We start from the raw sequence: 69,487 nt of genomic DNA, 5'->3' as shown, positions 1-69,487 counted from the left end.
CACAGTGCTCTTACAGCCTACCGGGAACATCTCTTCCCAAGGCCTGTGAAACGCCGTTTCTTTGCAGGCCTGATCTGGCTGAAGTAGGACTTCTGCTCTGGGTGTGCTCCATTGACCTAGAGCTGAAAGGCACAACGTGCAGGCTTCTTTCCAAAGGGCGAGTTGGGCCCCACAGCATCTTGCTTCCAGCTCTTTGGGAAGGTAAGAAACCACTCGCTCTGCACAGTGCTCTTACAGCCTACCGGGAACATCTCTTCCAAAGGCCTGTGAAACGCAGTTTCTTTGCAGGCCTGATCTGGCTGAAGTAGGACTTCTGCTCTGGGTGTGCTCCATTGCCCTAGAGCTGAAAGGCACAACGTGCAGGCTTCTTTCCAAAGGGCGAGTTGGGCCCCACAGCATCTTGCTTCCAGCTCTTTGGGAAGGTAAGAAACCACTCGCTCTGCACAGTGCTCTTACAGCCTACCGGGAACATCTCTTCCAAAGGCCTGTGAAACGCAGTTTCTTTGCAGGCCTGATCTGGCTGAAGTAGGACTTCTGCTCTGGGTGTGCTCCATTGCCCTAGAGCTGAAAGGCACAACGTGCAGGCTTCTTTCCAAAGGGCGAGTTGGGCCCCACAGCATCTTGCTTCCAGCTCTTTGGGAAGCTAAGAAACAACTCGCTCTGCACAGTGCTCTTACAGCCTACCGGGAACATCTCTTCCCAAGGCCTGTGAAACGCCGTTTCTTTGCAGGCCTGATCTGGCTGAAGAAGGACTTCTGCTCTGGGTGTGCTCCATTGACCTAGAGCTGAAAGGCACAATGTGCAGGCTTCTTTCCAAAGGGCGAGTTGGGCCCCACAGCATCTTGCTTCCAGCTCTTTGGGAAGGTAAGAAACCACTCGCTCTGCACAGTGCTCTTACAGCCTACCGGGAACATCTCTTCCAAAGGCCTGTGAAACGCAGTTTCTTTGCAGGCCTGATCTGGCTGAAGTAGGACTTCTGCTCTGGGTGTGCTCCATTGCCCTAGAGCTGAAAGGCACAACGTGCAGGCTTCTTTCCAAAGGGCGAGTTGGGCCCCACGGCATCTTGCTTCCAGCTCTTTGGGAAGCTAAGAAACAACTCGCTCTGCACAGTGCTCTTACAGCCTACCGCGAACATCTCTTCCCAAGGACTGTGAAACGCAGTTTCTTTGCTGGCCTGATCTGGCTGAAGTAGGACTTCTGCTCTGGGTGGGCTACATTGCCCTAGAGCTGAATGGCACAACGTGCAGGCTTCTTTCCAAAGGGCGAGTTGGGCCCCACAGCATCTTGCTTCCAGCTCTTTGGGAAGCTAAGAAACAACTCGCTCTGCACAGTGCTCTTACAGCCTACCGGGAACATCTCTTCCCAAGGCCTGTGAAACGCAGTTTCTTTGCAGGCCTGATCTGGCTGAAGTAGGACTTCTGCTCTGGGTGGGCTACATTGCCCTAGAGCTGAAAGGCACAACGTGCAGGCTTCTTTCCAAAGGGCGAGCTGGGCCACACAGCATCTTGCTTCCAGCTCTTTGGGAAGCAAGAAACAACTCGCTCTGCACAGTGCTCTTACAGCCTACGGGGAACATCTCTTCCAAAGACCTGTGAAACGCAGTTTCTTTGCAGGCCTGATCTGGCTGAAGTAGGACTTCTGCTCTGGGTGTGCTACTTTGCCCTAGAGCTGAAAGGCACAACGTGCAGGCTTCTTTCCAAAGGGCGAGTTGGGCCCCACAGCATCTTGCTTCCAGCTCTTTGGGAAGCTAAGAAACAACTCGCTCTGCACAGTGCTCTTACAGCCTACCGGGAACATCTCTTCCAAAGGCCTGTGAAACGCAGTTTCTTTGCAGGCCTGATTGGCTGAAGTAGGACTTCTGCTCTGGGTGTGCTACAATGCCCTAGAGCTGAAAGGCACAACGTGCAGGCTTCTTTCCAAAGGGCGACTTGGGCCCCACAGCATCTTGCTTCCAGCTCTTTGGGAAGGTAAGAAACAACTCGCTCTGCACAGTGCTCTTACAGCCTACCGGGAACATCTCTTCCAAAGGCCTGTGAAACGCAGTTTCTTTGCAGGCCTGATCTGGCTGAAGTAGGACTTCTGCTCTGGGTGGGCTACATTGCCCTAGAGCTGAAAGGCTCAACGTGCAGGCTTCTTTCCAAGGGGCGCGTTGGGCCCCACAGCATCTTGCTTCCAGCTCTTTGGGAAGCTAAGAAACCACTCGCTCTGCACAGTGTACTTACAGCCTACCGGAAACATCTCTTCCAAAGGCCTGGGAAACGCAGCTTCTTTGCAGGCCTGATCTGGCTGAAGTAGGACTTCTGCTCTGGGTGTGCTAATTGGCCCTAGAGCTGAAAGGCACAACGTGCAGGCTTCATTCCAAAGGGCGAGTTGGGCCCCACAGCATCTTGCTTCCAGCTCTTTGGGAAGCTAAGAAACAACTCGCTCTGCACAGTGCTCTTACAGCATACCAAGAGCATCTCTTCCAAAGGCCTGTGAAACGCAGTTTCTTTGCAGGCCTGATCTGGCTGAAGTAGGACTTCTGCTCTGGGTGTGCTACTTTGCCCTAGAGCTGAAAGGCACAACGTGCAGGCTTCTTTCCAAAGGGCGAGTTGGGTCCCACAGCATCTTGCTTCCAGCTCTTTGGGAAGCTAAGAAACAACTCGCTCTGCACAGTGCTCTTACAGCCTAGTGGGAACATCTCTTCCAAAGGCCTGTGAAACGCAGTTTCTTTGCAGGCCTGATCTGGCTAAAGTAGGACTTCTGCTCTGGGTGTGCTTCTTTGCCCTAGAGCTGAAAGGCACAACGTGCAGGCTTCTTTCCAAAGGGCGAGCTGGGCCCCACAGCATCTTGCTTCCAGCTCTTTGGGAAGCTAAGAAACAACTCGCTCTGCACAGTGCTCTAACTGCCTACCGGGAACATCTCTTCCAAAGGCCTGTGAAACGCAGCTTCTTTGCAGGCCTGATCTGGCTGAAGTAGGACTTCTGCTCTGGGTGTGCTACTTTGCCCTAGAGCTGAAAGGCACAACGTGCAGGCTTCTTTCCAAAGGGCGAGCTGGGCCCCACAGCATCTTGCTTCCAGCTCTTTGGGAAGCTAAGAAACAACTCGCTCTGCACAGTGCTCTTACAGCCTACCGGGAACATCTCTTCCCAAGGCCTGTGAAACGCAGTTTCTTTGCAGGCCTGATCTGGCTGAAGGAGGACTTCTGCTCTGGGTGGGCTACATTGCCCTAGAGCTGAAAGGCACAACGTGCAGGCTTCTTTCCAAAGGGCGAGCTGGGCCACACAGCATCTTGCTTCCAGCTCTTTGGGAAGCAAGAAACAACTCGCTCTGCACAGTGCTCTTACAGCCTACGGGGAACATCTCTTCCAAAGACCTCTGAAACGCAGTTTCTTTGCAGGCCTGATCTGGCTGAAGTAGGACTTCTGCTCTGGGTGTGCTCCATTGCCCTAGAGCTGAAAGGCACAACGTGCAGGCTTCTTTCCAAAGGGCGAGTTGGGCCCCACAGCATCTTGCTTCCAGCTCTTTGGGAAGCTAAGAAACAACTCCCTCTGCACAGTGCTCTTACAGCCTACCGGGAACATCTCTTCCAAAGGCCTGTGAAACGCAGTTTCTTTGCAGGCCTGATTGGCTGAAGTAGGACTTCTGCTCTGGGTGTGCTACAATGCCCTAGAGCTGAAAGGCACAACGTGCAGGCTTCTTTCCAAAGGGCGACTTGGGCCCCACAGCATCTTGCTTCCAGCTCTTTGGGAAGGTAAGAAACAACTCGCTCTGCACAGTGCTCTTACAGCGTACCGGGAACATCTCTTCCAAAGGCCTGTGAAACGCAGTTTCTTTGCAGGCCTGATCTGGCTGAAGTAGGACTTCTGCTCTGGGTGTGCTCCATTGCCCTAGAGCTGAAAGGCACAACGTGCAGGCTTCTTTCCAAAGGGCGAGTTGGGCCCCACAGCATCTTGCTTCCAGCTCTTTGGGAAGGTAAGAAACAACTCGCTCTGCACAGTGCTCTTACAGCCTACTGGGAACATCTCTTCCAAAGGAATGTGAAACGCAGTTTCTTTGCAGGCCTGATCTGGCTGAAGTAGGACTTCTGCTCTGGGTTTACTACTTTGCCATAGAGCTGAAAGGCACAACGTGCAGGCTTCTTTGCAAAGGGCGAGTTGGGCCCCAAAGCATCTTGCTTCCAGCTCTTTGGGAAGCTAAGAAACAACTCGCTCTGCACAGTGCTCTTACAGCCTACAGGGAACATCTCTTCCAAAGGCCTGTGAAACGCAGTTTCTTTGCAGGCCTGATCTGGCTGAAGTAGGACTTCTGCTCAGGGTGGGCTACATTGCCCTAGAGCTGAAAGGCTCAACGTGCAGGCTTCTTTCCAAAGGGCGCGTTGGGCCCCACAGCATCTTGCTTCCAGCTCTTTGGGAAGCTAAGAAACAACTCGCTCTGCACAGTGCTCTTACAGCCTACCGGGAACATCTCTTCCCAAGGCCTGTGAAACGCAGTTTCTTTGCAGGCCTGATCTGGCTGAAGTAGGACTTCTGCTCTGGGTGTGCTCCATTGCCCTAGAGCTGAAAGGCACAACGTGCAGGCTTCTTTCCAAGGGGCGCTTTGCGCCCCACAGCATCTTGCTTCCAGCTCTTTGGGAAGCTAAGAAACAACTCGCTCTGCACAGTGCTCTTACAGCCTACCGGGAACATCTCTTCCAAAGGCCTGTGAAACGCAGTTTCTTTGCAGGCCTGATCTGGCTGAAGTAGGACTTCTGCTCTGGGTGTGGTCCATTGCCCTAGAGCTGAAAGGCACAACGTGCAGGCTTCTTTCCAAAGGGCGAGTTGGGCCCCACAGCATCTTGCTTCCAGCTCTTTGGGAAGCTAAGAAACAACTCGCTCTGCACAGTGCTCTTACAGCCTACCGGGAACATCTCTTCCCAAGGCCTGTGAAACGCAGTTTCTTTGCAGGCCTGATCTGGCTGAAGTAGGTTTTCTGCTCTGGTTGTGCTCCATTGCCCTAGAGCTGAAAGGCACAACGTGCAGGCTTCTTTCCAAAGGGCGAGTTGGGCCCCACAGCATCTTGCTTCCAGCTCTTTGGGAAGCTAAGAAACAACTCGCTCTGCACAGTGCTCTTACAGCCTACTGGGAACATCTCTTCCAACGGAATGTGAAACGCAGTTTCTTTGCAGGCCTGATCTGGCTGAAGTAGGACTTCTGCTCTGGGTGTGCTCCATTGCAATAGAGCTGAAAGGCACAACGTGCAGGCTTCTTTCCAAAGGGCGAGTTGGGCACCACAGCATCTTGCTTCCAGCTCTTTGGGAAGCTAAGAAACAACTCGCTCTGCACAGTGCTCTTACAGCCTACCGGGAACATCTCTTCCAAAGGCCTGTGAAACGCAGTTTCTTTGCAGGCCTGATCTGGCTGAAGTAGGACTTCTGCTCTGGGTGTGCTCCATTGCCCTAGAGCTGAAAGGCACAACGTGCAGGCTTCTTTCCAAAGGGCGAGTTGGGCCCCACAGCATCTTGCTTCCAGCTCTTTGGGAAGCTAAGAAACAACTTGCCTTGCACAGTGCTCTTACAGCCTACCGGGAACATCTCTTCCAAAGGCCTGTGAAACGCAGTTTCTTTGCAGGCCTGATCTGGCTGGAGTAGGACTTCTGCTCTGGGTGTGCTACTTTGCTGTAGAGCTGAAAGGCACAACGTGCAGGCTTCTTTCCAAAGGGCGAGTTGGGCACCACAGCATCTTGCTTCCAGCTCTTTGGGAAGCTAAGAAACAACTCGCTCTGCACAGTGCTCTTACAGCCTACCGGGAACATCTCTTCCCAAGGCCTGTGAAACGCAGTTTCTTTGCTGGCCTGATCTGGCTGATGTAGGACTTCTGCTCTGGGTGGGCTCCATTGCCCTAGAGCTGAAAGTCACAACGTGCAGGCTTCTTTCCAAAGGGCGAGTTGGGCCCCACAGCATCTTGATTCCAGCTCTTTGGGAAGCTAAGAAACAACTCGCTCTGCACAGTGCTCTTACAGCCTACCGGGAACATCTCTTCCAAAGGCCTGTGAAACGCAGTTTCTTTGCAGGCCTGATCTGGCTGAAGTAGGACTTCTGCTCTGGGTGGGCTACATTGCCCTAGAGCTGAAAGGCACAACGTGCAGGCTTCTTTCCAAAGGGCGAGTTGGGCCACACAGCCCCTTGCTTCCAGCTCTTTGGGAAGCAAGAAACAACTCTCTCTGCACAGTGCTCTTACAGCCTACTGGGAACATCTCTTAAAAAGACCTCTGAAACGCAGTTTCTTTGCAGGCCTGATCTGGCTGAAGTAGGACTTCTGCTCTGGGTGTGCTCCATTGCCCTAGAGCTGAAAGGCACAAGGTGCAGGCTTCTTTCCAAAGGGCGAGTTGGGCCCCACAGCATCTTGCTTCCAGCACTTTGGGAAGCTAAGAAACAACTCGCTCTGCACAGTGCTCTTACAGCCTACCGGGAACATCTCTTCCAAAGGCCTGTGAAACGCAGTTTCTTTGCAGGCCTGATCTGGATGAAGTATGACTTCTCCTCTGGGTGTGCTCCATTGCCCTAGAGCTGAAAGGCACAACGTGCAGGCTTCCCTCCAAAGGGCGAGTTGGGCCCCACAGCATCTTGCTTCCAGCTCTTTGAGAAGCTAAGAAACAACTCGCTCTGCACAGTGCTCTTGCAGCCTACCGGGAAAATCTCTTCCCAAGGCTGTGAAACGCAGTTTCTTTGCAGGCCTGATCTGGCTGAAGTAGGACTTCTGCTCTGGGTGTGCTCCATTGCCCTAGAGCTGAAAGGCACAACGTGCAGGCTTCTTTCCTAAGGGCGAGTTGGGCCCCACAGCATCTTGCTTCCAGCTCTTTGGGAAGCTAAGAAACAACTCGCTCTGCACAGTGCTCTTACAGCCTACCGGGAACATCTCTTCCCAAGGCCTGTGAAACGCCGTTTCTTTGCAGGCCTGATCTGGCTGAAGTAGGACTTCTGCTCTGGGTGTGATCCATTGACCTAGAGCTGAAAGGCACAACGTGCAGGCTTCTTTCCAAAGGGCGAGTTGGGCCCCACAGCATCTTGCTTCCAGCTCTTTGGGAAGGTAAGAAACCACTCGCTCTGCACAGTGCTCTTACAGCCTACCGGGAACATCTCTTCCAAAGGCCTGTGAAACGCAGTTTCTTTGCAGGCCTGATCTGGCTGAAGTAGGACTTCTGCTCTGGGTGTGCTCCATTGCCCTAGAGCTGAAAGGCACAACGTGCAGGCTTCTTTCCAAAGGGCGAGTTGGGCCCCACAGCATCTTGCTTCCAGCTCTTTGGGAAGCTAAGAAACAACTCGCTCTGCACAGTGCTCTTACAGCCTACCGGGAACATCTCTTCCCAAGGCCTGTGAAACGCCGTTTCTTTGCAGGCCTGATCTGGCTGAAGTAGGACTTCTGCTCTGGGTGTGCTCCATTGACCTAGAGCTGAAAGGCACAACGTGCAGGCTTCTTTCCAAAGGGCGAGTTGGGCCCCACAGCATCTTGCTTCCAGCTCTTTGGGAAGGTAAGAAACCACTCGCTCTGCACAGTGCTCTTACAGCCTACCGGGAACATCTCTTCCAAAGGCCTGTGAAACGCAGTTTCTTTGCAGGCCTGATCTGGCTGAAGTAGGACTTCTGCTCTGGGTGTGCTCCATTGCCCTAGAGCTGAAAGGCACAACGTGCAGGCTTCTTTCCAAAGGGCGAGTTGGGCCCCACAGCATCTTGCTTCCAGCTCTTTGGGAAGGTAAGAAACCACTCGCTCTGCACAGTGCTCTTACAGCCTACCGGGAACATCTCTTCCAAAGGCCTGTGAAACGCAGTTTCTTTGCAGGCCTGATCTGGCTGAAGTAGGACTTCTGCTCTGGGTGTGCTCCATTGCCCTAGAGCTGAAAGGCACAACGTGCAGGCTTCTTTCCAAAGGGCGAGTTGGGCCCCACAGCATCTTGCTTCCAGCTCTTTGGGAAGCTAAGAAACAACTCGCTCTGCACAGTGCTCTTACAGCCTACCGGGAACATCTCTTCCCAAGGCCTGTGAAACGCCGTTTCTTTGCAGGCCTGATCTGGCTGAAGTAGGACTTCTGCTCTGGGTGTGCTCCATTGACCTAGAGCTGAAAGGCACAACGTGCAGGCTTCTTTCCAAAGGGCGAGTTGGGCCCCACAGCATCTTGCTTCCAGCTCTTTCGGAAGGTAAGAAACCACTCGCTCTGCACAGTGCTCTTACAGCCTACCGGGAACATCTCTTCCAAAGGCCTGTGAAACGCAGTTTCTTTGCAGGCCTGATCTGGCTGAAGTAGGACTTCTGCTCTGGGTGTGCTCCATTGCCCTAGAGCTGAAAGGCACAACGTGCAGGCTTCTTTCCAAAGGGCGAGTTGGGCCCCACAGCATCTTGCTTCCAGCTCTTTGGGAAGCTAAGAAACAACTCGCTCTGCACAGTGCTCTTACAGCCTACCGCGAACATCTCTTCCCAAGGCCTGTGAAACGCAGTTTCTTTGCAGGCCTGATCTGGCTGAAGTAGGACTTCTGCTCTGGGTGGGCTACATTGCCCTAGAGCTGAAAGGCACAACGTGCAGGCTTCTTTCCAAAGGGCGAGTTGGGCCCCACAGCATCTTGCTTCCAGCTCTTTGGGAAGCTAAGAAACAACTCGCTCTGCACAGTGCTCTTACAGCCTACCGGGAACATCTCTTCCCAAGGCCTGTGAAACGCAGTTTCTTTGCAGGCCTGATCTGGCTGAAGTAGGACTTCTGCTCTGGGTGGGCTACATTGCCCTAGAGCTGAAAGGCACAACGTGCAGGCTTCTTTCCAAAGGGCGAGCTGGGCCACACAGAATCTTGCTTCCAGCTCTTTGGGAAGCAAGAAACAACTCGCTCTGCACAGTGCTCTTACAGCCTACGGGGAACATCTCTTCCAAAGACCTGTGAAACGCAGTTTCTTTGCAGGCCTGATCTGGCTGAAGTAGGACTTCTGCTCTGGGTGTGCTCCATTGCCCTAGAGCTGAAAGGCACAACGTGCAGGCTTCTTTCCAAAGGGCGAGTTGGGCCCCACAGCATCTTGCTTCCAGCTCTTTGGGAAGCTAAGAAACAACTCGCTCTGCACAGTGCTCTTACAGCCTACCGGGAACATCTCTTCCAAAGGCCTGTGAAACGCAGTTTCTTTGCAGGCCTGATTGGCTGAAGTAGGACTTCTGCTCTGGGTGTGCTACAATGCCCTAGAGCTGAAAGGCACAACGTGCAGACTTCTTTCCAAAGGGCGACTTGGGCCCCACAGCATCTTGCTTCCAGCTCTTTGGGAAGGTTAGAAACAACTCGCTCTGCACAGTGCTCTTACAGCCTACCGGGAACATCTCTTCCCAAGGCCTGTGAAACGCAGTTTCTTTGCAGGCCTGATCTTGCTGAAGTAGGACTTCTGCTCTGGGTGTGCTACATTGCCCTAGAGCTGAAAGGCACAACGTGCAGGCTTCTTTCCAAAGGGCGAGTTGGGCCCCACAGCATCTTGCTTCCAGCTCTTTGGGAAGCTAAGAAACAACTCGCTCTGCACAGTGCTCTTACAGCCTACTGGGAACATCTCTTCCAAAGGAATGTGAAACGCAGTTTCTTTGCAGGCCTGATCTGGATGAAGTAGGACTTCTGCTCTGGGTGTGCTACTTTGCCCTAGAGCTGAAAGGCACAACGTGCAGGCTTCTTTGCAAAGGGCGAGTTGGGCCCCAAAGCATCTTGCTTCCAGCTCTTTGGGAAGCTAAGAAACAACTCGCTCTGCACAGTGCTCTTACAGCCTACCGGGAACATCTCTTCCAAAGGCCTGTGAAACGCCGTTTCTTTGCAGGCCTGATCTGGCTGAAGTAGGACTTCTGCTCTGGGTGTGCTCCATTGACCTAGAGCTGAAAGGCACAACGTGCAGGCTTCTTTCCAAAGGGCGAGTTGGGCCCCACAGCATCTTGCTTCCAGCTCTTTGGGAAGGTAAGAAACCACTCGCTCTGCACAGTGCTCTTACAGCCTACCGGGAACATCTCTTCCAAAGGCCTGTGAAACGCAGTTTCTTTGCAGGCCTGATCTGGCTGAAGTAGGACTTCTGCTCTGGGTGTGCTCCATTGCCCTAGAGCTGAAAGGCACAACGTGCAGGCTTCTTTCCAAAGGGCGAGTTAGCCCCACAGCATCTTGCTTCCATCTCTTTATGAAGCTAATAAACAACTCGCTCTGCAAAGTGCTCTTACAGCCTACCGGTAACATCTCTTCCAAGGGCCTGTGAAACGCAGTTTCTTTGCAGGCCTGATCTGGCTGAAGTAGGCCATCTGTTCTGGGTGTGCTACAATGCCCTAGAGCTGAAAGGCACAACGTGCAGGCTTCTTTCCAAAGGGCGAGTTGAACCCCACAGCATCTTGCTTCCAGCTCTTTGGGAAGCTAAGAAACAACTCCCTCTGCACAGTGCTCTTACAGCCTACCGGGAACATCTCTTCCAAAGGCCTGTGAATCGCAGTTTCTTTGCAGGCCTGATCTGGCTGAAGTAGGACTTCTGCTCTGGGTGTGCTCCATTGCCCTAGAGCTGAAAGTCACAACGTGCAGGCTTCTTTCCAAAGGGCGAGTTGGGCCCCACAGCATCTTGATTCCAGCTCTTTGGGAAGCTAAGAAACAACTCGCTCTGCACAGTGCTCTTACAGCCTACCGGGAACATCTCTTCCAAAGGCCTGTGAAACGCAGTTTCTTTGCAGGCCTGATCTGGCTGAAGTAGGACTTCTGCTCTGGGTGGGCTACATTGCCCTAGAGCTGAAAGGCACAACGTGCAGGCTTCTTTCCAAAGGGCGAGTTGGGCCACACAGCCCCTTGCTTCCAGCTCTTTGGGAAGCAAGAAACAACTCTCTCTGCACAGTGCTCTTACAGCCTACTGGGAACATCTCTTAAAAAGACCTCTGAAACGCAGTTTCTTTGCAGGCCTGATCTGGCTGAAGTAGGACTTCTGCTCTGGGTGTGCTCCATTGCCCTAGAGCTGAAAGGCACAAGGTGCAGGCTTCTTTCCAAAGGGCGAGTTGGGCCCCACAGCATCTTGCTTCCAGCACTTTGGGAAGCTAAGAAACAACTCGCTCTGCACAGTGCTCTTACAGCCTACCGGGAACATCTCTTCCAAAGGCCTGTGAAACGCAGTTTCTTTGCAGGCCTGATCTGGATGAAGTATGACTTCTCCTCTGGGTGTGCTCCATTGCCCTAGAGCTGAAAGGCACAACGTGCAGGCTTCCCTCCAAAGGGCGAGTTGGGCCCCACAGCATCTTGCTTCCAGCTCTTTGAGAAGCTAAGAAACAACTCGCTCTGCACAGTGCTCTTGCAGCCTACCGGGAAAATCTCTTCCCAAGGCTGTGAAACGCAGTTTCTTTGCAGGCCTGATCTGGCTGAAGTAGGACTTCTGCTCTGGGTGTGCTCCATTGCCCTAGAGCTGAAAGGCACAACGTGCAGGCTTCTTTCCTAAGGGCGAGTTGGGCCCCACAGCATCTTGCTTCCAGCTCTTTGGGAAGCTAAGAAACAACTCGCTCTGCACAGTGCTCTTACAGCCTACCGGGAACATCTCTTCCCAAGGCCTGTGAAACGCCGTTTCTTTGCAGGCCTGATCTGGCTGAAGTAGGACTTCTGCTCTGGGTGTGATCCATTGACCTAGAGCTGAAAGGCACAACGTGCAGGCTTCTTTCCAAAGGGCGAGTTGGGCCCCACAGCATCTTGCTTCCAGCTCTTTGGGAAGGTAAGAAACCACTCGCTCTGCACAGTGCTCTTACAGCCTACCGGGAACATCTCTTCCAAAGGCCTGTGAAACGCAGTTTCTTTGCAGGCCTGATCTGGCTGAAGTAGGACTTCTGCTCTGGGTGTGCTCCATTGCCCTAGAGCTGAAAGGCACAACGTGCAGGCTTCTTTCCAAAGGGCGAGTTGGGCCCCACAGCATCTTGCTTCCAGCTCTTTGGGAAGCTAAGAAACAACTCGCTCTGCACAGTGCTCTTACAGCCTACCGGGAACATCTCTTCCCAAGGCCTGTGAAACGCCGTTTCTTTGCAGGCCTGATCTGGCTGAAGTAGGACTTCTGCTCTGGGTGTGCTCCATTGACCTAGAGCTGAAAGGCACAACGTGCAGGCTTCTTTCCAAAGGGCGAGTTGGGCCCCACAGCATCTTGCTTCCAGCTCTTTGGGAAGGTAAGAAACCACTCGCTCTGCACAGTGCTCTTACAGCCTACCGGGAACATCTCTTCCAAAGGCCTGTGAAACGCAGTTTCTTTGCAGGCCTGATCTGGCTGAAGTAGGACTTCTGCTCTGGGTGTGCTCCATTGCCCTAGAGCTGAAAGGCACAACGTGCAGGCTTCTTTCCAAAGGGCGAGTTGGGCCCCACAGCATCTTGCTTCCAGCTCTTTGGGAAGGTAAGAAACCACTCGCTCTGCACAGTGCTCTTACAGCCTACCGGGAACATCTCTTCCAAAGGCCTGTGAAACGCAGTTTCTTTGCAGGCCTGATCTGGCTGAAGTAGGACTTCTGCTCTGGGTGTGCTCCATTGCCCTAGAGCTGAAAGGCACAACGTGCAGGCTTCTTTCCAAAGGGCGAGTTGGGCCCCACAGCATCTTGCTTCCAGCTCTTTGGGAAGCTAAGAAACAACTCGCTCTGCACAGTGCTCTTACAGCCTACCGGGAACATCTCTTCCCAAGGCCTGTGAAACGCCGTTTCTTTGCAGGCCTGATCTGGCTGAAGTAGGACTTCTGCTCTGGGTGTGCTCCATTGACCTAGAGCTGAAAGGCACAACGTGCAGGCTTCTTTCCAAAGGGCGAGTTGGGCCCCACAGCATCTTGCTTCCAGCTCTTTCGGAAGGTAAGAAACCACTCGCTCTGCACAGTGCTCTTACAGCCTACCGGGAACATCTCTTCCAAAGGCCTGTGAAACGCAGTTTCTTTGCAGGCCTGATCTGGCTGAAGTAGGACTTCTGCTCTGGGTGTGCTCCATTGCCCTAGAGCTGAAAGGCACAACGTGCAGGCTTCTTTCCAAAGGGCGAGTTGGGCCCCACAGCATCTTGCTTCCAGCTCTTTGGGAAGCTAAGAAACAACTCGCTCTGCACAGTGCTCTTACAGCCTACCGCGAACATCTCTTCCCAAGGCCTGTGAAACGCAGTTTCTTTGCAGGCCTGATCTGGCTGAAGTAGGACTTCTGCTCTGGGTGGGCTACATTGCCCTAGAGCTGAAAGGCACAACGTGCAGGCTTCTTTCCAAAGGGCGAGTTGGGCCCCACAGCATCTTGCTTCCAGCTCTTTGGGAAGCTAAGAAACAACTCGCTCTGCACAGTGCTCTTACAGCCTACCGGGAACATCTCTTCCCAAGGCCTGTGAAACGCAGTTTCTTTGCAGGCCTGATCTGGCTGAAGTAGGACTTCTGCTCTGGGTGGGCTACATTGCCCTAGAGCTGAAAGGCACAACGTGCAGGCTTCTTTCCAAAGGGCGAGCTGGGCCACACAGAATCTTGCTTCCAGCTCTTTGGGAAGCAAGAAACAACTCGCTCTGCACAGTGCTCTTACAGCCTACGGGGAACATCTCTTCCAAAGACCTGTGAAACGCAGTTTCTTTGCAGGCCTGATCTGGCTGAAGTAGGACTTCTGCTCTGGGTGTGCTCCATTGCCCTAGAGCTGAAAGGCACAACGTGCAGGCTTCTTTCCAAAGGGCGAGTTGGGCCCCACAGCATCTTGCTTCCAGCTCTTTGGGAAGCTAAGAAACAACTCGCTCTGCACAGTGCTCTTACAGCCTACCGGGAACATCTCTTCCAAAGGCCTGTGAAACGCAGTTTCTTTGCAGGCCTGATTGGCTGAAGTAGGACTTCTGCTCTGGGTGTGCTACAATGCCCTAGAGCTGAAAGGCACAACGTGCAGACTTCTTTCCAAAGGGCGACTTGGGCCCCACAGCATCTTGCTTCCAGCTCTTTGGGAAGGTTAGAAACAACTCGCTCTGCACAGTGCTCTTACAGCCTACCGGGAACATCTCTTCCAAAGGCCTGTGAAACGCAGTTTCTTTGCAGGCCTGATCTGGCTGAAGTAGGACTTCTGCTCTGGGTGTGCTACAATGCCCTAGAGCTGAAAGGCACAACGTGCAGGCTTCTTTCCAAAGGGCGAGTTGGGCCCCACAGCATCTTGCTTCCAGCTCTTTGGGAAGGTAAGAAACAACTCGCACTGCACAGTGCTCTTATAGCCTACCGGGAACATCTCTTCCAAAGGGCTGTGAAACGCAGTTTCTTTGCAGGCCTGATCTGGCTGAAGTAGGACTTCTGCTCTGGGTGTGCTCCATTGCCCTAGAGCTGAAAGGCACAACGTGCAGGCTTCGTTCCAAAGGGCGAGTTGGGCCCCACGGCATCTTGCTTCCAGCTCTTTGGGAAGCTAAGAAACAACTCGCTCTGCACAGTGCTCTTACAGCCTACCGGAAACATCTCTTCCAAAGGCCTGTGAAACGCAGTTTCTTTGCAGGCCTGATCTGGCTGAAGTAGGACTTCTGCTCTGGGTGTGCTCCATTGCCCTAGAGCTGAAAGGCACAACGTGCAGGCTTCGTTCCAAAGGGAGAGTTGGGCCCCACAGCATCTTGCTTCCAGCTCTTTGGGAAGCTAAGAAACAACTCGCTCTGCACAGTGCTCTTACAGCCTACCGGGAACATCTCCTCCAACGGAATGTGAAACGCAGGCTCTTTGCAGGCCTCATCTGGCTGAAGTAGGACTTCTGCTCTGGGTGTGCTCCATTGCCCTAGAGCTGAAAGGCACAACGTGCAGGCTTCTTTCCAAAGGGCGAGTTGGGCCCCACAGCATCTTGCTTCCAGCTCTTTGGGAAGCTAAGAAACAACTCGCTCTGCACAGTGCTCTTACAGCCTACCGGGAACATCTCTTCCCAAGGCCTGTGAAACGCCGTTTCTTTGCAGGCCTGATCTGGCTGAAGTAGGACTTCTGCTCTGGGTGTGCTCCATTGACCTAGAGCTGAAAGGCACAACGTGCAGGCTTCTTTCCAAAGGGCGAGTTGGGCCCCACAGCATCTTGCTTCCAGCTCTTTGGGAAGGTAAGAAACCACTCGCTCTGCACAGTGCTCTTACAGCCTACCGGGAACATCTCTTCCAAAGGCCTGTGAAACGCAGTTTCTTTGCACGCCTGATCTGGCTGAAGTAGGACTTCTGCTCTGGGTGTGCTCCATTGCCCTAGAGCTGAAAGGCACAACGTGCAGGCTTCTTTCCAAAGGGCGAGTTGGGCCCCACAGCATCTTGCTTCCAGCTCTTTGGGAAGCTAAGAAACAACTCGCTCTGCACAGTGCTCTTACAGCCTACCGGGAACATCTCTTCCCAAGGCCTGTGAAACGCCGTTTCTTTGCAGGCCTGATCTGGCTGAAGTAGGACTTCTGCTCTGGGTGTGCTCCATTGACCTAGAGCTGAAAGGCACAACGTGCAGGCTTCTTTCCAAAGGGCGAGTTGGGCCCCACAGCATCTTGCTTCCAGCTCTTTGGGAAGGTAAGAAACCACTCGCTCTGCACAGTGCTCTTACAGCCTACCGGGAACATCTCTTCCAAAGGCCTGTGAAACGCAGTTTCTTTGCAGGCCTGATCTGGCTGAAGTAGGACTTCTGCTCTGGGTGTGCTCCATTGCCCTAGAGCTGAAAGGCACAACGTGCAGGCTTCTTTCCAAAGGGCGAGTTGGGCCCCACAGCATCTTGCTTCCAGCTCTTTGGGAAGCTAAGAAACAACTCGCTCTGCACAGTGCTCTTACAGCCTACCGGGAACATCTCTTCCCAAGGCCTGTGAAACGCCGTTTCTTTGCAGGCCTGATCTGGCTGAAGAAGGACTTCTGCTCTGGGTGTGCTCCATTGACCTAGAGCTGAAAGGCACAACGTGCAGGCTTCTTTCCAAAGGGCGAGTTGGGCCCCACAGCATCTTGCTTCCAGCTCTTTGGGAAGCTAAGAAACAACTCGCTCTGCACAGTGCTCTTACAGCCTACCGGGAACATCTCCTCCAACGGAATGTGAAACGCAGGCTCTTTGCAGGCCTCATCTGGCTGAAGTAGGACTTCTGCTCTGGGTGTGCTCCATTGCCCTAGAGCTGAAAGGCACAACGTGCAGGCTTCTTTCCAAAGGGCGAGTTGGGCCCCACAGCATCTTGCTTCCAGCTCTTTGGGAAGCTAAGAAACAACTCGCTCTGCACAGTGCTCTTACAGCCTACCGGGAACATCTCTTCCCAAGGCCTGTGAAACGCCGTTTCTTTGCAGGCCTGATCTGGCTGAAGTAGGACTTCTGCTCTGGGTGTGCTCCATTGACCTAGAGCTGAAAGGCACAACGTGCAGGCTTCTTTCCAAAGGGCGAGTTGGGCCCCACAGCATCTTGCTTCCAGCTCTTTGGGAAGGTAAGAAACCACTCGCTCTGCACAGTGCTCTTACAGCCTACCGGGAACATCTCTTCCAAAGGCCTGTGAAACGCAGTTTCTTTGCACGCCTGATCTGGCTGAAGTAGGACTTCTGCTCTGGGTGTGCTCCATTGCCCTAGAGCTGAAAGGCACAACGTGCAGGCTTCTTTCCAAAGGGCGAGTTGGGCCCCACAGCATCTTGCTTCCAGCTCTTTGGGAAGCTAAGAAACAACTCGCTCTGCACAGTGCTCTTACAGCCTACCGGGAACATCTCTTCCCAAGGCCTGTGAAACGCCGTTTCTTTGCAGGCCTGATCTGGCTGAAGTAGGACTTCTGCTCTGGGTGTGCTCCATTGACCTAGAGCTGAAAGGCACAACGTGCAGGCTTCTTTCCAAAGGGCGAGTTGGGCCCCACAGCATCTTGCTTCCAGCTCTTTGGGAAGGTAAGAAACCACTCGCTCTGCACAGTGCTCTTACAGCCTACCGGGAACATCTCTTCCAAAGGCCTGTGAAACGCAGTTTCTTTGCAGGCCTGATCTGGCTGAAGTAGGACTTCTGCTCTGGGTGTGCTCCATTGCCCTAGAGCTGAAAGGCACAACGTGCAGGCTTCTTTCCAAAGGGCGAGTTGGGCCCCACAGCATCTTGCTTCCAGCTCTTTGGGAAGCTAAGAAACAACTCGCTCTGCACAGTGCTCTTACAGCCTACCGGGAACATCTCTTCCCAAGGCCTGTGAAACGCCGTTTCTTTGCAGGCCTGATCTGGCTGAAGAAGGACTTCTGCTCTGGGTGTGCTCCATTGACCTAGAGCTGAAAGGCACAACGTGCAGGCTTCTTTCCAAAGGGCGAGTTGGGCCCCACAGCATCTTGCTTCCAGCTCTTTGGGAAGGTAAGAAACCACTCGCTCTGCACAGTGCTCTTACAGCCTACCGGGAACATCTCTTCCAAAGGCCTGTGAAACGCAGTTTCTTTGCAGGCCTGATCTGGCTGAAGTAGGACTTCTGCTCTGGGTGTGCTCCATTGCCCTAGAGCTGAAAGGCACAACGTGCAGGCTTCTTTCCAAAGGGCGAGTTGGGCCCCACGGCATCTTGCTTCCAGCTCTTTGGGAAGCTAAGAAACAACTCGCTCTGCACAGTGCTCTTACAGCCTACCGCGAACATCTCTTCCCAAGGACTGTGAAACGCAGTTTCTTTGCTGGCCTGATCTGGCTGAAGTAGGACTTCTGCTCTGGGTGGGCTACATTGCCCTAGAGCTGAATGGCACAACGTGCAGGCTTCTTTCCAAAGGGCGAGTTGGGCCCCACAGCATCTTGCTTCCAGCTCTTTGGGAAGCTAAGAAACAACTCGCTCTGCACAGTGCTCTTACAGCCTACCGGGAACATCTCTTCCCAAGGCCTGTGAAACGCAGTTTCTTTGCAGGCCTGATCTGGCTGAAGTAGGACTTCTGCTCTGGGTGGGCTACATTGCCCTAGAGCTGAAAGGCACAACGTGCAGGCTTCTTTCCAAAGGGCGAGCTGGGCCACACAGCATCTTGCTTCCAGCTCTTTGGGAAGCAAGAAACAACTCGCTCTGCACAGTGCTCTTACAGCCTACGGGGAACATCTCTTCCAAAGACCTGTGAAACGCAGTTTCTTTGCAGGCCTGATCTGGCTGAAGTAGGACTTCTGCTCTGGGTGTGCTACTTTGCCCTAGAGCTGAAAGGCACAACGTGCAGGCTTCTTTCCAAAGGGCGAGTTGGGCCCCACAGCATCTTGCTTCCAGCTCTTTGGGAAGCTAAGAAACAACTCGCTCTGCACAGTGCTCTTACAGCCTACCGGGAACATCTCTTCCAAAGGCCTGTGAAACGCAGTTTCTTTGCAGGCCTGATTGGCTGAAGTAGGACTTCTGCTCTGGGTGTGCTACAATGCCCTAGAGCTGAAAGGCACAACGTGCAGGCTTCTTTCCAAAGGGCGACTTGGGCCCCACAGCATCTTGCTTCCAGCTCTTTGGGAAGGTAAGAAACAACTCGCTCTGCACAGTGCTCTTACAGCCTACCGGGAACATCTCTTCCAAAGGCCTGTGAAACGCAGTTTCTTTGCAGGCCTGATCTGGCTGAAGTAGGACTTCTGCTCTGGGTGGGCTACATTGCCCTAGAGCTGAAAGGCTCAACGTGCAGGCTTCTTTCCAAGGGGCGCGTTGGGCCCCACAGCATCTTGCTTCCAGCTCTTTGGGAAGCTAAGAAACCACTCGCTCTGCACAGTGTACTTACAGCCTACCGGAAACATCTCTTCCAAAGGCCTGGGAAACGCAGCTTCTTTGCAGGCCTGATCTGGCTGAAGTAGGACTTCTGCTCTGGGTGTGCTAATTGGCCCTAGAGCTGAAAGGCACAACGTGCAGGCTTCATTCCAAAGGGCGAGTTGGGCCCCACAGCATCTTGCTTCCAGCTCTTTGGGAAGCTAAGAAACAACTCGCTCTGCACAGTGCTCTTACAGCATACCAAGAGCATCTCTTCCAAAGGCCTGTGAAACGCAGTTTCTTTGCAGGCCTGATCTGGCTGAAGTAGGACTTCTGCTCTGGGTGTGCTACTTTGCCCTAGAGCTGAAAGGCACAACGTGCAGGCTTCTTTCCAAAGGGCGAGTTGGGTCCCACAGCATCTTGCTTCCAGCTCTTTGGGAAGCTAAGAAACAACTCGCTCTGCACAGTGCTCTTACAGCCTAGTGGGAACATCTCTTCCAAAGGCCTGTGAAACGCAGTTTCTTTGCAGGCCTGATCTGGCTAAAGTAGGACTTCTGCTCTGGGTGTGCTTCTTTGCCCTAGAGCTGAAAGGCACAACGTGCAGGCTTCTTTCCAAAGGGCGAGCTGGGCCCCACAGCATCTTGCTTCCAGCTCTTTGGGAAGCTAAGAAACAACTCGCTCTGCACAGTGCTCTAACTGCCTACCGGGAACATCTCTTCCAAAGGCCTGTGAAACGCAGCTTCTTTGCAGGCCTGATCTGGCTGAAGTAGGACTTCTGCTCTGGGTGTGCTACTTTGCCCTAGAGCTGAAAGGCACAACGTGCAGGCTTCTTTCCAAAGGGCGAGCTGGGCCCCACAGCATCTTGCTTCCAGCTCTTTGGGAAGCTAAGAAACAACTCGCTCTGCACAGTGCTCTTACAGCCTACCGGGAACATCTCTTCCCAAGGCCTGTGAAACGCAGTTTCTTTGCAGGCCTGATCTGGCTGAAGGAGGACTTCTGCTCTGGGTGGGCTACATTGCCCTAGAGCTGAAAGGCACAACGTGCAGGCTTCTTTCCAAAGGGCGAGCTGGGCCACACAGCATCTTGCTTCCAGCTCTTTGGGAAGCAAGAAACAACTCGCTCTGCACAGTGCTCTTACAGCCTACGGGGAACATCTCTTCCAAAGACCTCTGAAACGCAGTTTCTTTGCAGGCCTGATCTGGCTGAAGTAGGACTTCTGCTCTGGGTGTGCTCCATTGCCCTAGAGCTGAAAGGCACAACGTGCAGGCTTCTTTCCAAAGGGCGAGTTGGGCCCCACAGCATCTTGCTTCCAGCTCTTTGGGAAGCTAAGAAACAACTCCCTCTGCACAGTGCTCTTACAGCCTACCGGGAACATCTCTTCCAAAGGCCTGTGAAACGCAGTTTCTTTGCAGGCCTGATTGGCTGAAGTAGGACTTCTGCTCTGGGTGTGCTACAATGCCCTAGAGCTGAAAGGCACAACGTGCAGGCTTCTTTCCAAAGGGCGACTTGGGCCCCACAGCATCTTGCTTCCAGCTCTTTGGGAAGGTAAGAAACAACTCGCTCTGCACAGTGCTCTTACAGCGTACCGGGAACATCTCTTCCAAAGGCCTGTGAAACGCAGTTTCTTTGCAGGCCTGATCTGGCTGAAGTAGGACTTCTGCTCTGGGTGTGCTCCATTGCCCTAGAGCTGAAAGGCACAACGTGCAGGCTTCTTTCCAAAGGGCGAGTTGGGCCCCACAGCATCTTGCTTCCAGCTCTTTGGGAAGGTAAGAAACAACTCGCTCTGCACAGTGCTCTTACAGCCTACTGGGAACATCTCTTCCAAAGGAATGTGAAACGCAGTTTCTTTGCAGGCCTGATCTGGCTGAAGTAGGACTTCTGCTCTGGGTTTACTACTTTGCCATAGAGCTGAAAGGCACAACGTGCAGGCTTCTTTGCAAAGGGCGAGTTGGGCCCCAAAGCATCTTGCTTCCAGCTCTTTGGGAAGCTAAGAAACAACTCGCTCTGCACAGTGCTCTTACAGCCTACAGGGAACATCTCTTCCAAAGGCCTGTGAAACGCAGTTTCTTTGCAGGCCTGATCTGGCTGAAGTAGGACTTCTGCTCAGGGTGGGCTACATTGCCCTAGAGCTGAAAGGCTCAACGTGCAGGCTTCTTTCCAAAGGGCGCGTTGGGCCCCACAGCATCTTGCTTCCAGCTCTTTGGGAAGCTAAGAAACAACTCGCTCTGCACAGTGCTCTTACAGCCTACCGGGAACATCTCTTCCCAAGGCCTGTGAAACGCAGTTTCTTTGCAGGCCTGATCTGGCTGAAGTAGGACTTCTGCTCTGGGTGTGCTCCATTGCCCTAGAGCTGAAAGGCACAACGTGCAGGCTTCTTTCCAAGGGGCGCTTTGCGCCCCACAGCATCTTGCTTCCAGCTCTTTGGGAAGCTAAGAAACAACTCGCTCTGCACAGTGCTCTTACAGCCTACCGGGAACATCTCTTCCAAAGGCCTGTGAAACGCAGTTTCTTTGCAGGCCTGATCTGGCTGAAGTAGGACTTCTGCTCTGGGTGTGGTCCATTGCCCTAGAGCTGAAAGGCACAACGTGCAGGCTTCTTTCCAAAGGGCGAGTTGGGCCCCACAGCATCTTGCTTCCAGCTCTTTGGGAAGCTAAGAAACAACTCGCTCTGCACAGTGCTCTTACAGCCTACCGGGAACATCTCTTCCCAAGGCCTGTGAAACGCAGTTTCTTTGCAGGCCTGATCTGGCTGAAGTAGGACTTCTGCTCTGGGTGGGCTACATTGCCCTAGAGCTGAAAGGCACAACGTGCAGGCTTCTTTCCAAAGGGCGAGCTGGGCCACACAGAATCTTGCTTCCAGCTCTTTGGGAAGCAAGAAACAACTCGCTCTGCACAGTGCTCTTACAGCCTACGGGGAACATCTCTTCCAAAGACCTGTGAAACGCAGTTTCTTTGCAGGCCTGATCTGGCTGAAGTAGGACTTCTGCTCTGGGTGTGCTCCATTGCCCTAGAGCTGAAAGGCACAACGTGCAGGCTTCTTTCCAAAGGGCGAGTTGGGCCCCACAGCATCTTGCTTCCAGCTCTTTGGGAAGCTAAGAAACAACTCGCTCTGCACAGTGCTCTTACAGCCTACCGGGAACATCTCTTCCAAAGGCCTGTGAAACGCAGTTTCTTTGCAGGCCTGATTGGCTGAAGTAGGACTTCTGCTCTGGGTGTGCTACAATGCCCTAGAGCTGAAAGGCACAACGTGCAGACTTCTTTCCAAAGGGCGACTTGGGCCCCACAGCATCTTGCTTCCAGCTCTTTGGGAAGGTTAGAAACAACTCGCTCTGCACAGTGCTCTTACAGCCTACCGGGAACATCTCTTCCAAAGGCCTGTGAAACGCAGTTTCTTTGCAGGCCTGATCTGGCTGAAGTAGGACTTCTGCTCTGGGTGTGCTACAATGCCCTAGAGCTGAAAGGCACAACGTGCAGGCTTCTTTCCAAAGGGCGAGTTGGGCCCCACAGCATCTTGCTTCCAGCTCTTTGGGAAGGTAAGAAACAACTCGCACTGCACAGTGCTCTTATAGCCTACCGGGAACATCTCTTCCAAAGGGCTGTGAAACGCAGTTTCTTTGCAGGCCTGATCTGGCTGAAGTAGGACTTCTGGTCTGGGTGTGCTCCATTGCCCTAGAGCTGAAAGGCACAACGTGCAGGCTTCGTTCCAAAGGGCGAGTTGGGCCCCACGGCATCTTGCTTCCAGCTCTTTGGGAAGCTAAGAAACAACTCGCTCTGCACAGTGCTCTTACAGCCTACCGGAAACATCTCTTCCAAAGGCCTGTGAAACGCAGTTTCTTTGCAGGCCTGATCTGGCTGAAGTAGGACTTCTGCTCTGGGTGTGCTCCATTGCCCTAGAGCTGAAAGGCACAACGTGCAGGCTTCGTTCCAAAGGGAGAGTTGGGCCCCACAGCATCTTGCTTCCAGCTCTTTGGGAAGCTAAGAAACAACTCGCTCTGCACAGTGCTCTTACAGCCTACCGGGAACATCTCCTCCAACGGAATGTGAAACGCAGGCTCTTTGCAGGCCTCATCTGGCTGAAGTAGGACTTCTGCTCTGGGTGTGCTCCATTGCCCTAGAGCTGAAAGGCACAACGTGCAGGCTTCTTTCCAAAGGGCGAGTTGGGCCCCACAGCATCTTGCTTCCAGCTCTTTGGGAAGCTAAGAAACAACTCGCTCTGCACAGTGCTCTTACAGCCTACCGGGAACATCTCTTCCCAAGGCCTGTGAAACGCCGTTTCTTTGCAGGCCTGATCTGGCTGAAGTAGGACTTCTGCTCTGGGTGTGCTCCATTGACCTAGAGCTGAAAGGCACAACGTGCAGGCTTCTTTCCAAAGGGCGAGTTGGGCCCCACAGCATCTTGCTTCCAGCTCTTTGGGAAGGTAAGAAACCACTCGCTCTGCACAGTGCTCTTACAGCCTACCGGGAACATCTCTTCCAAAGGCCTGTGAAACGCAGTTTCTTTGCACGCCTGATCTGGCTGAAGTAGGACTTCTGCTCTGGGTGTGCTCCATTGCCCTAGAGCTGAAAGGCACAACGTGCAGGCTTCTTTCCAAAGGGCGAGTTGGGCCCCACAGCATCTTGCTTCCAGCTCTTTGGGAAGCTAAGAAACAACTCGCTCTGCACAGTGCTCTTACAGCCTACCGGGAACATCTCTTCCCAAGGCCTGTGAAACGCCGTTTCTTTGCAGGCCTGATCTGGCTGAAGTAGGACTTCTGCTCTGGGTGTGCTCCATTGACCTAGAGCTGAAAGGCACAACGTGCAGGCTTCTTTCCAAAGGGCGAGTTGGGCCCCACAGCATCTTGCTTCCAGCTCTTTGGGAAGGTAAGAAACCACTCGCTCTGCACAGTGCTCTTACAGCCTACCGGGAACATCTCTTCCAAAGGCCTGTGAAACGCAGTTTCTTTGCAGGCCTGATCTGGCTGAAGTAGGACTTCTGCTCTGGGTGTGCTCCATTGCCCTAGAGCTGAAAGGCACAACGTGCAGGCTTCTTTCCAAAGGGCGAGTTGGGCCCCACAGCATCTTGCTTCCAGCTCTTTGGGAAGCTAAGAAACAACTCGCTCTGCACAGTGCTCTTACAGCCTACCGGGAACATCTCTTCCCAAGGCCTGTGAAACGCCGTTTCTTTGCAGGCCTGATCTGGCTGAAGAAGGACTTCTGCTCTGGGTGTGCTCCATTGACCTAGAGCTGAAAGGCACAACGTGCAGGCTTCTTTCCAAAGGGCGAGTTGGGCCCCACAGCATCTTGCTTCCAGCTCTTTGGGAAGCTAAGAAACAACTCGCTCTGCACAGTGCTCTTACAGCCTACCGGGAACATCTCCTCCAACGGAATGTGAAACGCAGGCTCTTTGCAGGCCTCATCTGGCTGAAGTAGGACTTCTGCTCTGGGTGTGCTCCATTGCCCTAGAGCTGAAAGGCACAACGTGCAGGCTTCTTTCCAAAGGGCGAGTTGGGCCCCACAGCATCTTGCTTCCAGCTCTTTGGGAAGCTAAGAAACAACTCGCTCTGCACAGTGCTCTTACAGCCTACCGGGAACATCTCTTCCCAAGGCCTGTGAAACGCCGTTTCTTTGCAGGCCTGATCTGGCTGAAGTAGGACTTCTGCTCTGGGTGTGCTCCATTGACCTAGAGCTGAAAGGCACAACGTGCAGGCTTCTTTCCAAAGGGCGAGTTGGGCCCCACAGCATCTTGCTTCCAGCTCTTTGGGAAGGTAAGAAACCACTCGCTCTGCACAGTGCTCTTACAGCCTACCGGGAACATCTCTTCCAAAGGCCTGTGAAACGCAGTTTCTTTGCACGCCTGATCTGGCTGAAGTAGGACTTCTGCTCTGGGTGTGCTCCATTGCCCTAGAGCTGAAAGGCACAACGTGCAGGCTTCTTTCCAAAGGGCGAGTTGGGCCCCACAGCATCTTGCTTCCAGCTCTTTGGGAAGCTAAGAAACAACTCGCTCTGCACAGTGCTCTTACAGCCTACCGGGAACATCTCTTCCCAAGGCCTGTGAAACGCCGTTTCTTTGCAGGCCTGATCTGGCTGAAGTAGGACTTCTGCTCTGGGTGTGCTCCATTGACCTAGAGCTGAAAGGCACAACGTGCAGGCTTCTTTCCAAAGGGCGAGTTGGGCCCCACAGCATCTTGCTTCCAGCTCTTTGGGAAGGTAAGAAACCACTCGCTCTGCACAGTGCTCTTACAGCCTACCGGGAACATCTCTTCCAAAGGCCTGTGAAACGCAGTTTCTTTGCAGGCCTGATCTGGCTGAAGTAGGACTTCTGCTCTGGGTGTGCTCCATTGCCCTAGAGCTGAAAGGCACAACGTGCAGGCTTCTTTCCAAAGGGCGAGTTGGGCCCCACAGCATCTTGCTTCCAGCTCTTTGGGAAGCTAAGAAACAACTCGCTCTGCACAGTGCTCTTACAGCCTACCGGGAACATCTCTTCCCAAGGCCTGTGAAACGCCGTTTCTTTGCAGGCCTGATCTGGCTGAAGAAGGACTTCTGCTCTGGGTGTGCTCCATTGACCTAGAGCTGAAAGGCACAACGTGCAGGCTTCTTTCCAAAGGGCGAGTTGGGCCCCACAGCATCTTGCTTCCAGCTCTTTGGGAAGGTAAGAAACCACTCGCTCTGCACAGTGCTCTTACAGCCTACCGGGAACATCTCTTCCAAAGGCCTGTGAAACGCAGTTTCTTTGCAGGCCTGATCTGGCTGAAGTAGGACTTCTGCTCTGGGTGTGCTCCATTGCCCTAGAGCTGAAAGGCACAACGTGCAGGCTTCTTTCCAAAGGGCGAGTTGGGCCCCACGGCATCTTGCTTCCAGCTCTTTGGGAAGCTAAGAAACAACTCGCTCTGCACAGTGCTCTTACAGCCTACCGCGAACATCTCTTCCCAAGGACTGTGAAACGCAGTTTCTTTGCTGGCCTGATCTGGCTGAAGTAGGACTTCTGCTCTGGGTGGGCTACATTGCCCTAGAGCTGAATGGCACAACGTGCAGGCTTCTTTCCAAAGGGCGAGTTGGGCCCCACAGCATCTTGCTTCCAGCTCTTTGGGAAGCTAAGAAACAACTCGCTCTGCACAGTGCTCTTACAGCCTACCGGGAACATCTCTTCCCAAGGCCTGTGAAACGCAGTTTCTTTGCAGGCCTGATCTGGCTGAAGTAGGACTTCTGCTCTGGGTGGGCTACATTGCCCTAGAGCTGAAAGGCACAACGTGCAGGCTTCTTTCCAAAGGGCGAGCTGGGCCACACAGCATCTTGCTTCCAGCTCTTTGGGAAGCAAGAAACAACTCGCTCTGCACAGTGCTCTTACAGCCTACGGGGAACATCTCTTCCAAAGACCTGTGAAACGCAGTTTCTTTGCAGGCCTGATCTGGCTGAAGTAGGACTTCTGCTCTGGGTGTGCTACTTTGCCCTAGAGCTGAAAGGCACAACGTGCAGGCTTCTTTCCAAAGGGCGAGTTGGGCCCCACAGCATCTTGCTTCCAGCTCTTTGGGAAGCTAAGAAACAACTCGCTCTGCACAGTGCTCTTACAGCCTACCGGGAACATCTCTTCCAAAGGCCTGTGAAACGCAGTTTCTTTGCAGGCCTGATTGGCTGAAGTAGGACTTCTGCTCTGGGTGTGCTACAATGCCCTAGAGCTGAAAGGCACAACGTGCAGGCTTCTTTCCAAAGGGCGACTTGGGCCCCACAGCATCTTGCTTCCAGCTCTTTGGGAAGGTAAGAAACAACTCGCTCTGCACAGTGCTCTTACAGCCTACCGGGAACATCTCTTCCAAAGGCCTGTGAAACGCAGTTTCTTTGCAGGCCTGATCTGGCTGAAGTAGGACTTCTGCTCTGGGTGGGCTACATTGCCCTAGAGCTGAAAGGCTCAACGTGCAGGCTTCTTTCCAAGGGGCGCGTTGGGCCCCACAGCATCTTGCTTCCAGCTCTTTGGGAAGCTAAGAAACCACTCGCTCTGCACAGTGTACTTACAGCCTACCGGAAACATCTCTTCCAAAGGCCTGGGAAACGCAGCTTCTTTGCAGGCCTGATCTGGCTGAAGTAGGACTTCTGCTCTGGGTGTGCTAATTGGCCCTAGAGCTGAAAGGCACAACGTGCAGGCTTCATTCCAAAGGGCGAGTTGGGCCCCACAGCATCTTGCTTCCAGCTCTTTGGGAAGCTAAGAAACAACTCGCTCTGCACAGTGCTCTTACAGCATACCAAGAGCATCTCTTCCAAAGGCCTGTGAAACGCAGTTTCTTTGCAGGCCTGATCTGGCTGAAGTAGGACTTCTGCTCTGGGTGTGCTACTTTGCCCTAGAGCTGAAAGGCACAACGTGCAGGCTTCTTTCCAAAGGGCGAGTTGGGTCCCACAGCATCTTGCTTCCAGCTCTTTGGGAAGCTAAGAAACAACTCGCTCTGCACAGTGCTCTTACAGCCTAGTGGGAACATCTCTTCCAAAGGCCTGTGAAACGCAGTTTCTTTGCAGGCCTGATCTGGCTAAAGTAGGACTTCTGCTCTGGGTGTGCTTCTTTGCCCTAGAGCTGAAAGGCACAACGTGCAGGCTTCTTTCCAAAGGGCGAGCTGGGCCCCACAGCATCTTGCTTCCAGCTCTTTGGGAAGCTAAGAAACAACTCGCTCTGCACAGTGCTCTAACTGCCTACCGGGAACATCTCTTCCAAAGGCCTGTGAAACGCAGCTTCTTTGCAGGCCTGATCTGGCTGAAGTAGGACTTCTGCTCTGGGTGTGCTACTTTGCCCTAGAGCTGAAAGGCACAACGTGCAGGCTTCTTTCCAAAGGGCGAGCTGGGCCCCACAGCATCTTGCTTCCAGCTCTTTGGGAAGCTAAGAAACAACTCGCTCTGCACAGTGCTCTTACAGCCTACCGGGAACATCTCTTCCCAAGGCCTGTGAAACGCAGTTTCTTTGCAGGCCTGATCTGGCTGAAGGAGGACTTCTGCTCTGGGTGGGCTACATTGCCCTAGAGCTGAAAGGCACAACGTGCAGGCTTCTTTCCAAAGGGCGAGCTGGGCCACACAGCATCTTGCTTCCAGCTCTTTGGGAAGCAAGAAACAACTCGCTCTGCACAGTGCTCTTACAGCCTACGGGGAACATCTCTTCCAAAGACCTCTGAAACGCAGTTTCTTTGCAGGCCTGATCTGGCTGAAGTAGGACTTCTGCTCTGGGTGTGCTCCATTGCCCTAGAGCTGAAAGGCACAACGTGCAGGCTTCTTTCCAAAGGGCGAGTTGGGCCCCACAGCATCTTGCTTCCAGCTCTTTGGGAAGCTAAGAAACAACTCCCTCTGCACAGTGCTCTTACAGCCTACCGGGAACATCTCTTCCAAAGGCCTGTGAAACGCAGTTTCTTTGCAGGCCTGATTGGCTGAAGTAGGACTTCTGCTCTGGGTGTGCTACAATGCCCTAGAGCTGAAAGGCACAACGTGCAGGCTTCTTTCCAAAGGGCGACTTGGGCCCCACAGCATCTTGCTTCCAGCTCTTTGGGAAGGTAAGAAACAACTCGCTCTGCACAGTGCTCTTACAGCGTACCGGGAACATCTCTTCCAAAGGCCTGTGAAACGCAGTTTCTTTGCAGGCCTGATCTGGCTGAAGTAGGACTTCTGCTCTGGGTGTGCTCCATTGCCCTAGAGCTGAAAGGCACAACGTGCAGGCTTCTTTCCAAAGGGCGAGTTGGGCCCCACAGCATCTTGCTTCCAGCTCTTTGGGAAGGTAAGAAACAACTCGCTCTGCACAGTGCTCTTACAGCCTACTGGGAACATCTCTTCCAAAGGAATGTGAAACGCAGTTTCTTTGCAGGCCTGATCTGGCTGAAGTAGGACTTCTGCTCTGGGTTTACTACTTTGCCATAGAGCTGAAAGGCACAACGTGCAGGCTTCTTTGCAAAGGGCGAGTTGGGCCCCAAAGCATCTTGCTTCCAGCTCTTTGGGAAGCTAAGAAACAACTCGCTCTGCACAGTGCTCTTACAGCCTACAGGGAACATCTCTTCCAAAGGCCTGTGAAACGCAGTTTCTTTGCAGGCCTGATCTGGCTGAAGTAGGACTTCTGCTCAGGGTGGGCTACATTGCCCTAGAGCTGAAAGGCTCAACGTGCAGGCTTCTTTCCAAAGGGCGCGTTGGGCCCCACAGCATCTTGCTTCCAGCTCTTTGGGAAGCTAAGAAACAACTCGCTCTGCACAGTGCTCTTACAGCCTACCGGGAACATCTCTTCCCAAGGCCTGTGAAACGCAGTTTCTTTGCAGGCCTGATCTGGCTGAAGTAGGACTTCTGCTCTGGGTGTGCTCCATTGCCCTAGAGCTGAAAGGCACAACGTGCAGGCTTCTTTCCAAGGGGCGCTTTGCGCCCCACAGCATCTTGCTTCCAGCTCTTTGGGAAGCTAAGAAACAACTCGCTCTGCACAGTGCTCTTACAGCCTACCGGGAACATCTCTTCCAAAGGCCTGTGAAACGCAGTTTCTTTGCAGGCCTGATCTGGCTGAAGTAGGACTTCTGCTCTGGGTGTGGTCCATTGCCCTAGAGCTGAAAGGCACAACGTGCAGGCTTCTTTCCAAAGGGCGAGTTGGGCCCCACAGCATCTTGCTTCCAGCTCTTTGGGAAGCTAAGAAACAACTCGCTCTGCACAGTGCTCTTACAGCCTACCGGGAACATCTCTTCCCAAGGCCTGTGAAACGCAGTTTCTTTGCAGGCCTGATCTGGCTGAAGTAGGTTTTCTGCTCTGGTTGTGCTCCATTGCCCTAGAGCTGAAAGGCACAACGTGCAGGCTTCTTTCCAAAGGGCGAGTTGGGCCCCACAGCATCTTGCTTCCAGCTCTTTGGGAAGCTAAGAAACAACTCGCTCTGCACAGTGCTCTTACAGCCTACTGGGAACATCTCTTCCAACGGAATGTGAAACGCAGTTTCTTTGCAGGCCTGATCTGGCTGAAGTAGGACTTCTGCTCTGGGTGTGCTCCATTGCAATAGAGCTGAAAGGCACAACGTGCAGGCTTCTTTCCAAAGGGCGAGTTGGGCACCACAGCATCTTGCTTCCAGCTCTTTGGGAAGCTAAGAAACAACTCGCTCTGCACAGTGCTCTTACAGCCTACCGGGAACATCTCTTCCAAAGGCCTGTGAAACGCAGTTTCTTTGCAGGCCTGATCTGGCTGAAGTAGGACTTCTGCTCTGGGTGTGCTCCATTGCCCTAGAGCTGAAAGGCACAACGTGCAGGCTTCTTTCCAAAGGGCGAGTTGGGCCCCACAGCATCTTGCTTCCAGCTCTTTGGGAAGCTAAGAAACAACTTGCCTTGCACAGTGCTCTTACAGCCTACCGGGAACATCTCTTCCAAAGGCCTGTGAAACGCAGTTTCTTTGCAGGCCTGATCTGGCTGGAGTAGGACTTCTGCTCTGGGTGTGCTACTTTGCTGTAGAGCTGAAAGGCACAACGTGCAGGCTTCTTTCCAAAGGGCGAGTTGGGCACCACAGCATCTTGCTTCCAGCTCTTTGGGAAGCTAAGAAACAACTCGCTCTGCACAGTGCTCTTACAGCCTACCGGGAACATCTCTTCCCAAGGCCTGTGAAACGCAGTTTCTTTGCTGGCCTGATCTGGCTGATGTAGGACTTCTGCTCTGGGTGGGCTCCATTGCCCTAGAGCTGAAAGTCACAACGTGCAGGCTTCTTTCCAAAGGGCGAGTTGGGCCCCACAGCATCTTGATTCCAGCTCTTTGGGAAGCTAAGAAACAACTCGCTCTGCACAGTGCTCTTACAGCCTACCGGGAACATCTCTTCCAAAGGCCTGTGAAACGCAGTTTCTTTGCAGGCCTGATCTGGCTGAAGTAGGACTTCTGCTCTGGGTGGGCTACATTGCCCTAGAGCTGAAAGGCACAACGTGCAGGCTTCTTTCCAAAGGGCGAGTTGGGCCACACAGCCCCTTGCTTCCAGCTCTTTGGGAAGCAAGAAACAACTCTCTCTGCACAGTGCTCTTACAGCCTACTGGGAACATCTCTTAAAAAGACCTCTGAAACGCAGTTTCTTTGCAGGCCTGATCTGGCTGAAGTAGGACTTCTGCTCTGGGTGTGCTCCATTGCCCTAGAGCTGAAAGGCACAAGGTGCAGGCTTCTTTCCAAAGGGCGAGTTGGGCCCCACAGCATCTTGCTTCCAGCACTTTGGGAAGCTAAGAAACAACTCGCTCTGCACAGTGCTCTTACAGCCTACCGGGAACATCTCTTCCAAAGGCCTGTGAAACGCAGTTTCTTTGCAGGCCTGATCTGGATGAAGTATGACTTCTCCTCTGGGTGTGCTCCATTGCCCTAGAGCTGAAAGGCACAACGTGCAGGCTTCCCTCCAAAGGGCGAGTTGGGCCCCACAGCATCTTGCTTCCAGCTCTTTGAGAAGCTAAGAAACAACTCGCTCTGCACAGTGCTCTTGCAGCCTACCGGGAAAATCTCTTCCCAAGGCTGTGAAACGCAGTTTCTTTGCAGGCCTGATCTGGCTGAAGTAGGACTTCTGCTCTGGGTGTGCTCCATTGCCCTAGAGCTGAAAGGCACAACGTGCAGGCTTCTTTCCTAAGGGCGAGTTGGGCCCCACAGCATCTTGCTTCCAGCTCTTTGGGAAGCTAAGAAACAACTCGCTCTGCACAGTGCTCTTACAGCCTACCGGGAACATCTCTTCCCAAGGCCTGTGAAACGCCGTTTCTTTGCAGGCCTGATCTGGCTGAAGTAGGACTTCTGCTCTGGGTGTGATCCATTGACCTAGAGCTGAAAGGCACAACGTGCAGGCTTCTTTCCAAAGGGCGAGTTGGGCCCCACAGCATCTTGCTTCCAGCTCTTTGGGAAGGTAAGAAACCACTCGCTCTGCACAGTGCTCTTACAGCCTACCGGGAACATCTCTTCCAAAGGCCTGTGAAACGCAGTTTCTTTGCAGGCCTGATCTGGCTGAAGTAGGACTTCTGCTCTGGGTGTGCTCCATTGCCCTAGAGCTGAAAGGCACAACGTGCAGGCTTCTTTCCAAAGGGCGAGTTGGGCCCCACAGCATCTTGCTTCCAGCTCTTTGGGAAGCTAAGAAACAACTCGCTCTGCACAGTGCTCTTACAGCCTACCGGGAACATCTCTTCCCAAGGCCTGTGAAACGCCGTTTCTTTGCAGGCCTGATCTGGCTGAAGTAGGACTTCTGCTCTGGGTGTGCTCCATTGACCTAGAGCTGAAAGGCACAACGTGCAGGCTTCTTTCCAAAGGGCGAGTTGGGCCCCACAGCATCTTGCTTCCAGCTCTTTGGGAAGGTAAGAAACCACTCGCTCTGCACAGTGCTCTTACAGCCTACCGGGAACATCTCTTCCAAAGGCCTGTGAAACGCAGTTTCTTTGCAGGCCTGATCTGGCTGAAGTAGGACTTCTGCTCTGGGTGTGCTCCATTGCCCTAGAGCTGAAAGGCACAACGTGCAGGCTTCTTTCCAAAGGGCGAGTTGGGCCCCACAGCATCTTGCTTCCAGCTCTTTGGGAAGGTAAGAAACCACTCGCTCTGCACAGTGCTCTTACAGCCTACCGGGAACATCTCTTCCAAAGGCCTGTGAAACGCAGTTTCTTTGCAGGCCTGATCTGGCTGAAGTAGGACTTCTGCTCTGGGTGTGCTCCATTGCCCTAGAGCTGAAAGGCACAACGTGCAGGCTTCTTTCCAAAGGGCGAGTTGGGCCCCACAGCATCTTGCTTCCAGCTCTTTGGGAAGCTAAGAAACAACTCGCTCTGCACAGTGCTCTTACAGCCTACCGGGAACATCTCTTCCCAAGGCCTGTGAAACGCCGTTTCTTTGCAGGCCTGATCTGGCTGAAGTAGGACTTCTGCTCTGGGTGTGCTCCATTGACCTAGAGCTGAAAGGCACAACGTGCAGGCTTCTTTCCAAAGGGCGAGTTGGGCCCCACAGCATCTTGCTTCCAGCTCTTTCGGAAGGTAAGAAACCACTCGCTCTGCACAGTGCTCTTACAGCCTACCGGGAACATCTCTTCCAAAGGCCTGTGAAACGCAGTTTCTTTGCAGGCCTGATCTGGCTGAAGTAGGACTTCTGCTCTGGGTGTGCTCCATTGCCCTAGAGCTGAAAGGCACAACGTGCAGGCTTCTTTCCAAAGGGCGAGTTGGGCCCCACAGCATCTTGCTTCCAGCTCTTTGGGAAGCTAAGAAACAACTCGCTCTGCACAGTGCTCTTACAGCCTACCGCGAACATCTCTTCCCAAGGCCTGTGAAACGCAGTTTCTTTGCAGGCCTGATCTGGCTGAAGTAGGACTTCTGCTCTGGGTGGGCTACATTGCCCTAGAGCTGAAAGGCACAACGTGCAGGCTTCTTTCCAAAGGGCGAGTTGGGCCCCACAGCATCTTGCTTCCAGCTCTTTGGGAAGCTAAGAAACAACTCGCTCTGCACAGTGCTCTTACAGCCTACCGGGAACATCTCTTCCCAAGGCCTGTGAAACGCAGTTTCTTTGCAGGCCTGATCTGGCTGAAGTAGGACTTCTGCTCTGGGTGGGCTACATTGCCCTAGAGCTGAAAGGCACAACGTGCAGGCTTCTTTCCAAAGGGCGAGCTGGGCCACACAGAATCTTGCTTCCAGCTCTTTGGGAAGCAAGAAACAACTCGCTCTGCACAGTGCTCTTACAGCCTACGGGGAACATCTCTTCCAAAGGCCTGTGAAACGCAGTTTCTTTGCAGGCCTGATCTGGCTGAAGTAGGACTTCTGCTCTGGGTGTGCTCCATTGCCCTAGAGCTGAAAGGCACAACGTGCAGGCTTCTTTCCAAAGGGCGAGTTGGGCCCCACAGCATCTTGCTTCCAGCTCTTTGGGAAGCTAAGAAACAACTCGCTCTGCACAGTGCTCTTACAGCCTACCGGGAACATCTCTTCCAAAGGCCTGTGAAACGCAGTTTCTTTGCAGGCCTGATTGGCTGAAGTAGGACTTCTGCTCTGGGTGTGCTACAATGCCCTAGAGCTGAAAGGCACAACGTGCAGACTTCTTTCCAAAGGGCGACTTGGGCCCCACAGCATCTTGCTTCCAGCTCTTTGGGAAGGTTAGAAACAACTCGCTCTGCACAGTGCTCTTACAGCCTACCGGGAACATCTCTTCCCAAGGCCTGTGAAACGCAGTTTCTTTGCAGGCCTGATCTTGCTGAAGTAGGACTTCTGCTCTGGGTGTGCTACATTGCCCTAGAGCTGAAAGGCACAACGTGCAGGCTTCTTTCCAAAGGGCGAGTTGGGCCCCACAGCATCTTGCTTCCAGCTCTTTGGGAAGCTAAGAAACAACTCGCTCTGCACAGTGCTCTTACAGCCTACTGGGAACATCTCTTCCAAAGGAATGTGAAACGCAGTTTCTTTGCAGGCCTGATCTGGATGAAGTAGGACTTCTGCTCTGGGTGTGCTACTTTGCCCTAGAGCTGAAAGGCACAACGTGCAGGCTTCTTTGCAAAGGGCGAGTTGGGCCCCAAAGCATCTTGCTTCCAGCTCTTTGGGAAGCTAAGAAACAACTCGCTCTGCACAGTGCTCTTACAGCCTACCGGGAACATCTCTTCCAAAGGCCTGTGAAACGCCGTTTCTTTGCAGGCCTGATCTGGCTGAAGTAGGACTTCTGCTCTGGGTGTGCTCCATTGACCTAGAGCTGAAAGGCACAACGTGCAGGCTTCTTTCCAAAGGGCGAGTTGGGCCCCACAGCATCTTGCTTCCAGCTCTTTGGGAAGGTAAGAAACCACTCGCTCTGCACAGTGCTCTTACAGCCTACCGGGAACATCTCTTCCAAAGGCCTGTGAAACGCAGTTTCTTTGCAGGCCTGATCTGGCTGAAGTAGGACTTCTGCTCTGGGTGTGCTCCATTGCCCTAGAGCTGAAAGGCACAACGTGCAGGCTTCTTTCCAAAGGGCGAGTTAGCCCCACAGCATCTTGCTTCCATCTCTTTATGAAGCTAATAAACAACTCGCTCTGCAAAGTGCTCTTACAGCCTACCGGTAACATCTCTTCCAAGGGCCTGTGAAACGCAGTTTCTTTGCAGGCCTGATCTGGCTGAAGTAGGCCATCTGTTCTGGGTGTGCTACAATGCCCTAGAGCTGAAAGGCACAACGTGCAGGCTTCTTTCCAAAGGGCGAGTTGAACCCCACAGCATCTTGCTTCCAGCTCTTTGGGAAGCTAAGAAACAACTCCCTCTGCACAGTGCTCTTACAGCCTACCGGGAACATCTCTTCCAAAGGCCTGTGAATCGCAGTTTCTTTGCAGGCCTGATCTGGCTGAAGTAGGACTTCTGCTCTGGGTGTGCTCCATTGCCCTAGAGCTGAAAGTCACAACGTGCAGGCTTCTTTCCAAAGGGCGAGTTGGGCCCCACAGCATCTTGATTCCAGCTCTTTGGGAAGCTAAGAAACAACTCGCTCTGCACAGTGCTCTTACAGCCTACCGGGAACATCTCTTCCAAAGGCCTGTGAAACGCAGTTTCTTTGCAGGCCTGATCTGGCTGAAGTAGGACTTCTGCTCTGGGTGGGCTACATTGCCCTAGAGCTGAAAGGCACAACGTGCAGGCTTCTTTCCAAAGGGCGAGTTGGGCCACACAGCCCCTTGCTTCCAGCTCTTTGGGAAGCAAGAAACAACTCTCTCTGCACAGTGCTCTTACAGCCTACTGGGAACATCTCTTAAAAAGACCTCTGAAACGCAGTTTCTTTGCAGGCCTGATCTGGCTGAAGTAGGACTTCTGCTCTGGGTGTGCTCCATTGCCCTAGAGCTGAAAGGCACAAGGTGCAGGCTTCTTTCCAAAGGGCGAGTTGGGCCCCACAGCATCTTGCTTCCAGCACTTTGGGAAGCTAAGAAACAACTCGCTCTGCACAGTGCTCTTACAGCCTACCGGGAACATCTCTTCCAAAGGCCTGTGAAACGCAGTTTCTTTGCAGGCCTGATCTGGATGAAGTATGACTTCTCCTCTGGGTGTGCTCCATTGCCCTAGAGCTGAAAGGCACAACGTGCAGGCTTCCCTCCAAAGGGCGAGTTGGGCCCCACAGCATCTTGCTTCCAGCTCTTTGAGAAGCTAAGAAACAACTCGCTCTGCACAGTGCTCTTGCAGCCTACCGGGAAAATCTCTTCCCAAGGCTGTGAAACGCAGTTTCTTTGCAGGCCTGATCTGGCTGAAGTAGGACTTCTGCTCTGGGTGTGCTCCATTGCCCTAGAGCTGAAAGGCACAACGTGCAGGCTTCTTTCCTAAGGGCGAGTTGGGCCCCACAGCATCTTGCTTCCAGCTCTTTGGGAAGCTAAGAAACAACTCGCTCTGCACAGTGCTCTTACAGCCTACCGGGAACATCTCTTCCCAAGGCCTGTGAAACGCCGTTTCTTTGCAGGCCTGATCTGGCTGAAGTAGGACTTCTGCTCTGGGTGTGATCCATTGACCTAGAGCTGAAAGGCACAACGTGCAGGCTTCTTTCCAAAGGGCGAGTTGGGCCCCACAGCATCTTGCTTCCAGCTCTTTGGGAAGGTAAGAAACCACTCGCTCTGCACAGTGCTCTTACAGCCTACCGGGAACATCTCTTCCAAAGGCCTGTGAAACGCAGTTTCTTTGCAGGCCTGATCTGGCTGAAGTAGGACTTCTGCTCTGGGTGTGCTCCATTGCCCTAGAGCTGAAAGGCACAACGTGCAGGCTTCTTTCCAAAGGGCGAGTTGGGCCCCACAGCATCTTGCTTCCAGCTCTTTGGGAAGCTAAGAAACAACTCGCTCTGCACAGTGCTCTTACAGCCTACCGGGAACATCTCTTCCCAAGGCCTGTGAAACGCCGTTTCTTTGCAGGCCTGATCTGGCTGAAGTAGGACTTCTGCTCTGGGTGTGCTCCATTGACCTAGAGCTGAAAGGCACAACGTGCAGGCTTCTTTCCAAAGGGCGAGTTGGGCCCCACAGCATCTTGCTTCCAGCTCTTTGGGAAGGTAAGAAACCACTCGCTCTGCACAGTGCTCTTACAGCCTACCGGGAACATCTCTTCCAAAGGCCTGTGAAACGCAGTTTCTTTGCAGGCCTGATCTGGCTGAAGTAGGACTTCTGCTCTGGGTGTGCTCCATTGCCCTAGAGCTGAAAGGCACAACGTGCAGGCTTCTTTCCAAAGGGCGAGTTGGGCCCCACAGCATCTTGCTTCCAGCTCTTTGGGAAGGTAAGAAACCACTCGCTCTGCACAGTGCTCTTACAGCCTACCGGGAACATCTCTTCCAAAGGCCTGTGAAACGCAGTTTCTTTGCAGGCCTGATCTGGCTGAAGTAGGACTTCTGCTCTGGGTGTGCTCCATTGCCCTAGAGCTGAAAGGCACAACGTGCAGGCTTCTTTCCAAAGGGCGAGTTGGGCCCCACAGCATCTTGCTTCCAGCTCTTTGGGAAGCTAAGAAACAACTCGCTCTGCACAGTGCTCTTACAGCCTACCGGGAACATCTCTTCCCAAGGCCTGTGAAACGCCGTTTCTTTGCAGGCCTGATCTGGCTGAAGTAGGACTTCTGCTCTGGGTGTGCTCCATTGACCTAGAGCTGAAAGGCACAACGTGCAGGCTTCTTTCCAAAGGGCGAGTTGGGCCCCACAGCATCTTGCTTCCAGCTCTTTCGGAAGGTAAGAAACCACTCGCTCTGCACAGTGCTCTTACAGCCTACCGGGAACATCTCTTCCAAAGGCCTGTGAAACGCAGTTTCTTTGCAGGCCTGATCTGGCTGAAGTAGGACTTCTGCTCTGGGTGTGCTCCATTGCCCTAGAGCTGAAAGGCACAACGTGCAGGCTTCTTTCCAAAGGGCGAGTTGGGCCCCACAGCATCTTGCTTCCAGCTCTTTGGGAAGCTAAGAAACAACTCGCTCTGCACAGTGCTCTTACAGCCTACCGCGAACATCTCTTCCCAAGGCCTGTGAAACGCAGTTTCTTTGCAGGCCTGATCTGGCTGAAGTAGGACTTCTGCTCTGGGTGGGCTACATTGCCCTAGAGCTGAAAGGCACAACGTGCAGGCTTCTTTCCAAAGGGCGAGTTGGGCCCCACAGCATCTTGCTTCCAGCTCTTTGGGAAGCTAAGAAACAACTCGCTCTGCACAGTGCTCTTACAGCCTACCGGGAACATCTCTTCCCAAGGCCTGTGAAACGCAGTTTCTTTGCAGGCCTGATCTGGCTGAAGTAGGACTTCTGCTCTGGGTGGGCTACATTGCCCTAGAGCTGAAAGGCACAACGTGCAGGCTTCTTTCCAAAGGGCGAGCTGGGCCACACAGAATCTTGCTTCCAGCTCTTTGGGAAGCAAGAAACAACTCGCTCTGCACAGTGCTCTTACAGCCTACGGGGAACATCTCTTCCAAAGACCTGTGAAACGCAGTTTCTTTGCAGGCCTGATCTGGCTGAAGTAGGACTTCTGCTCTGGGTGTGCTCCATTGCCCTAGAGCTGAAAGGCACAACGTGCAGGCTTCTTTCCAAAGGGCGAGTTGGGCCCCACAGCATCTTGCTTCCAGCTCTTTGGGAAGCTAAGAAACAACTCGCTCTGCACAGTGCTCTTACAGCCTACCGGGAACATCTCTTCCAAAGGCCTGTGAAACGCAGTTTCTTTGCAGGCCTGATTGGCTGAAGTAGGACTTCTGCTCTGGGTGTGCTACAATGCCCTAGAGCTGAAAGGCACAACGTGCAGACTTCTTTCCAAAGGGCGACTTGGGCCCCACAGCATCTTGCTTCCAGCTCTTTGGGAAGGTTAGAAACAACTCGCTCTGCACAGTGCTCTTACAGCCTACCGGGAACATCTCTTCCCAAGGCCTGTGAAACGCAGTTTCTTTGCAGGCCTGATCTTGCTGAAGTAGGACTTCTGCTCTGGGTGTGCTACATTGCCCTAGAGCTGAAAGGCACAACGTGCAGGCTTCTTTCCAAAGGGCGAGTTGGGCCCCACAGCATCTTGCTTCCAGCTCTTTGGGAAGCTAAGAAACAACTCGCTCTGCACAGTGCTCTTACAGCCTACTGGGAACATCTCTTCCAAAGGAATGTGAAACGCAGTTTCTTTGCAGGCCTGATCTGGATGAAGTAGGACTTCTGCTCTGGGTGTGCTACTTTGCCCTAGAGCTGAAAGGCACAACGTGCAGGCTTCTTTGCAAAGGGCGAGTTGGGCCCCAAAGCATCTTGCTTCCAGCTCTTTGGGAAGGTAAGAAACAACTCGCTCTGCACAGTGCTCTTACAGCCTACCGGGAACATCTCTTCCAAAGGCCTGTGAAACGCCGTTTCTTTGCAGGCCTGATCTGGCTGAAGTAGGACTTCTGCTCTGGGTGTGCTCCATTGACCTAGAGCTGAAAGGCACAACGTGCAGGCTTCTTTCCAAAGGGCGAGTTGGGCCCCACAGCATCTTGCTTCCAGCTCTTTGGGAAGGTAAGAAACCACTCGCTCTGCACAGTGCTCTTACAGCCTACCGGGAACATCTCTTCCAAAGGCCTGTGAAACGCAGTTTCTTTGCAGGCCTGATCTGGCTGAAGTAGGACTTCTGCTCTGGGTGTGCTCCATTGCCCTAGAGCTGAAAGGCACAACGTGCAGGCTTCTTTCCAAAGGGCGAGTTAGCCCCACAGCATCTTGCTTCCATCTCTTTATGAAGCTAATAAACAACTCGCTCTGCAAAGTGCTCTTACAGCCTACCGGTAACATCTCTTCCAAGGGCCTGTGAAACGCAGTTTCTTTGCAGGCCTGATCTGGCTGAAGTAGGCCATCTGTTCTGGGTGTGCTACAATGCCCTAGAGCTGAAAGGCACAACGTGCAGGCTTCTTTCCAAAGGGCGAGTTGAACCCCACAGCATCTTGCTTCCAGCTCTTTGGGAAGCTAAGAAACAACTCCCTCTGCACAGTGCTCTTACAGCCTACCGGGAACATCTCTTCCAAAGGCCTGTGAATCGCAGTTTCTTTGCAGGCCTGATCTGGCTGAAGTAGGACTTCTGCTCTGGGTGTGCTCCATTGCCCTAGAGCTGAAAGGCACAACGTGCAGGCTTCTTGCCAAAGGGCGAGTTGGGCCCCACAGCATCTTGCTTCCATCTCTTTGGGAAGCTAATAAACAACTCGCTCTGCACAGTGCTCTTACAGCCTACCGGGAACATCTCTTCCAAGGGCCTGTGAAACGCAGTTTCTTTGCAGCCCTGATCTGGCTGGAGTAGGCCTTCTGTTCTGGGTGTGCTACTTTGCCGTAGAGCTGAAAGGCACAACGTGCAGGCTTCTTTCCAAAGGGCGAGTTGGGCCCCACAGCATCTTGCTTCCAGCTCTTTGGGAAGCTAAGAAACAACTCCCTCTGCACAGTGCTCTTACAGCCTAGCGGGAACATCTCTTCCAAAGGCCTGTGAAACGCAGTTTCTTTGCAGGCCTGATCTGGCTGAAGTAGGACTTCTGCTCAGGGTGGGCTACACTGCCCTAGAGCTGAAAGGCACAACGTGCAGGCTTCTTTCTAAAGGGTGAGTTGGGCCCCACAGTATCTTGATTCCAGCTCTTTGGGAAGCTAAGAAACAACTCCCTCTGCACAGTGCTCTTACAGCCTACCGGGAACATCTCTTCCAAAGGCCTGTGAAACGCAGTTTCTTTGCCGGCCTGATCTGGCTGAAGTAGGACTTCTGCTCTGGGTGGGCTACACTGCCCTAGAGCTGAAAGGCACAACGTGCAGACTTTTTTCCAAAGGGTGAGTTGGGCCCCACAGTATCTTGATTCCAGCTCTTTGGGAAGCTAAGAAACAACTCGCTCTGCACAGTGCTCTTACAGCCTACCGGGAACATCTCTTCCAAAGGCCTGTGAAACGCAGTCTCTTTGCAGGCCTGATCTGGCTGAAGTAGGACTTCTGCTCTGGGTGTGCTCCATTGCCCTAGAGCTGAAAGGCACAACGTGCAGGCTTCTTTCCAAAGCGCGAGTTGGGCCCCAGAGCATCTTGCTTCCAGCTCTTTGGGAAGCAAGAAACAACTCGCTCTGCACAGTTCTCTTACAGCCTACTGGGAACATCTCTTCCAAAGACCTCTGAAACGCAGTTTCTTTGCAGGCCTGATCTGGCTGAAGTAGGACTTCTGCACTGGGTGTGCTCCATTGCCCTAGAGCTGAAAGGCACAACGTGCAGGCTTCTTTCCAAAGGGCGAGTTGGGCCCCACAGCATCTTGCTTCCAGCTCTTTGGGAAGCTAAGAAACAACTCGCTCTGCACAGTGCTCTTACAGCCTACCGGGAACATCTCTTCCAAAGGCCTGTGAAACGCAGTTTCTTTGCAGGCCTGATCTGGCTGAAGTAGGACTTCTGCTCTGGGTGTGCTCCATTGCCCTAGAGCTGAAAGGCACAACGTGCAGGCTTCTTTCCAAAGGGCGAGTTGGGCCCCACAGCATCTTGCTTCCAGCTCTTTGGGAAGCTAAGAAACAACTCGCTCTGCACAGTGATCTTACAGCCTACCGGGAACTTCTCTTCAATAGGCCTGTGAAACGCAGTTTCTTTGCAGGCCTGATCTGGCTGAAGTAGGACTTCTGCTCTGGGTGTGCTCCATTGCCCTAGAGCTGAAAGGCACAACGTGCAGGCTTCTTTACAAAGGGCGAGTTGGGCCCCACAGCATCTTGCTTCCAGCTCTTTGGGAAGCAAGAAACAACTCGCTCTGCACAGTGCTCTTACAGCCTACTGGGAACATCTCTTCCAAAGACCTCTGAAACGCAGTTTCTTTGCAGGCCTGATCTGGCTGAAGTAGGACTTCTGCTCTGGGTGTGCTCCATTGCCCTAGAGCTGAAAGGCACAACGTGCAGGCTTCTTTCCAAAGGGCGAGTTGGGCCCCACAGCATCTTGCTTCCAGCTCTTTGGGAAGCTAAGAAACAACTCGCTCTGCACAGTGCTCTTACAGCCTACCGGGAACATCTCCTCCAACGGAATGTGAAACGCAGTTTCTTTGCAGGCCTGATCTGGCTGAAGTAGGACTTCTGCTCTGGGTGTGCTACATTGCCCTAGAGCTGAAAGGCACAACGTGCAGGCTTCTTTCCAAAGGGCGAGTTGGGCCCCACAGCATCTTGCTTCCAGCTCTTTGGGAAGCTAAGAAACAACTCGCTCTGCACAGTGCTCTTACAGCCTACTGGGAACATCTCTTCCAAAGGAATGTGAAACGCAGTTTCTTTGCAGGCCTGATCTGGATGAAGTAGGACTTCTGCTCTGGGTGTGCTACTTTGCCCTAGAGCTGAAAGGCACAACGTGCAGGCTTCTTTGCAAAGGGCGAGTTGGGCCCCAAAGCATCTTGCTTCCAGCTCTTTGGGAAGCTAAGAAACAACTCGCTCTGCACAGTGCTCTTACAGCCTACCGGGAACATCTCTTCCAAAGGCCTGTGAAACGCCGTTTCTTTGCAGGCCTGATCTGGCTGAAGTAGGACTTCTGCTCTGGGTGTGCTCCATTGACCTAGAGCTGAAAGGCACAACGTGCAGGCTTCTTTCCAAAGGGCGAGTTGGGCCCCACAGCATCTTGCTTCCAGCTCTTTGGGAAGGTAAGAAACCACTCGCTCTGCACAGTGCTCTTACAGCCTACCGGGAACATCTCTTCCAAAGGCCTGTGAAACGCAGTTTCTTTGCAGGCCTGATCTGGCTGAAGTAGGACTTCTGCTCTGGGTGTGCTCCATTGCCCTAGAGCTGAAAGGCACAACGTGCAGGCTTCTTTCCAAAGGGCGAGTTAGCCCCACAGCATCTTGCTTCCATCTCTTTATGAAGCTAATAAACAACTCGCTCTGCAAAGTGCTCTTACAGCCTACCGGTAACATCTCTTCCAAGGGCCTGTGAAACGCAGTTTCTTTGCAGGCCTGATCTGGCTGAAGTAGGCCATCTGTTCTGGGTGTGCTACAATGCCCTAGAGCTGAAAGGCACAACGTGCAGGCTTCTTTCCAAAGGGCGAGTTGGGCCCCACAGCATCTTGCTTCCAGCTCTTTGGGAAGCTAAGAAACAACTCCCTCTGCACAGTGCTCTTACAGCCTACCGGGAACATCTCTTCCAAAGGCCTGTGAAACGCAGTTTCTTTGCAGGCCTGATCTGGCTGAAGTAGGACTTCTGCTCAGGGTGGGCTACACTGCCCTAGAGCTGAAAGGCACAACGTGCAGACTTTTTTCCAAAGGGTGAGTTGGGCCCCACAGTATCTTGATTCCAGCTCTTTGGGAAGCTAAGAAACAACTCGCTCTGCACAGTGCTCTTACAGCCTACCGGGAACATCTCTTCCAAAGGCCTGTGAAACGCAGTCTCTTTGCAGGCCTGATCTGGCTGAAGTAGGACTTCTGCTCTGGGTGTGCTCCATTGCCCTAGAGCTGAAAGGCACAACGTGCAGGCTTCTTTCCAAAGCGCGAGTTGGGCCCCAGAGCATCTTGCTTCCAGCTCTTTGGGAAGCAAGAAACAACTCGCTCTGCACAGTTCTCTTACAGCCTACTGGGAACATCTCTTCCAAAGACCTCTGAAACGCAGTTTCTTTGCAGGCCTGATCTGGCTGAAGTAGGACTTCTGCACTGGGTGTGCTCCATTGCCCTAGAGCTGAAAGGCACAACGTGCAGGCTTCTTTCCAAAGGGCGAGTTGGGCCCCACAGCATCTTGCTTCCAGCTCTTTGGGAAGCTAAGAAACAACTCGCTCTGCACAGTGCTCTTACAGCCTACCGGGAACATCTCTTCCAAAGGCCTGTGAAACGCAGTTTCTTTGCAGGCCTGATCTGGCTGAAGTAGGACTTCTGCTCTGGGTGTGCTCCATTGCCCTAGAGCTGAAAGGCACAACGTGCAGGCTTCTTTCCAAAGGGCGAGTTGGGCCCCACAGCATCTTGCTTCCAGCTCTTTGGGAAGCTAAGAAACAACTCGCTCTGCACAGTGATCTTACAGCCTACCGGGAACTTCTCTTCAATAGGCCTGTGAAACGCAGTTTCTTTGCAGGCCTGATCTGGCTGAAGTAGGACTTCTGCTCTGGGTGTGCTCCATTGCCCTAGAGCTGAAAGGCACAACGTGCAGGCTTCTTTACAAAGGGCGAGTTGGGCCCCACAGCATCTTGCTTCCAGCTCTTTGGGAAGCAAGAAACAACTCGCTCTGCACAGTGCTCTTACAGCCTACTGGGAACATCTCTTCCAAAGACCTCTGAAACGCAGTTTCTTTGCAGGCCTGATCTGGCTGAAGTAGGACTTCTGCTCTGGGTGTGCTCCATTGCCCTAGAGCTGAAAGGCACAACGTGCAGGCTTCTTTCCAAAGGGCGAGTTGGGCCCCACAGCATCTTGCTTCCAGCTCTTTGGGAAGCTAAGAAACAACTCGCTCTGCACAGTGCTCTTACAGCCTACCGGGAACATCTCCTCCAATGGAATGTGAAACGCAGTTTCTTTGCAGGCCTGATCTGGCTGAAGTAGGACTTCTGCTCTGGGTGTGCTCCATTGCCCTAGAGCTGAAAGGCACAACGTGCAGGCTTCTTTCCAAAGGGCGAGTTGGGCCCCACAGCATCTTGCTTCCAGCTCTTTGGGAAGCTAAGAAACAACTCGCTCTGCACAGTGCTCTTGCAGCCTACCGGGAAAATCTCTTCCCAAGGCCTGTGAAACGCAGTTTCTTTGCAGGCCTGATCTGGCTGAAGTAGGACTTCTGCTCTGGGTGTGCTACATGGCAATAGAGCTGAAAGGCACAACGTGCAGGCTTCTTTCCAAAGGGCGAGTTGGGCCCCACAGCATCTTGCTTCCAGCTCTTTGGGAAGCTAAGAAACAACTCGCTCTGCACAGTGCTCTTGCAGCCTACCGGGAACATCTCTTCCCAAGGCCTGTGAAACGCAGTTTCTTTGCAGGCCTGATCTGGCTGAAGTAGGACTTCTGCTCTGGGTGTGCTACAATGCCCTAGAGCTGAAAGGCACAACGTGCAGGCTTCTTTCCAAAGGGCGAGTTGGGCCCCACAGCATCTTGCTTCCAGCTCTTTGGGAAGGTAAGAAACAACTCGCACTGCACAGTGCTCTTATAGCCTACCGGGAACATCTCTTCCAAAGGGCTGTGAAACGCAGTTTCTTTGCAGGCCTGATCTGGCTGAAGTAGGACTTCTGCTCTGGGTGTGCTCCATTGCCCTAGAGCTGAAAGGCACAACGTGCAGGCTTCGTTCCAAAGGGCGAGTTGGGCCCCACGGCATCTTGCTTCCAGCTCTTTGGGAAGCTAAGAAACAACTCGCTCTGCACAGTGCTCTTACAGCCTACCGGAAACATCTCTTCCAAAGGCCTGTGAAACGCAGTTTCTTTGCAGGCCTGATCTGGCTGAAGTAGGACTTCTGCTCTGGGTGTGCTCCATTGCCCTAGAGCTGAAAGGCACAACGTGCAGGCTTCGTTCCAAAGGGAGAGTTGGGCCCCACAGCATCTTGCTTCCAGCTCTTTGGGAAGCTAAGAAACAACTCGCTCTGCACAGTGCTCTTACAGCCTACCGGGAACATCTCCTCCAACGGAATGTGAAACGCAGTTTCTTTGCAGGCCTGATCTGGCTGAAGTAGGACTTCTGCTCTGGGTGTGCTCCATTGCCCTAGAGCTGAAAGGCACAACGTGCAGGCTTCTTTCCAAAGGGCGAGTTGGGCCCCACAGCATCTTGCTTCCATCTCTTTGGGAAGCTAATAAACAACTCGCTCTGCACAGTGCTCTTACAGCCTACCGGGAACATCTCTTCCAAGGGCCTGTGAAACGCAGTTTCTTTGCAGGCCTGATCTGGCTGGAGTAGGCCTTCTGTTCTGGGTGTGCTACTTTGCCGTAGAGCTGAAAGGCACAACGTGCAGGCTTCTTTCCAAAGGGTGAGTTGGGCCCCACAGCATCTTGCTTCCAGCTCTTTGGGAAGCTAAGAAACAACTCCCTCTGCACAGTGCTCTTACAGCCTAGCGGGAACATCTCTTGCAAAGGCCTGTGAAACGCAGTTTCTTTGCAGGCCTGATCTGGCTGAAGTAGGACTTCTGCTCTGGGTGTGCTCCATTGCCCTAGAGCTGAAAGGCACAACGTGCAGGCTTCATTCCAAAGGGCGAGTTGGGCCCCACAGCATCTTGCTTCCAGCTCTTTGGGAAGCTAAGAAACAACTCGCTCTGCACAGTGATCTTACAGCCTACCGGGAACTTCTCTTCAATAGGCCTGTGAAACGCAGTTTCTTTGCAGGCCTGATCTGGCTGAAGTAGGACTTCTGCTCTGGGTGTGCTCCATTGCCCTAGAGCTGAAAGGCACAACGTGCAGGCTTCTTTACAAAGGGCGAGTTGGGCCCCACAGCATCTTGCTTCCAGCTCTTTGGGAAGCAAGAAACAACTCGCTCTGCACAGTGCTCTTACAGCCTACTGGGAACATCTCTTCCAAAGACCTCTGAAACGCAGTTTCTTTGCAGGCCTGATCTGGCTGAAGTAGGACTTCTGCTCTGGGTGTGCTCCATTGCCCTAGAGCTGAAAGGCACAACGTGCAGGCTTCTTTCCAAAGGGCGAGTTGGGCCCCACAGCATCTTGCTTCCAGCTCTTTGGGAAGCTAAGAAACAACTCGCTCTGCACAGTGCTCTTACAGCCTACCGGGAACATCTCCTCCAACGGAATGTGAAACGCAGTTTCTTTGCAGGCCTGATCTGGCTGAAGTAGGACTTCTGCTCTGGGTGTGCTCCATTGCCCTAGAGCTGAAAGGCACAACGTGCAGGCTTCTTTCCAAAGGGCGAGTTGGGCCCCACAGCATCTTGCTTCCAGCTCTTTGGGAAGCTAAGAAACAACTCCCTCTGCACAGTGCTCTTACAGCCTACCGGGAACATCTCTTCCCAAGGCCTGTGAAACGCCGTTTCTTTGCAGGCCTGATCTGGCTGAAGTAGGACTTCTGCTCTGGGTGTGCTCCATTGACCTAGAGCTGAAAGGCACAACGTGCAGGCTTCTTTCCAAAGGGCGAGTTGGGCCCCACAGCATCTTGCTTCCAGCTCTTTGGGAAGGTAAGAAACCACTCGCTCTGCACAGTGCTCTTACAGCCTACCGGGAACATCTCTTCCAAAGGCCTGTGAAACGCAGTTTCTTTGCACGCCTGATCTGGCTGAAGTAGGACTTCTGCTCTGGGTGTGCTCCATTGCCCTAGAGCTGAAAGGCACAACGTGCAGGCTTCTTTCCAAAGGGCGAGTTGGGCCCCACAGCATCTTGCTTCCAGCTCTTTGGGAAGCTAAGAAACAACTCGCTCTGCACAGTGCTCTTACAGCCTACCGGGAACATCTCTTCCCAAGGCCTGTGAAACGCCGTTTCTTTGCAGGCCTGATCTGGCTGAAGTAGGACTTCTGCTCTGGGTGTGCTCCATTGACCTAGAGCTGAAAGGCACAACGTGCAGGCTTCTTTCCAAAGGGCGAGTTGGGCCCCACAGCATCTTGCTTCCAGCTCTTTGGGAAGGTAAGAAACCACTCGCTCTGCACAGTGCTCTTACAGCCTACCGGGAACATCTCTTCCAAAGGCCTGTGAAACGCAGTTTCTTTGCAGGCCTGATCTGGCTGAAGTAGGACTTCTGCTCTGGGTGTGCTCCATTGCCCTAGAGCTGAAAGGCACAACGTGCAGGCTTCTTTCCAAAGGGCGAGTTGGGCCCCACAGCATCTTGCTTCCAGCTCTTTGGGAAGGTAAGAAACCACTCGCTCTGCACAGTGCTCTTACAGCCTACCGGGAACATCTCTTCCAAAGGCCTGTGAAACGCAGTTTCTTTGCAGGCCTGATCTGGCTGAAGTAGGACTTCTGCTCTGGGTGTGCTCCATTGCCCTAGAGCTGAAAGGCACAACGTGCAGGCTTCTTTCCAAAGGGCGAGTTGGGCCCCACAGCATCTTGCTTCCAGCTCTTTGGGAAGGTAAGAAACCACTCGCTCTGCACAGTGCTCTTACAGCCTACCGGGAACATCTCTTCCAAAGGCCTGTGAAACGCAGTTTCTTTGCAGGCCTGATCTGGCTGAAGTAGGACTTCTGCTCTGGGTGTGCTCCATTGCCCTAGAGCTGAAAGGCACAACGTGCAGGCTTCTTTCCAAAGGGCGAGTTGGGCCCCACAGCATCTTGCTTCCAGCTCTTTGGGAAGCTAAGAAACAACTCGCTCTGCACAGTGCTCTTACAGCCTACCGCGAACATCTCTTCCCAAGGACTGTGAAACGCAGTTTCTTTGCTGGCCTGATCTGGCTGAAGTAGGACTTCTGCTCTGGGTGTGCTCCATTGCCCTAGAGCTGAATGGCACAACGTGCAGGCTTCTTTCCAAAGGGCGAGTTGGGCCCCACAGCATCTTGCTTCCAGCTCTTTGGGAAGCTAAGAAACAACTCGCTCTGCACAGTGCTCTTACAGCCTACCGGGAACATCTCTTCCCAAGGCCTGTGAAACGCAGTTTCTTTGCAGGCCTGATCTGGCTGAAGTAGGACTTCTGCTCTGGGTGGGCTACATTTCCCTAGAGCTGAAAGGCACAACGTGCAGGCTTCTTTCCAAAGGGCGAGCTGGGCCACACAGCATCTTGCTTCCAGCTCTTTGGGAAGCAAGAAACAACTCGCTCTGCACAGTGCTCTTACAGCCTACGGGGAACATCTCTTCCAAAGACCTGTGAAACGCAGTTTCTTTGCAGGCCTGATCTGGCTGAAGTAGGACTTCTGCTCTGGGTGTGCTACTTTGCCCTAGAGCTGAAAGGCACAACGTGCAGGCTTCTTTCCAAAGGGCGAGTTGGGCCCCACAGCATCTTGCTTCCAGCTCTTTGGGAAGCTAAGAAACAACTCGCTCTGCACAGTGCTCTTACAGCCTACCGGGAACATCTCTTCCAAAGGCCTGTGAAACGCAGTTTCTTTGCAGGCCTGATTGGCTGAAGTAGGACTTCTGCTCTGGGTGTGCTACAATGCCCTAGAGCTGAAAGGCACAACGTGCAGGCTTCTTTCCAAAGGGCGACTTGGGCCCCACAGCATCTTGCTTCCAGCTCTTTGGGAAGGTAAGAAACAACTCGCTCTGCACAGTGCTCTTACAGCCTACCGGGAACATCTCTTCCAAAGGCCTGTGAAACGCAGTTTCTTTGCAGGCCTGATCTGGCTGAAGTAGGACTTCTGCTCTGGGTGTGCTCCATTGCCCTAGAGCTGAAAGGCACAACGTGCAGGCTTCTTTCCAAAGGGCGAGTTGGGCCCCAGAGCATCTTGCTTCCAGCTCTTTGGGAAGCTAAGAAACAACTCGCTCTGCACAGTGCTCTTACAGCCTACAGGGAACATCTCTTCCAAAGGCCTGTGAAACGCAGTTTCTTTGCAGGCCTGATCTGGCTGAAGTAGGACTTCTGCTCTGGGTGGGCTACATTGCCCTAGAGCTGAAAGGCTCAACGTGCAGGCTTCTTTCCAAGGGGTGCGTTGGGCCCCACAGCATCTTGCTTCCAGCTCTTTGGGAAGCTAAGAAACCACTCGCTCTGCACAGTGTACTTACAGCCTACCGGAAACATCTCTTCCAAAGGCCTGGGAAACGCAGCTTCTTTGCAGGCCTGATCTGGCTGAAGTAGGACTTCTGCTCTGGGTGTGCTAATTGGCCCTAGAGCTGAAAGGCACAACGTGCAGGCTTCATTCCAAAGGGCGAGTTGGGCCCCACAGCATCTTGCTTCCAGCTCTTTGGGAAGCTAAGAAACAACTCGCTCTGCACAGTGCTCTTACAGCATACCAAGAGCATCTCTTCCAAAGGCCTGTGAAACGCAGTTTCTTTGCAGGCCTGATCTGGCTGAAGTAGGACTTCTGCTCTGGGTGTGCTACTTTGCCCTAGAGCTGAAAGGCACAACGTGCAGGCTTCTTTCCAAAGGGCGAGTTGGGTCCCACAGCATCTTGCTTCCAGCTCTTTGGGAAGCTAAGAAACAACTCGCTCTGCACAGTGCTCTTACAGCCTACTGGGAACATCTCTTCCAAAGGAATGTGAAACGCAGTTTCTTTGCAGGCCTGATCTGGATGAAGTAGGACTTCTGCTCTGGGTGTGCTACTTTGCCCTAGAGCTGAAAGGCACAACGTGCAGGCTTCTTTGCAAAGGGCGAGTTGGGCCCCAAAGCATCTTGCTTCCAGCTCTTTCGGAAGCTAAGAAACAACTCGCTCTGCACAGTGCTCTTACAGCCTACCGGGAACATCTCTTCCAAAGGCCTGTGAAACGCCGTTTCTTTGCAGGCCTGATCTGGCTGAAGTAGGACTTCTGCTCTGGGTGTGCTCCATTGACCTAGAGCTGAAAGGCACAACGTGCAGGCTTCTTTCCAAAGGGCGAGTTGGGCCCCACAGCATCTTGCTTCCAGCTCTTTGGGAAGGTAAGAAACCACTCGCTCTGCACAGTGCTCTTACAGCCTACCGGGAACATCTCTTCCAAAGGCCTGTGAAACGCAGTTTCTTTGCAGGCCTGATCTGGCTGAAGTAGGACTTCTGCTCTGGGTGTGCTCCATTGCCCTAGAGCTGAAAGGCACAACGTGCAGGCTTCTTTCCAAAGGGCGAGTTAGCCCCACAGCATCTTGCTTCCATCTCTTTATGAAGCTAATAAACAACTCGCTCTGCAAAGTGCTCTTACAGCCTACCGGTAACATGTCTTCCAAGGGCCTGTGAAACGCAGTTTCTTTGCAGGCCTGATCTGGCTGAAGTAGGCCATCTGTTCTGGGTGTGCTACAATGCCCTAGAGCTGAAAGGCACAACGTGCAGGCTTCTTTCCAAAGGGCGAGTTGGGCCCCACAGCATCTTGCTTCCAGCTCTTTGGGAAGCTAAGAAACAACTCCCTCTGCACAGTGCTCTTACAGCCTACCGGGAACATCTCTTCCAAAGGCCTGTGAAACGCAGTTTCTTTGCAGGCCTGATCTGGCTGAAGTAGGACTTCTGCTCTGGGTGTGCTCCATTGCCCTAGAGCTGAAAGGCACAACGTGCAGGCTTCTTGCCAAAGGGCGAGTTGGGCCCCACAGCATCTTGCTTCCATCTCTTTGGGAAGCTAATAAACAACTCGCTCTGCACAGTGCTCTTACAGCCTACCGGGAACATCTCTTCCAAGGGCCTGTGAAACGCAGTTTCTTTGCAGCCCTGATCTGGCTGGAGTAGGCCTTCTGTTCTGGGTGTGCTACTTTGCCGTAGAGCTGAAAGGCACAACGTGCAGGCTTCTTTCCAAAGGGCGAGTTGGGCCCCACAGCATCTTGCTTCCAGCTCTTTGGGAAGCTAAGAAACAACTCCCTCTGCACAGTGCTCTTACAGCCTAGCGGGAACATCTCTTCCAAAGGCCTGTGAAACGCAGTTTCTTTGCAGGCCTGATCTGGCTGAAGTAGGACTTCTGCTCAGGGTGGGCTACACTGCCCTAGAGCTGAAAGGCACAACGTGCAGGCTTCTTTCCAAAGGGTGAGTTGGGCCCCACAGTATCTTGATTCCAGCTCTTTGGGAAGCTAAGAAACAACTCCCTCTGCACAGTGCTCTTACAGCCTACCGGGAACATCTCTTCCAAAGGCCTGTGAAACGCAGTTTCTTTGCCGGCCTGATCTGGCTGAAGTAGGACTTCTGCTCTGGGTGGGCTACACTGCCCTAGAGCTGAAAGGCACAACGTGCAGACTTTTTTCCAAAGGGTGAGTTGGGCCCCACAGTATCTTGATTCCAGCTCTTTGGGAAGCTAAGAAACAACTCGCTCTGCACAGTGCTCTTACAGCCTACCGGGAACATCTCTTCCAAAGGCCTGTGAAACGCAGTCTCTTTGCAGGCCTGATCTGGCTGAAGTAGGACTTCTGCTCTGGGTGTGCTCCATTGCCCTATAGCTGAAAGGCACAACGTGCAGGCTTCTTTCCAAAGCGCGAGTTGGGCCCCAGAGCATCTTGCTTCCAGCTCTTTGGGAAGCAAGAAACAACTCGCTCTGCACAGTTCTCTTACAGCCTACTGGGAACATCTCTTCCAAAGACCTCTGAAACGCAGTTTCTTTGCAGGCCTGATCTGGCTGAAGTAGGACTTCTGCACTGGGTGTGCTCCATTGCCCTAGAGCTGAAAGGCACAACGTGCAGGCTTCTTTCCAAAGGGCGAGTTGGGCCCCACAGCATCTTGCTTCCAGCTCTTTGGGAAGCTAAGAAACAACTCGCTCTGCACAGTGCTCTTACAGCCTACCGGGAACATCTCTTCCAAAGGCCTGTGAAACGCAGTTTCTTTGCAGGCCTGATCTGGCTGAAGTAGGACTTCTGCTCTGGGTGTGCTCCATTGCCCTAGAGCTGAAAGGCACAACGTGCAGGCTTCTTTCCAAAGGGCGAGTTGGGCCCCACAGCATCTTGCTTCCAGCTCTTTGGGAAGCTAAGAAACAACTCGCTCTGCACAGTGATCTTACAGCCTACCGGGAACTTCTCTTCAATAGGCCTGTGAAACGCAGTTTCTTTGCAGGCCTGATCTGGCTGAAGTAGGACTTCTGCTCTGGGTGTGCTCCATTGCCCTAGAGCTGAAAGGCACAACGTGCAGGCTTCTTTACAAAGGGCGAGTTGGGCCCCACAGCATCTTGCTTCCAGCTCTTTGGGAAGCAAGAAACAACTCGCTCTGCACAGTGCTCTTACAGCCTACTGGGAACATCTCTTCCAAAGACCTCTGAAACGCAGTTTCTTTGCAGGCCTGATCTGGCTGAAGTAGGACTTCTGCTCTGGGTGTGCTCCATTGCCCTAGAGCTGAAAGGCACAACGTGCAGGCTTCTTTCCAAAGGGCGAGTTGGGCCCCACAGCATCTTGCTTCCAGCTCTTTGGGAAGCTAAGAAACAACTCGCTCTGCACAGTGCTCTTACAGCCTACCGGGAACATCTCCTCCAACGGAATGTGAAACGCAGTTTCTTTGCAGGCCTGATCTGGCTGAAGTAGGACTTCTGCTCTGGGTGTGCTACTTTGCCCTAGAGCTGAAAGGCACAACGTGCAGGCTTCTTTGCAAAGGGCGAGTTGGGCCCCAAAGCATCTTGCTTCCAGCTCTTTCGGAAGCTAAGAAACAACTCGCTCTGCACAGTGCTCTTACAGCCTACCGGGAACATCTCTTCCAAAGGCCTGTGAAACGCCGTTTCTTTGCAGGCCTGATCTGGCTGAAGTAGGACTTCTGCTCTGGGTGTGCTCCATTGACCTAGAGCTGAAAGGCACAACGTGCAGGCTTCTTTCCAAAGGGCGAGTTGGGCCCCACAGCATCTTGCTTCCAGCTCTTTGGGAAGGTAAGAAACCACTCGCTCTGCACAGTGCTCTTACAGCCTACCGGGAACATCTCTTCCAAAGGCCTGTGAAACGCAGTTTCTTTGCAGGCCTGATCTGGCTGAAGTAGGACTTCTGCTCTGGGTGTGCTCCATTGCCCTAGAGCTGAAAGGCACAACGTGCAGGCTTCTTTCCAAAGGGCGAGTTAGCCCCACAGCATCTTGCTTCCATCTCTTTATGAAGCTAATAAACAACTCGCTCTGCAAAGTGCTCTTACAGCCTACCGGTAACATCTCTTCCAAGGGCCTGTGAAACGCAGTTTCTTTGCAGGCCTGATCTGGCTGAAGTAGGCCATCTGTTCTGGGTGTGCTACAATGCCCTAGAGCTGAAAGGCACAACGTGCAGGCTTCTTTCCAAAGGGCGAGTTGGGCCCCACAGCATCTTGCTTCCAGCTCTTTGGGAAGCTAAGAAACAACTCCCTCTGCACAGTGCTCTTACAGCCTACCGGGAACATCTCTTCCAAAGGCCTGTGAAACGCAGTTTCTTTGCAGGCCTGATCTGGCTGAAGTAGGACTTCTGCTCTGGGTGTGCTCCATTGCCCTAGAGCTGAAAGGCACAACGTGCAGGCTTCTTGCCAAAGGGCGAGTTGGGCCCCACAGCATCTTGCTTCCATCTCTTTGGGAAGCTAATAAACAACTCGCTCTGCACAGTGCTCTTACAGCCTACCGGGAACATCTCTTCCAAGGGCCTGTGAAACGCAGTTTCTTTGCAGCCCTGATCTGGCTGGAGTAGGCCTTCTGTTCTGGGTGTGCTACTTTGCCGTAGAGCTGAAAGGCACAACGTGCAGGCTTCTTTCCAAAGGGCGAGTTGGGCCCCACAGCATCTTGCTTCCAGCTCTTTGGGAAGCTAAGAAACAACTCCCTCTGCACAGTGCTCTTACAGCCTAGCGGGAACATCTCTTCCAAAGGCCTGTGAAACGCAGTTTCTTTGCAGGCCTGATCTGGCTGAAGTAGGACTTCTGCTCAGGGTGGGCTACACTGCCCTAGAGCTGAAAGGCACAACGTGCAGGCTTCTTTCCAAAGGGTGAGTTGGGCCCCACAGTATCTTGATTCCAGCTCTTTGGGAAGCTAAGAAACAACTCCCTCTGCACAGTGCTCTTACAGCCTACCGGGAACATCTCTTCCAAAGGCCTGTGAAACGCAGTTTCTTTGCCGGCCTGATCTGGCTGAAGTAGGACTTCTGCTCTGGGTGGGCTACACTGCCCTAGAGCTGAAAGGCACAACGTGCAGACTTTTTTCCAAAGGGTGAGTTGGGCCCCACAGTATCTTGATTCCAGCTCTTTGGGAAGCTAAGAAACAACTCGCTCTGCACAGTGCTCTTACAGCCTACCGGGAACATCTCTTCCAAAGGCCTGTGAAACGCAGTCTCTTTGCAGGCCTGATCTGGCTGAAGTAGGACTTCTGCTCTGGGTGTGCTCCATTGCCCTATAGCTGAAAGGCACAACGTGCAGGCTTCTTTCCAAAGCGCGAGTTGGGCCCCAGAGCATCTTGCTTCCAGCTCTTTGGGAAGCAAGAAACAACTCGCTCTGCACAGTTCTCTTACAGCCTACTGGGAACATCTCTTCCAAAGACCTCTGAAACGCAGTTTCTTTGCAGGCCTGATCTGGCTGAAGTAGGACTTCTGCACTGGGTGTGCTCCATTGCCCTAGAGCTGAAAGGCACAACGTGCAGGCTTCTTTCCAAAGGGCGAGTTGGGCCCCACAGCATCTTGCTTCCAGCTCTTTGGGAAGCTAAGAAACAACTCGCTCTGCACAGTGCTCTTACAGCCTACCGGGAACATCTCTTCCAAAGGCCTGTGAAACGCAGTTTCTTTGCAGGCCTGATCTGGCTGAAGTAGGACTTCTGCTCTGGGTGTGCTCCATTGCCCTAGAGCTGAAAGGCACAACGTGCAGGCTTCTTTCCAAAGGGCGAGTTGGGCCCCACAGCATCTTGCTTCCAGCTCTTTGGGAAGCTAAGAAACAACTCGCTCTGCACAGTGATCTTACAGCCTACCGGGAACTTCTCTTCAATAGGCCTGTGAAACGCAGTTTCTTTGCAGGCCTGATCTGGCTGAAGTAGGACTTCTGCTCTGGGTGTGCTCCATTGCCCTAGAGCTGAAAGGCACAACGTGCAGGCTTCTTTACAAAGGGCGAGTTGGGCCCCACAGCATCTTGCTTCCAGCTCTTTGGGAAGCAAGAAACAACTCGCTCTGCACAGTGCTCTTACAGCCTACTGGGAACATCTCTTCCAAAGACCTCTGAAACGCAGTTTCTTTGCAGGCCTGATCTGGCTGAAGTAGGACTTCTGCTCTGGGTGTGCTCCATTGCCCTAGAGCTGAAAGGCACAACGTGCAGGCTTCTTTCCAAAGGGCGAGTTGGGCCCCACAGCATCTTGCTTCCAGCTCTTTGGGAAGCTAAGAAACAACTCGCTCTGCACAGTGCTCTTACAGCCTACCGGGAACATCTCCTCCAACGGAATGTGAAACGCAGTTTCTTTGCAGGCCTGATCTGGCTGAAGTAGGACTTCTGCTCTGGGTGTGCTCCATTGCCCTAGAGCTGAAAGGCACAACGTGCAGGCTTCTTTCCAAAGGGCGAGTTGGGCCCCACAGCATCTTGCTTCCAGCTCTTTGGGAAGCTAAGAAACAACTCGCTCTGCACAGTGCTCTTGCAGCCTACCGGGAAAATCTCTTCCCAAGGCCTGTGAAACGCAGTTTCTTTGCAGGCCTGATCTGGCTGAAGTAGGACTTCTGCTCTGGGTGTGCTACATGGCAATAGAGCTGAAAGGCACAACGTGCAGGCTTCTTTCCAAAGGGCGAGTTGGGCCCCACAGCATCTTGCTTCCAGCTCTTTGGGAAGCTAAGAAACAACTCGCTCTGCACAGTGCTCTTACAGCCTACCGGGAACATCTCTTCCAAAGACCTGTGAAACGCAGTTTCTTTGCAGGCCTGATCTGGCTGAAGTAGGACTTCTGCTCTGGGTGTGCTCCATTGCCCTAGAGCTGAAAGGCACAACGTGCAGGCTTCTTTCCAAAGGGCGAGTTGGGCCCCACAGCATCTTGCTTCCAGCTCTTTGGGAAGGTAAGAAACCACTCGCTCTGCACAGTGCTCTTACAGCCTACCGGGAACATCTCTTCCAAAGGCCTGTGAAACGCAGTTTCTTTGCAGGCCTGATCTGGCTGAAGTAGGACTTCTGCTCTGGGTGTGCTACTTTGCCCTAGAGCTGAAAGGCACCACGTGCAGGCTTCTTTCCAAAGGGCGAGTTGGGCCCCACAGCATCTTGCTTCCAGCTCTTTGGGAAGCTAAGAAACAACTCGCTCTGCACAGTGCTCTTACAGCCTACCGGGAACATCTCTTCCAAGGGCCTGTGAAACGCAGTTTCTTTGCCGGCCTGATCTGGCTGAAGTAGGACATCTGTTCTGGGTGTGCTACAATGCCCTAGAGCTGAAAGGCACAACGTGCAGGCTTCTTTCCAAAGGGCGAGTTGGGCCCCACAGCATCTTGCTTCCAGTTCTTTGGGAAGCTAAGAAACAACTCCCTCTGCACAGTGCTCTTACAGCCTACCGGGAACATCTCTTCCAAAGGCCTGTGAAACGCAGTTTCTTTGCAGGCCTGATCTGGCTGAAGTAGGACTTCTGCTCTGGGTGTGCTACAATGCCCTAGAGCTGAAAGGCACAACGTGCAGGCTTCTTTCCAAAGGGCAAGTTGGGCCCCACAGCATCTTGCTTCCAGCTCTTTGGGAAGGTAAGAAACAACTCGCACTGCACAGTGCTCTTATAGCCTACCGGGAACATCTCTTCCAAAGGGCTGTGAAACGCAGTTTCTTTGCAGGCCTGATCTGGCTGAAGTAGGACTTCTGCTCTGGGTGTGCTCCATTGCCCTAGAGCTGAAAGGCACAACGTGCAGGCTTCGTTCCAAAGGGCGAGTTGGGCCCCACGGCATCTTGCTTCCAGCTCTTTGGGAAGCTAAGAAACAACTCGCTCTGCACAGTGCTCTTACAGCCTACCGGAAACATCTCTTCCAAAGGCCTGTGAAACGCAGTTTCTTTGCAGGCCTGATCTGGCTGAAGTAGGACTTCTGCTCTGGGTGTGCTCCATTGCCCTAGAGCTGAAAGGCACAACGTGCAGGCTTCGTTCCAAAGGGAGAGTTGGGCCCCACAGCATCTTGCTTCCAGCTCTTTGGGAAGCTAAGAAACAACTCGCTCTGCACAGTGCTCTTACAGCCTACCAGGAACATCTCCTCCAACGGAATGTGAAACGCAGTTTCTTTGCAGGCCTGATCTGGCTGAAGTAGGACTTCTGCTCTGGGTGTGCTCCATTGACCTAGAGCTGAAAGGCACAACGTGCAGGCTTCTTTCCAAAGGGCGAGTTGGGCCCCACAGCATCTTGCTTCCATCTCTTTGGGAAGCTAATAAACAACTCGCTCTGCACAGTGCTCTTACAGCCTACCGGGAACATCTCTTCCAAGGGCCTGTGAAACGCAGTTTCTTTGCAGGCCTGATCTGGCTGGAGTAGGCCTTCTGTTCTGGGTGTGCTACTTTGCCGTAGAGCTGAAAGGCACAACGTGCAGGCTTCTTTCCAAAGGGTGAGTTGGGCCCCACAGCATCTTGCTTCCAGCTCTTTGGGAAGCTAAGAAACAACTCCCTCTGCACAGTGCTCTTACAGCCTAGCGGGAACATCTCTTGCAAAGGCCTGTGAAACGCAGTTTCTTTGCAGGCCTGATCTGGCTGAAGTAGGACTTCTGCTCTGGGTGGGCTACACTGCCCTAGAGCTGAAAGGCTCAACGTGCAGGCTTCTTTCCAAAGGGTGAGTTGGGCCCCACAGTATCTTGATTCCAGCTCTTTGGGAAGCTAAGAAACAACTCCCTCTGCACAGTGCTCTTACAGCCTACCGGGAACATCTCTTCCAAAGGCCTGTGAAACGCAGTTTCTTTGCAAGCCTGATCTGGCTGAAGTAGGACTTCTGCTCTGGGTGTGCTCCATTGCCCTAGAGCTGAAAGGCACAACGTGCAGGCTTCATTCCAAAGGGCGAGTTGGGCCCCACAGCATCTTGCTTCCAGCTCTTTGGGAAGCTAAGAAACAACTCGCTCTGCACAGTGATCTTACAGCCTACCGGGAACTTCTCTTCAATAGGCCTGTGAAACGCAGTTTCTTTGCAGGCCTGATCTGGCTGAAGTAGGACTTCTGCTCTGGGTGTGCTCCATTGCCCTAGAGCTGAAAGGCACAACGTGCAGGCTTCTTTACAAAGGGCGAGTTGGGCCCCACAGCATCTTGCTTCCAGCTCTTTGGGAAGCAAGAAACAACTCGCTCAGCACAGTGCTCTTACAGCCTACTGGGAACATCTCTTCCAAAGACCTCTGAAACGCAGTTTCTTTGCAGGCCTGATCTGGCTGAAGTAGGACTTCTGCTCTGGGTGTGCTCCATTGCCCTAGAGCTGAAAGGCACAACGTGCAGGCTTCTTTCCAAAGGGCGAGTTGGGCCCCACAGCATCTTGCTTCCAGCTCTTTGGGAAGCTAAGAAACAACTCGCTCTGCACAGTGCTCTTACAGCCTACCGGGAACATCTCCTCCAACGGAATGTGAAACGCAGTTTCTTTGCAGGCCTGATCTGGCTGAAGTAGGACTTCTGCTCTGGGTGTGCTCCATTGCCCTAGAGCTGAAAGGCACAACGTGCAGGCTTCTTTCCAAAGGGCGAGTTGGGCCCCACAGCATCTTGCTTCCAGCTCTTTGGGAAGCTAAGAAACAACTCGCTCTGCACAGTGCTCTTACAGCCTACCGGGAACATCTCTTCCCAAGGCCTGTGAAACGCCGTTTCTTTGCAGGCCTGATCTGGCTGAAGTAGGACTTCTGCTCTGGGTGTGCTCCATTGACCTAGAGCTGAAAGGCACAACGTGCAGGCTTCTTTCCAAAGGGCGAGTTGGGCCCCACAGCATCTTGCTTCCAGCTCTTTGGGAAGGTAAGAAACCACTCGCTCTGCACAGTGCTCTTACAGCCTACCGGGAACATCTCTTCCAAAGGCCTGTGAAACGCAGTTTCTTTGCACGCCTGATCTGGCTGAAGTAGGACTTCTGCTCTGGGTGTGCTCCATTGCCCTAGAGCTGAAAGGCACAACGTGCAGGCTTCTTTCCAAAGGGCGAGTTGGGCCCCACAGCATCTTGCTTCCAGCTCTTTGGGAAGCTAAGAAACAACTCGCTCTGCACAGTGCTCTTACAGCCTACCGGGAACATCTCTTCCCAAGGCCTGTGAAACGCCGTTTCTTTGCAGGCCTGATCTGGCTGAAGTAGGACTTCTGCTCTGGGTGTGCTCCATTGACCTAGAGCTGAAAGGCACAACGTGCAGGCTTCTTTCCAAAGGGCGAGTTGGGCCCCACAGCATCTTGCTTCCAGCTCTTTGGGAAGGTAAGAAACCACTCGCTCTGCACAGTGCTCTTACAGCCTACCGGGAACATCTCTTCCAAAGGCCTGTGAAACGCAGTTTCTTTGCAGGCCTGATCTGGCTGAAGTAGGACTTCTGCTCTGGGTGTGCTCCATTGCCCTAGAGCTGAAAGGCACAACGTGCAGGCTTCTTTCCAAAGGGCGAGTTGGGCCCCACAGCATCTTGCTTCCAGCTCTTTGGGAAGGTAAGAAACCACTCGCTCTGCACAGTGCTCTTACAGCCTACCGGGAACATCTCTTCCCAAGGCCTGTGAAACGCCGTTTCTTTGCAGGCCTGATCTGGCTGAAGTAGGACTTCTGCTCTGGGTGTGCTCCATTGCCCTAGAGCTGAAAGGCACAACGTGCAGGCTTCTTTCCAAAGGGCGAGTTGGGCCCCACAGCATCTTGCTTCCAGCTCTTTCGGAAGGTAAGAAACCACTCGCTCTGCACAGTGCTCTTACAGCCTACCGGGAACATCTCTTCCAAAGGCCTGTGAAACGCAGTTTCTTTGCAGGCCTGATCTGGCTGAAGTAGGACTTCTGCTCTGGGTGTGCTCCATTGCCCTAGAGCTGAAAGGCACAACGTGCAGGCTTCTTTCCAAAGGGCGAGTTGGGCCCCACAGCATCTTGCTTCCAGCTCTTTGGGAAGCTAAGAAACAACTCGCTCTGCACAGTGCTCTTACAGCCTACCGCGAACATCTCTTCCCAAGGACTGTGAAACGCAGTTTCTTTGCTGGCCTGATCTGGCTGAAGTAGGACTTCTGCTCTGGGTGGGCTACATTGCCCTAGAGCTGAATGGCACAACGTGCAGGCTTCTTTCCAAAGGGCGAGTTGGGCCCCACAGCATCTTGCTTCCAGCTCTTTGGGAAGCTAAGAAACAACTCGCTCTGCACAGTGCTCTTACAGCCTACCGGGAACATCTCTTCCCAAGGCCTGTGAAACGCAGTTTCTTTGCAGGCCTGATCTGGCTGAAGTAGGACTTCTGCTCTGGGTGGGCTACATTTCCCTAGAGCTGAAAGGCACAACGTGCAGGCTTCTTTCCAAAGGGCGAGCTGGGCCACACAGCATCTTGCTTCCAGCTCTTTGGGAAGCAAGAAACAACTCGCTCTGCACAGTGCTCTTACAGCCTACGGGGAACATCTCTTCCAAAGACCTCTGAAACGCAGTTTCTTTGCAGGCCTGATCTGGCTGAAGTAGGACTTCTGCTCTGGGTGTGCTCCATTGCCCTAGAGCTGAAAGGCACAACGTGCAGGCTTCTTTCCAAAGGGCGAGTTGGGCCCCACAGCATCTTGCTTCCAGCTCTTTGGGAAGCTAAGAAACAACTCGCTCTGCACAGTGCTCTTACAGCCTACCGGGAACATCTCTTCCAAAGACCTGTGAAACGCAGTTTCTTTGCAGGCCTGATCTGGCTGAAGTAGGACTTCTGCTCTGGGTGTGCTCCATTGCCCTAGAGCTGAAAGGCACAACGTGCAGGCTTCTTTCCAAAGGGCGAGTTGGGCCCCACAGCATCTTGCTTCCAGCTCTTTGGGAAGGTAAGAAACCACTCGCTCTGCACAGTGCTCTTACAGCCTACCGGGAACATCTCTTCCAAAGGCCTGTGAAACGCAGTTTCTTTGCAGGCCTGATCTGGCTGAAGTAGGACTTCTGCTCTGGGTGTGCTACTTTGCCCTAGAGCTGAAAGGCACCACGTGCAGGCTTCTTTCCAAAGGGCGAGTTGGGCCCCACAGCATCTTGCTTCCAGCTCTTTGGGAAGCTAAGAAACAACTCGCTCTGCACAGTGCTCTTACAGCCTACCGGGAACATCTCTTCCAAGGGCCTGTGAAACGCAGTTTCTTTGCCGGCCTGATCTGGCTGAAGTAGGACATCTGTTCTGGGTGTGCTACAATGCCCTAGAGCTGAAAGGCACAACGTGCAGGCTTCTTTCCAAAGGGCGAGTTGGGCCCCACAGCATCTTGCTTCCAGCTCTTTGGGAAGCTAAGAAACAACTCCCTCTGCACAGTGCTCTTACAGCCTACCGGGAACATCTCTTCCAAAGGCCTGTGAAACGCAGTTTCTTTGCAGGCCTGATCTGGCTGAAGTAGGACTTCTGCTCTGGGTGTGCTACAATGCCCTAGAGCTGAAAGGCACAACGTGCAGGCTTCTTTCCAAAGGGCGAGTTGGGCCCCACAGCATCTTGCTTCCAGCTCTTTGGGAAGGTAAGAAACAACTCGCACTGCACAGTGCTCTTATAGCCTACCGGGAACATCTCTTCCAAAGGGCTGTGAAACGCAGTTTCTTTGCAGGCCTGATCTGGCTGAAGTAGGACTTCTGCTCTGGGTGTGCTCCATTGCCCTAGAGCTGAAAGGCACAACGTGCAGGCTTCGTTCCAAAGGGCGAGTTGGGCCCCACGGCATCTTGCTTCCAGCTCTTTGGGAAGCTAAGAAACAACTCGCTCTGCACAGTGCTCTTACAGCCTACCGGAAACATCTCTTCCAAAGGCCTGTGAAACGCAGTTTCTTTGCAGGCCTGATCTGGCTGAAGTAGGACTTCTGCTCTGGGTGTGCTCCATTGCCCTAGAGCTGAAAGGCACAACGTGCAGGCTTCGTTCCAAAGGGAGAGTTGGGCCCCACAGCATCTTGCTTCCAGCTCTTTGGGAAGCTAAGAAACAACTCGCTCTGCACAGTGCTCTTACAGCCTACCGGGAACATCTCCTCCAACGGAATGTGAAACGCAGGCTCTTTGCAGGCCTCATCTGGCTGAAGTAGGACTTCTGCTCTGGGTGTGCTCCATTGCCCTAGAGCTGAAAGGCACAACGTGCAGGCTTCTTTCCAAAGGGCGAGTTGGGCCCCACAGCATCTTGCTTCCATCTCTTTGGGAAGCTAATAAACAACTCGCTCTGCACAGTGCTCTTACAGCCTAGCGGGAACATCTCTTCCAAGGGCCTGTGAAACGCAGTTTCTTTGCAGGCCTGATCTGGCTGGAGTAGGCCTTCTGTTCTGGGTGTGCTACTTTGCCGTAGAGCTGAAAGGCACAACGTGCAGGCTTCTTTCCAAAGGGTGAGTTGGGCCCCACAGCATCTTGCTTCCAGCTCTTTGGGAAGCTAAGAAACAACTCCCTCTGCACAGTGCTCTTACAGCCTAGCGGGAACATCTCTTGCAAAGGCCTGTGAAACGCAGTTTCTTTGCAGGCCTGATCTGGCTGAAGTAGGACTTCTGCTCTGGGTGGGCTACACTGCCCTAGAGCTGAAAGGCTCAACGTGCAGGCTTCTTTCCAAAGGGTGAGTTGGGCCCCACAGTATCTTGATTCCAGCTCTTTGGGAAGCTAAGAAACAACTCCCTCTGCACAGTGCTCTTACAGCCTACCGGGAACATCTCTTCCAAAGGCCTGTGAAACGCAGTTTCTTTGCAAGCCTGATCTGGCTGAAGTAGGACTTCTGCTCTGGGTGTGCTCCATTGCCCTAGAGCTGAAAGGCACAACGTGCAGGCTTCGTTCCAAAGGGCGAGTTGGGCCCCACAGCATCTTGCTTCCAGCTCTTTGGGAAGCTAAGAAACAACTCGCTCTGCACAGTGATCTTACAGCCTACCGGGAACTTCTCTTCAATAGGCCTGTGAAACGCAGTTTCTTTGCAGGGCTGATCTGGCTGAAGTAGGACTTCTGCTCTGGGTGTGCTCCATTGCCCTAGAGCTGAAAGGCACAACGTGCAGGCTTCTTTACAAAGGGCGAGTTGGGCCCCACATCATCTTGCTTCCAGCTCTTTGGGAAGCAAGAAACAACTCGCTCTGCACAGTGCTCTTACAGCCTACTGGGAACATCTCTTCCAAAGACCTCTGAAACGCAGTTTCTTTGCAGGCCTGATCTGGCTGAAGTAGGACTTCTGCTCTGGGTGTGCTCCATTGCCCTAGAGCTGAAAGGCACAACGTGCAGGCTTCTTTCCAAAGGGCGAGTTGGGCCCCACAGCATCTTGCTTCCAGCTCTTTGGGAAGCTAAGAAACAACTCGCTCTGCACAGTGCTCTTACAGCCTACCGGGAACATCTCCTCCAACGGAATGTGAAACGCAGTTTCTTTGCAGGCCTGATCTGGCTGAAGTAGGACTTCTGCTCTGGGTGTGCTCCATTGCCCTAGAGCTGAAAGGCACAACGTGCAGGCTTCTTTCCAAAGGGCGAGTTGGGCCCCACAGCATCTTGCTTCCAGCTCTTTGGGAAGCTAAGAAACAACTCGCTCTGCACAGTGCTCTTACAGCCTACCGGGAACATCTCTTCCCAAGGCCTGTGAAACGCCGTTTCTTTGCAGGCCTGATCTGGCTGAAGTAGGACTTCTGCTCTGGGTGTGCTCCATTGACCTAGAGCTGAAAGGCACAACGTGCAGGCTTCTTTCCAAAGGGCGAGTTGGGCCCCACAGCATCTTGCTTCCAGCTCTTTGGGAAGGTAAGAAACCACTCGCTCTGCACAGTGCTCTTACAGCCTACCGGGAACATCTCTTCCAAAGGCCTGTGAAACGCAGTTTCTTTGCACGCCTGATCTGGCTGAAGTAGGACTTCTGCTCTGGGTGTGCTCCATTGCCCTAGAGCTGAAAGGCACAACGTGCAGGCTTCTTTCCAAAGGGCGAGTTGGGCCCCACAGCATCTTGCTTCCAGCTCTTTGGGAAGCTAAGAAACAACTCGCTCTGCACAGTGCTCTTACAGCCTACCGGGAACATCTCTTCCCAAGGCCTGTGAAACGCCGTTTCTTTGCAGGCCTGATCTGGCTGAAGTAGGACTTCTGCTCTGGGTGTGCTCCATTGACCTAGAGCTGAAAGGCACAACGTGCAGGCTTCTTTCCAAAGGGCGAGTTGGGCCCCACATCATCTTGCTTCCAGCTCTTTGGGAAGGTAAGAAACCACTCGCTCTGCACAGTGCTCTTACAGCCTACCGGGAACATCTCTTCCAAAGGCCTGTGAAACGCAGTTTCTTTGCAGGCCTGATCTGGCTGAAGTAGGACTTCTGCTCTGGGTGTGCTCCATTGCCCTAGAGCTGAAAGGCACAACGTGCAGGCTTCTTTCCAAAGGGCGAGTTGGGCCCCACAGCATCTTGCTTCCAGCTCTTTGGGAAGGTAAGAAACCACTCGCTCTGCACAGTGCTCTTACAGCCTACCGGGAACATCTCTTCCAAAGGCCTGTGAAACGCAGTTTCTTTGCAGGCCTGATCTGGCTGAAGTAGGACTTCTGCTCTGGGTGTGCTCCATTGCCCTAGAGCTGAAAGGCACAACGTGCAGGCTTCTTTCCAAAGGGCGAGTTGGGCCCCACAGCATCTTGCTTCCAGCTCTTTGGGAAGCTAAGAAACAACTCGCTCTGCACAGTGCTCTTACAGCCTACCGGGAACATCTCTTCCCAAGGCCTGTGAAACGCCGTTTCTTTGCAGGCCTGATCTGGCTGAAGAAGGACTTCTGCTCTGGGTGTGCTCCATTGACCTAGAGCTGAAAGGCACAACGTGCAGGCTTCTTTCCAAAGGGCGAGTTGGGCCCCACAGCATCTTGCTTCCAGCTCTTTGGGAAGGTAAGAAACCACTCGCTCTGCACAGTGCTCTTACAGCCTACCGGGAACATCTCTTCCAAAGGCCTGTGAAACGCAGTTTCTTTGCAGGCCTGATCTGGCTGAAGTAGGACTTCTGCTCTGGGTGTGCTCCATTGCCCTAGAGCTGAAAGGCACAACGTGCAGGCTTCTTTCCAAAGGGCGAGTTGGGCCCCACGGCATCTTGCTTCCAGCTCTTTGGGAAGCTAAGAAACAACTCGCTCTGCACAGTGCTCTTACAGCCTACCGCGAACATCTCTTCCCAAGGACTGTGAAACGCAGTTTCTTTGCTGGCCTGATCTGGCTGAAGTAGGACTTCTGCTCTGGGTGGGCTACATTGCCCTAGAGCTGAATGGCACAACGTGCAGGCTTCTTTCCAAAGGGCGAGTTGGGCCCCACAGCATCTTGCTTCCAGCTCTTTGGGAAGCTAAGAAACAACTCGCTCTGCACAGTGCTCTTACAGCCTACCGGGAACATCTCTTCCCAAGGCCTGTGAAACGCAGTTTCTTTGCAGGCCTGATCTGGCTGAAGTAGGACTTCTGCTCTGGGTGGGCTACATTGCCCTAGAGCTGAAAGGCACAACGTGCAGCCTTCTTTCCAAAGGGCGAGCTGGGCCACACAGCATCTTGCTTCCAGCTCTTTGGGAAGCAAGAAACAACTCGCTCTGCACAGTGCTCTTACAGCCTACGGGGAACATCTCTTCCAAAGACCTGTGAAACGCAGTTTCTTTGCAGGCCTGATCTGGCTGAAGTAGGACTTCTGCTCTGGGTGTGCTACTTTGCCCTAGAGCTGAAAGGCACAACGTGCAGGCTTCTTTCCAAAGGGCGAGTTGGGCCCCACAGCATCTTGCTTCCAGCTCTTTGGGAAGCTAAGAAACAACTCGCTCTGCACACTGCTCTTACAGCCTACCGGGAACATCTCTTCCAAAGGCCTGTGAAACGCAGTTTCTTTGCAGGCCTGATTGGCTGAAGTAGGACTTCTGCTCTGGGTGTGCTACAATGCCCTAGAGCTGAAAGGCACAACGTGCAGGCTTCTTTCCAAAGGGCGACTTGGGCCCCACAGCATCTTGCTTCCAGCTCTTTGGGAAGGTAAGAAACAACTCGCTCTGCACAGTGCTCTTACAGCCTACCGGGAACATCTCTTCCAAAGGCCTGTGAAACGCAGTTTCTTTGCAGGCCTGATCTGGCTGAAGTAGGACTTCTGCTCTGGGTGTGCTCCATTGCCCTAGAGCTGAAAGGCACAACGTGCAGGCTTCTTTCCAAAGAGCGAGTTGGGCCCCAGAGCATCTTGCTTCCAGCTCTTTGGGAAGCTAAGAAACAACTCGCTCTGCACAGTGCTCTTACAGCCTACAGGGAACATCTCTTCCAAAGGCCTGTGAAACGCAGTTTCTTTGCAGGCCTGATCTGGCTGAAGTAGGACTTCTGCTCTGGGTGGGCTACATTGCCCTAGAGCTGAAAGGCTCAACGTGCAGGCTTCTTTCCAAGGGGCGCGTTGGGCCCCACAGCATCTTGCTTCCAGCTCTTTGGGAAGCTAAGAAACAACTCGCTCTGCACAGTGTACTTACAGCCTACCGGAAACATCTCTTCCAAAGGCCTGGGAAACGCAGCTTCTTTGCAGGCCTGATCTGGCTGAAGTAGGACTTCTGCTCTGGGTGTGCTAATTGGCCCTAGAGCTGAAAGGCACAACGTGCAGGCTTCATTCCAAAGGGCGAGTTGGGCCCCACAGCATCTTGCTTCCAGCTCTTTGGGAAGCTAAGAAACAACTCGCTCTGCACAGTGCTCTTACAGCATACCAAGAGCATCTCTTCCAAAGGCCTGTGAAACGCAGTTTCTTTGCAGGCCTGATCTGGCTGAAGTAGGACTTCTGCTCTGGGTGTGCTACTTTGCCCTAGAGCTGAAAGGCACAACGTGCAGGCTTCTTTCCAAAGGGCGAGTTGGGTCCCACAGCATCTTGCTTCCAGCTCTTTGGGAAGCTAAGAAACAACTCGCTCTGCACAGTGCTCTTACAGCCTAGTGGGAACATCTCTTCCAAAGGCCTGTGAAACGCAGTTTCTTTGCAGGCCTGATCTGGCTAAAGTAGGACTTCTGCTCTGGGTGTGCTTCTTTGCCCTAGAGCTGAAAGGCACAACGTGCAGGCTTCTTTCCAAAGGGCGAGCTGGGCCCCACAGCATCTTGCTTCCAGCTCTTTGGGAAGCTAAGAAACAACTCGCTCTGCACAGTGCTCTAACTGCCTACCGGGAACATCTCTTCCAAAGGCCTGTGAAACGCAGCTTCTTTGCAGGCCTGATCTGGCTGAAGTAGGACTTCTGCTCTGGGTGTGCTACTTTGCCCTAGAGCTGAAAGGCACAACGTGCAGGCTTCTTTCCAAAGGGCGAGCTGGGCCCCACAGCATCTTGCTTCCAGCTCTTTGGGAAGCTAAGAAACAACTCGCTCTGCACAGTGCTCTTACAGCCTACCGGGAACATCTCTTCCCAAGGCCTGTGAAACGCAGTTTCTTTGCAGGCCTGATCTGGCTGAAGTAGGACTTCTGCTCTGGGTGGGCTACATTGCCCTAGAGCTGAAAGGCACAACGTGCAGGCTTCTTTCCAAAGGGCGAGCTGGGCCACAGAGCATCTTGCTTCCAGCTCTTTGGGAAGCAAGAAACAACTCGCTCTGCACAGTGCTCTTACAGCCTACCGGGAACATCTCTTCCAAAGACCTCTGAAACGCAGTTTCTTTGCAGGCCTGATCTGGCTGAAGTAGGACTTCTGCTCTGGGTGTGCTCCATTGCCCTAGAGCTGAAAGGCACAACGTGCAGGCTTCTTTCCAAAGGGCGAGTTGGGCCCCACAGCATCTTGCTTCCAGCTCTTTGGGAAGCTAAGAAACAACTCGCTCTGCACAGTGCTCTTACAGCCTACCGGGAACATCTCTTCCAAAGACCTGTGAAACGCAGTTTCTTTGCAGGCCTGATCTGGCTGAAGTAGGACTTCTGCTCTGGGTGTGCTCCATTGCCCTAGAGCTGAAAGGCACAACGTGCAGGCTTCTTTCCAAAGGGCGAGTTGGGCCCCACAGCATCTTGCTTCCAGCTCTTTGGGAAGGTAAGAAACCACTCGCTCTGCACAGTGCTCTTACAGCCTACCGGGAACATCTCTTCCAAAGGCCTGTGAAACGCAGTTTCTTTGCAGGCCTGATCTGGCTGAAGTAGGACTTCTGCTCTGGGTGTGCTACTTTGCCCTAGAGCTGAAAGGCACCACGTGCAGGCTTCTTTCCAAAGGGCGAGTTGGGCCCCACAGCATCTTGCTTCCAGCTCTTTGGGAAGCTAAGAAACAACTCGCTCTGCACAGTGCTCTTACAGCCTACCGGGAACATCTCTTCCAAGGGCCTGTGAAACGCAGTTTCTTTGCCGGCCTGATCTGGCTGAAGTAGGACATCTGTTCTGGGTGTGCTACAATGCCCTAGAGCTGAAAGGCACAACGTGCAGGCTTCTTTCCAAAGGGCGAGTTGGGCCCCACAGCATCTTGCTTCCAGCTCTTTGGGAAGCTAAGAAACAACTCCCTCTGCACAGTGCTCTTACAGCCTACCGGGAACATCTCTTCCAAAGGCCTGTGAAACGCAGTTTCTTTGCAGGCCTGATCTGGCTGAAGTAGGACTTCTGCTCTGGGTGTGCTACAATGCCCTAGAGCTGAAAGGCACAACGTGCAGGCTTCTTTCCAAAGGGCGAGTTGGGCCCCACAGCATCTTGCTTCCAGCTCTTTGGGAAGGTAAGAAACAACTCGCACTGCACAGTGCTCTTATAGCCTACCGGGAACATCTCTTCCAAAGGGCTGTGAAACGCAGTTTCTTTGCAGGCCTGATCTGGCTGAAGTAGGACTTCTGCTCTGGGTGTGCTCCATTGCCCTAGAGCTGAAAGGCACAACGTGCAGGCTTCGTTCCAAAGGGCGAGTTGGGCCCCACGGCATCTTGCTTCCAGCTCTTTGGGAAGCTAAGAAACAACTCGCTCTGCACAGTGCTCTTACAGCCTACCGGAAACATCTCTTCCAAAGGCCTGTGAAACGCAGTTTCTTTGCAGGCCTGATCTGGCTGAAGTAGGACTTCTGCTCTGGGTGTGCTCCATTGCCCTAGAGCTGAAAGGCACAACGTGCAGGCTTCGTTCCAAAGGGAGAGTTGGGCCCCACAGCATCTTGCTTCCAGCTCTTTGGGAAGCTAAGAAACAACTCGCTCTGCACAGTGCTCTTACAGCCTACCGGGAACATCTCCTCCAACGGAATGTGAAACGCAGGCTCTTTGCAGGCCTCATCTGGCTGAAGTAGGACTTCTGCTCTGGGTGTGCTCCATTGCCCTAGAGCTGAAAGGCACAACGTGCAGGCTTCTTTCCAAAGGGCGAGTTGGGCCCCACAGCATCTTGCTTCCATCTCTTTGGGAAGCTAATAAACAACTCGCTCTGCACAGTGCTCTTACAGCCTAGCGGGAACATCTCTTCCAAGGGCCTGTGAAACGCAGTTTCTTTGCAGGCCTGATCTGGCTGGAGTAGGCCTTCTGTTCTGGGTGTGCTACTTTGCCGTAGAGCTGAAAGGCACAACGTGCAGGCTTCTTTCCAAAGGGTGAGTTGGGCCCCACAGCATCTTGCTTCCAGCTCTTTGGGAAGCTAAGAAACAACTCCCTCTGCACAGTGCTCTTACAGCCTAGCGGGAACATCTCTTGCAAAGGCCTGTGAAACGCAGTTTCTTTGCAGGCCTGATCTGGCTGAAGTAGGACTTCTGCTCTGGGTGGGCTACACTGCCCTAGAGCTGAAAGGCTCAACGTGCAGGCTTCTTTCCAAAGGGTGAGTTGGGCCCCACAGTATCTTGATTCCAGCTCTTTGGGAAGCTAAGAAACAACTCCCTCTGCACAGTGCTCTTACAGCCTACCGGGAACATCTCTTCCAAAGGCCTGTGAAACGCAGTTTCTTTGCAAGCCTGATCTGGCTGAAGTAGGACTTCTGCTCTGGGTGTGCTCCATTGCCCTAGAGCTGAAAGGCACAACGTGCAGGCTT

The sequence above is a fragment of the Equus caballus genome, chromosome 8 (genome assembly GCF_041296265.1).
Source record: "Equus caballus isolate H_3958 breed thoroughbred chromosome 8, TB-T2T, whole genome shotgun sequence".
Classification (NCBI taxonomy): Eukaryota; Metazoa; Chordata; class Mammalia; order Perissodactyla; family Equidae; genus Equus; species Equus caballus.
Note: the sequence above shows the minus strand (reverse complement) of the source record.